The sequence below is a fragment of the Myotis daubentonii genome, chromosome 14, assembly GCF_963259705.1.
Source record: "Myotis daubentonii chromosome 14, mMyoDau2.1, whole genome shotgun sequence".
Lineage (NCBI taxonomy): Eukaryota > Metazoa > Chordata > Mammalia > Chiroptera > Vespertilionidae > Myotis > Myotis daubentonii.
The window spans coordinates 47,680,242-47,733,434 of NC_081853.1; the positions used below are offsets into that span (position 1 = coordinate 47,680,242).

At 38.8% G+C, this 53,193-nt stretch overlaps 1 protein-coding gene across 2 annotated transcripts; it reads left to right on the forward strand.

Annotated features, from left to right (window-relative positions):
* Positions 1-478: 478 nt before the first annotated feature.
* Positions 479-47,055, forward strand: PDCD6IP (programmed cell death 6 interacting protein). 2 transcript variants are annotated; one of them, XM_059664207.1, is made up of 18 exons: positions 479-813; positions 8,289-8,343; positions 9,522-9,591; positions 13,577-13,704; positions 16,015-16,168; positions 17,259-17,359; positions 19,615-19,746; positions 22,655-22,877; positions 23,866-23,989; positions 26,377-26,554; positions 28,706-28,817; positions 31,433-31,602; positions 35,476-35,724; positions 36,064-36,198; positions 37,304-37,398; positions 41,304-41,427; positions 42,643-42,830; positions 43,600-47,055. In XM_059664207.1, the coding sequence occupies exons 1-18, from the start codon at positions 605-607 to the stop codon at positions 43,772-43,774; spliced, it is 2,622 nt and encodes an 873-aa protein (XP_059520190.1). In that variant the 5' UTR covers positions 479-604; the 3' UTR covers positions 43,775-47,055. The 2 variants fall into 2 exon arrangements, with proteins under 2 accessions (XP_059520190.1, XP_059520191.1); XM_059664208.1 differs by having other exon boundaries at positions 480-813; positions 19,630-19,746.
* The last annotated feature ends 6,138 nt before the right edge of the window (positions 47,056-53,193 follow it).

Genomic DNA, 53,193 nt, shown 5'->3' on the forward strand with positions numbered 1-53,193 from the left:
TCTTGTGTAAGTTAGGTTCTTCCAAGGGATCCTCATATCCCACATCCCATCAACCCTGATTTTTGTTCCATGAAACTTTTTTTTTTTTTTTTTGTCACTTTAGCATTTGATTCCTTACCTGAAGTGCGAATGGTAGGGACCTTGCTTCCGAGGCTACGGTGCACTCAATACCAGTGCACGGCAGCCGGGAATGCAGTACCATTGGTCTTGCCCAGGTCGCCGCACTCTCTCCCGGCTGGCAGTCACAGGACGCCCCCGAGTTGTCCGAGTGAAGGCATATGAATGGTTACTTTTGCATGAAAGCGTCTGTCCACCCGTCGCGGCGGCACGGAAGCCCAGGATCCCACCCGAGACGAAAGCCGAGCCTTCCTCGCGCAGCCCAGGCCCGGTTGGGCCCAGGTGAGCGGGAGCCACCGCCCCGACTCCCCCACGTGATCGCGGGCGGCGCGCGGACGGCGCCTGCGCGCGAGCTCCCGGAAGTGGCCGGACCGAAGCGCCAGCGGAGCGCCCGTCCGTCCCCCGGTGGGTCCGCCAGTCCGCTCCCCGGCCTCGTCGCTGTCGTCCCGCAGTTTCTTTGGCCGGCACGGCGACGGAGGAGCTCGCCATGGCGACGTTCATCTCGGTGCAGCTGAAGAAGACCTCGGAGGTGGACCTGGCCAAGCCGCTGGTGAAGTTCATCCAGCAGACCTACCCGAGCGGCGGGGAGGAGCAGGCCCAGTACTGCCGCGCGGCCGAGGAGCTCAGCAAGCTGCGCCGCGCCGCGCTCGGCCGCCCGCTGGACAAGCACGAGGGCGCGCTGGAGACGCTGCTGAGGTGGGCCTGGGGCCGGGCTCGGGCCGCCTGCCGCCCCCTCCCTTCCTCCTGCTTCCCTCCTTCCCTCCCTCGCACCCGGGGCCCAGACCCGGCCGCCCCGCTGGCCTGTTGGGGCGCGTAGGTGTGGTCTGCATTCCTTCCTGGTGAGCAGGAGCCGCCCCGCCGGCTGCCGCTGGCCCTGCCCGGGCTCCGGGCACCGGTGCTGCCGGTTCGCCGCAGCCCTCGGTCCTCCCGGCTCGGGGGGTCGGATACCCCGGAGGAACGGTCAGCCACGTACTGATCGATCTCTCCTGCCACATTTACTCAGAACTAGTTTTCTCCCCCTCCCCCCCTTTTTTTTGGTGGGGGAGGGAATGTATTTAATTAAGACTCTCCTCCCCCCACCTTTTTGTGTGTGTGTGTGTGTGTGTGTGTATTTCTTGGCCAGATTTCAATTTCAAAATAGAGGTTGCTCGAGGGCTGTAGGAGAATCGGGACACTGTGGACAAATGCCTGTTACTTAACTACATTGTCCACTTGAAATGAGCCATCTTCCCAAGTTCATCATCATCGGATGACAGGTGGAAAATTCCAAGGGTTAGGCGCTGCCATTCTTTGAGGTTACACGTGTGAGGGACATAGTAGAAGGTTCAAGAGAAATAGCCTAAAGTCACTTTGTCCACCAACAGGTATGCGCGTCCCGGCGTCAATTGGTGGTTTCACAAAGGCTTTTGGAGCTCGCGCTGTCTTTAATGAGAGCTCTTTTTTTTTCCTGGTGCTTTGCAGTTAGAATAACAGAACACGTCTAGGGCACTTTACAGTTAAGACATTTCTTTCGCCTCATCTCATTTTCTAGGTGGAACATCTTGCCCTTGGCTAACAGGGCAAACACAGCTGTGCTAGGTTGTCCGTAGAAGCCCAGGTGGCACCAGCTTGTTGGTGCTGGTGACGGAGAAGTTTCGTAATGCCGCGTCCTTAGCTTTAGGGATCATCCGCCGGGTCGCACCTTGCCTCCATGCGGATGGCTTCGCAGCTGAGCTTTGTTCCTGTGTTGGGGGAGAGGGCCACCGGTGGGTCTACTGCAATTACAGCGTCGTTACACTCAGGATCTTACATCCGAGCGGGCCGTTTCTCCTTAGCTCGGGTGGAAGCCATGGGGAGCTCTGTTTGGGTTGGCGTGTGCCCATGTGTGATGGTGGTTAAAGGCCCTAATTTCATTGCCAGTCACTCAGCTGGTTTGACGTCTCCTCCGCCATGGGTCAGAGCAGTAGCGAAGGAGGAAGACCTGGTTCCCCCCAAAGGAAGCCACTGAATAGATCGCTGAGAGAGAGAGGATGATGATCTCGTGGTGTCAGTTTTAAAGATAAGACTGTTGAGCTGTAAAGAGCATTAATTTGATATTTAGTATGAGCATTTCTTTTTTAAAAGTTAACCTAGGAATACTTAGGCATTCTTTAGAATTAACAAACTTTAACAGAAATTTCCAAAGCAATTTTCATGTAGGCATGAGTAGCATTCCGTGAGGGTTTCCCCTTATTAATATTAAAAAAACATGGGTATAGTGAACACTATGATAACAGTCTTATTGAATAGAGTGTTTGTTTTGGTACCAACCCTTAAGGAGCTTGGAGTTTTCGGTGACAATTGATGCATGGATTTAAGGCTAACGGACAAGGAAGAATGAATAGTGGATTGTGGTACTGATAGGGTTCTGGTGTGAACTTTAAACTTTCATTCATTTGTTTATCACTTTATTCTTTTCCCAGGCATAAATGTGAAACTGTTCCTAGGTATAGGACTGTTGCACAGATAGCGTCTTTGAAACTAACCATGTTTCTTTAGTCTCCTTTATACGATCCTCTCCTAGCTCATTTATTATCAACTACTCCCCCCCCCCCCTTCTTACTCTTCTAGTGGGGTTAGGATAACTTAATTGATATACTACAGTCTATTATATTTTATAATGGAGGTCTGTACAAAAGTTTTTTGGGTATATATCTGTAAAAATCAAACATTGTGAGATATGTGTTCCAATCAAACAAAATATTGTCTAATGATTATGTTGGATAATTGTGTAAATAACATTAATTTACATATTTTTAACTTAATGAACTTTTAAGTACAATTTTCAAAAAGGAGGGGTTAAGCTAATTCCTAAACAATAGAAGCTAGCTTGATCAGTACTGGTACACTGCTCTACAAATAGGTCCAGTGATGGAGCTGCCTTTTTATTGTTACTCAAATGGAGATGTTCCAGTAAAATTTCCTAAAATACACATTTATGTGTATTTGGTTGAGAGTGAGTGTCATCCCATATAAAGTGGCTTTAACTAAAAATTGATTAGAAGAGCCTTGATAAATGGTGAACTTTAGGGTGATCATATGGGAATCCTGTATTATAATTTTTTGTGGGGGGGGGGGGAGGTGGGAGAGGAAGCTCAGTGTTCATGTCTTTTGTGATGATTAGTATTTTTAGAGAGAAAGCTTGGGGTCTCTTTCCATGAAAAAGTTTGGTTGTCAGCTTTCTGAAATTTTACTGGGGAATTGGATGTTGGGGATCTCAACAATCATGTATGCAGTCTTTTATACCATCTATTTTTAGTGTGGCACCTGTATCAGCTTTGGATTTAGCTGCATGTGGTAGATCTCAAGTCATCAGGGAGTTAAATTATGATTTTATTCCTGTGTAAACAGTTGGTAGAGAGGTAGTTCTGATAGTCCATGGCTGGTATAGTGGTTCTGTGAAGTTCATCAGGCTCAGGCTCCGTCCAGCTTTCCACTCTGTACAACCCTTTTTCTCAGGGTCCAGATAGCAGCCATACCCAAGTTTAAGATAGCAGGAGGGGAGAAATGAGGTAGTGTGGAAACTGCCCCACAATACCCTGCTCATATGGAATTGGCCATTATATATGTCTACATCTCATGGAAGGGTACTATAAGAAAAGGAATTCTTATTAAAGGCAGCTGCATACCCAGCTAAAATCTGGATTTTGTTAGTAAGGAAGAAGGAGAGAGAATGATGTTGACAGCACTCCTAACCAAAGCTTCTCAATCCCCATCCTCCCCACTTAGCTGTGCTTGATATCCCTAACATTTCCTGTAAGTCTGCTCTCCGAATAGAGGATCTGGTAGTCAAGGTTTCAGAGATTTTTCCACTGCACTTTTCTCTTCCCAGCCTCATCTTTAAATCCTGTCTTCAGTGGTATCTCATGTTTCTTAATTCAGATTCTTGCTGGCTTCTCTGACATGACTTGACTTGGTATATTTTGTTAGCTCCCTGCCCTCCAGGCGGTTAGATTTTCAGCTTTCTCTGCTTCATTCACTTTTCACCTTTTACAAAATTTCACTGAAACCCGCTTGTATGCTGTTGTGCCCTTTCCCATTCTTCTTATCTTTGTGCATTTACATCTTTTTAATTTTAATTAATTTTTTAGCCCTAGCCAGTTTGGCTCAGTGGATAGAGTGTCGGCCTGTGGACTGAGGGGTCCCTGGGTTCAATTCTGGTCAAGGGCACATGCCCAGGTTGCTGGCTCGATCCCCAGTGTAGGGCATGCAGGAGGCAACTTATCAATGATTCTCTCTCATCATTGATGTTTCTATCTTTCTCTCCCTTTCCCTTCCTCTCTGAAATCAATAAAATATATTTAAAAAAAGGAACCACAACACTAAAAAAAAAAAAAAATTTAGTGGCATTTTGGGAGGGAGCGGAAAAGGGTGTTTTTGTTTAAGTGAATAGGGTACCTGCATTTTCAGCTCTCCACAGTGGTTGCATCAGTGTCCATTTCCAGTAGCAGGTATATGTGAGTTTTTTATTCTTCCACGTCCATCCTAATGCTCACTAATTAATAATTCAAATTAATTGGGTTTTTTTTTTTTGCTATACTGATGGATGAGAGATAGTGCCTTGTTTTAGGTTGCAGTGCCCTGATTTCTCAGAGGTCCAGCATCTTACATTTACTGGTCACCTTAGTTTCTTTTTCTGTGAATTGCCTGTTTTTTGTTTTTTTTTCTCTGCTCATTTTCTAGGTTGCTAGTTTTTTCCTTACTGATTTTTAGGAGTTATTTACCTTTTCTGGCTATCCCTTCCCCTTATGTATATTGCAAATATCTTTAAATCTGTTTCTTAACTCTTAATTGTATTTATGTTGCCTTTTGTCACACAGAAGTTCTTGCAAAATGTTTTATTCTTATCTGCTTTTACAATTTTTTCTTGTTCCTAATGTTGTGAATGTGTTATATATGATTTTGTCCTTTGATCAGATTTGTTAAAGGTTTGTAGCCACCTCTTTTTTAAAAAACATATTTTTATTGATTTCAGAGAGGAAGTGAGAGGGAGGGAGAGATAGAAACATCATTGATGAGACAAAATCATTGATTGGCTGCCCCCTGCAAACCCCCACAACCTAGGCATGTGCCCTGACCGGGTATCAAACCGCGACCTCCTGGTTCACAGGTCGATGCTCAACCACTGAGCGATCTCTTTTTAAACACTAAGTCTAGTTTTATTTTAGGACTGTATGTTTTTTTTTCTGAGTCTGTTTTTGGCTGCATCCAGCTGGTTTTGACATATAGTATTCTCATTGATGTTTTTAATTTGTAATTTTAGTTCTGTTTTCATTAACTTGAGTCACTTATATAGATTTTGTAAATTTCTAAATAAACTTGACTGTCATCCTTTTGTGGTTTAAAATTTAGTTTTGTCATTATGGAAGTAACTTTTTCATTTGAAAAATAAAGTTGATGGAACTAGGCTCATGATTTCTGAAGTTTTTTTCAAGCCCTAGTGTTTTATAGATCAGGAAAGAAAACATTGCAGTTCCACTTTGCTTACATTCTGATTGTTGGTTTGGGGGGTGAAGATGCTGAGATAATGTTAGCACTAATGATGTTAGTGTGTTAATCAAATAATGTGGAGGATGCAGATATACACACACCTTATCCCTCTTACGTCTTTGTTTTTCTCCATAGTACTTATCACTACCTACTCTCCTATATTTTAATGTATGTTTGTCTCCCACCCTCACCCCCAAAGGTTTTAGGACATTCCAATTTCCTAAAACTGTGTTTGTTGCATAGGAAGCTCTTGCCATATATTTGTTGGATGGATGAATGAGGAAAGGCTTCTTTGATGACATGTCAGCCTAGACAAAAAAGGTGGGAAATTGTGCTGGGAAAAGTTTCCAGGTACAGAGGAAAAAAAAAAAAGTAAAAAAACGTGTGAAAGCTTAGGGCCAGGAGAGAGCACAGACTTTAGTGACTAGAATGCATAGTGAATATTCTGAGATGAGGCTTGGAGAGTGTTGAATGATGGCCAGGTAATGCCAGACCTTGTCACATTTTTGGATGTAGTTTTAAAAATAATAGGGCTTCATTATAGGTTTGAGCACTTAATACTTCAGTGTTTGTTTCCTAAGTACAAGAATACTCTCCTATATAATAACCACAGTAAAACTTTCAAAATCAGGAAATTAACATTGATTGAATATTACAATTTAATCCATAGAATTCATTAAAATTTTGTTGATTCTCCCAATAATGTTTATAAGTTTAGGATCCTGCGTTGCTTTTATTTGTTATCTCTCTAGTTAGTTCTCTAATCTGGAACAGTTCCTCAATTTTTCCTTGTCTTTCGAAGCCTTGACATTTTTGAAGAGTACAGGGTAGTTACTTTGTAGAATGCTGCTCAGTAGGGATTTGTCTCATATTTTCTCCTGATTCATGCATTTTTGGGCAGTAGTACCAACCAAAGTGATGCTGTGTTCTTTTTAGTGCATATTAGGAAGAACACTAGTTGATTTGTCCTGTTGTTGGTAATGTTAACTTTCATCACTTGATTAAGATGGTATTTCCCAGGTTTCCTAACCTTACAATTAATAAGTGTGTTGTACTAACTAGTGTTTTATGGGAAGATACTTTGAGACTATGCAATATCCTATTTCCATCAAACTTTTGTTTTAGTATCCATTGATGAATCTTACCTGATTCAGGCATTATATTCTGAAAGGTGTCAAATGATGATTTTCCTAACTCCATTTTTTCTTCTACGTTTATTAGTTGGCATTGTACAGTAGGGTAGAGCTTTTCCTGTTCATTTGTTTATATGATATACTTCAGAATGATGTTCTTATTTTCCTGAATAGGTTATGATTTGTTATTTTATTTAAATTTTTCTAGATTTGGCTAGTGGGAGCCCCTTAAAGCTAGTTCCTGTGTCCTTTTGACATGTTCTCATAATATTTTAAATACTTTCTTAACTTTCTGGCATAGCAAGATGTTTTAAGCTTGAATCTTCAATTTTCTCAGTCTCAGCCATGGAGTCACTCACATCTCTAAGGAACACTGGCTCCTTTTAATGGAAAGCATTATTTGGGCATCAGGTTTACTTATTGCTACCTCAGTGTTACTGCTTCTGGACCCCCTCAACATACACATTTAGGAAATATACACACATACACCCCCACACCTGTTTTTTGTATTTTCCTACTATATTAAAAAATAAGTTCACATTGATACCTCTAATTCCAGTCCAAAGCCACAGAATTTATTCTCCTCTTAATAGTAACTCCTTTCTCTGATATTTAGAAACCTGGCTCCTATTATCTTCAGTGTATTTACTTAACTGTTCAATTCTTCCTGTTTCTAGCCAAACTTATGGCCGTGCCAGCCAATAACTTGATCTCAGGCATGTTGCCCTTCCTCCAAAAAACTTGACTTCAGAAATAACCATTGGAAAGATAGCCCTCATGAAGGGGTTGGGGGTTGGAGATGATAAGGGAAGAAGGAAATATTAGAGGCCAGTTAGAACGCTTGGCTTTGGATACCTCCTTGTTCCTTTTGCTAGCTCAAAGGTCATACTGATGAGGGGGAAAATGTATATATTTTTTAATATGTTTTTATTGATTTCAGAGAGGAAGGGAGAGGTAGAGAGAGAGAGAGAGAAACATCAATGAGGAGAGAGAATCATTGATTGGCTGCCTCCAGCACACCTCACCCTGGGGATTGAGCTCGTAACTTGGGCATGTGCCCTTGACCGGAATCGAACCTGGGACCCTTCAGTCCATAGGTTGATGCTCTATCCACTGAGCCAAACCAGCTAGGGCCCCAAACATATTTAAAAGTTGGCAAACCTGTTTTTACCGAGCAGTTTACCAGAAATATTAATTTTCTCAATGGATATAACCAGTTATCCTAATAAGAAATAGTATTTTAAGAAATACTATTTCTGTTTAGATATTTGCCTATAGGCAATAATAGTTGATCAGTATTTTTCTTTGGAGGGATGATGAGTTTTTGTTCACAGTTTTTTCATCGCATGCCTTTAGCTCTTGGTTTACACAAATGAAAGATTATGTTCAGAAACTTCAAAATGGCTGATTAATTTGTGGGCCACTCAAGGTAAGCGTGAATAATGTTGGTATACTCTTTAACCCGTTGTATTTACATAAATGTGCATAATATTTAACTCTGCTAATTTTAACTTTTGCTCTGTGCTTTAGATACTATGATCAGATTTGTTCCATTGAACCTAAGTTCCCATTTTCTGAAAATCAGGTAAGTCATTTGTTTAATTTGTAAAGTTATATGTTAATGGCAAGTCACCCATTTCCTCCCACTCATGGTATCATTTTATTAAAATAAATGGTGCCTTTTCACTATCTTTAGGTTTTTATGAGACTTTTTAATACAAATTAGCTTAGGCCCATCTGATACAAATTTATGTCTTTTTGAAGAATGTTTCCTAGAATTCTATTCACTTCATTCCTCAGTAACTTCTGTATATATATTTTAACTGCATTTTATATCTATTATTGACTGATTAATCTATAGTGTTCTTCCCTTTGGCTTTTACAGAATTAAGAGAGAAACTATAATTCAGGAAGTAATAGTTTTAGTTTATGTACTTCAAAAAAGTATGTGTGTGTTTGGGGTGGGAGGTGGGTGGACAGGGAAAAGTGGGGGTGTGGGGTGGTAGATGAACCAAGAAAGACAAAAGGCTAAAAACTGGTGATAGGTATATTGGGGGTTTGTTATGTTATTCTCTCTAGTTTTTGTGTATTGAAAATACTCTAACCTAGAGTTAAAAAGTTAAATTGCAACACATAATTTAAAAGAGACTAACTTCTTTTAAATCATTGTATGCAGAATATTTTAGAAGCGTGAGATGCAGTTTTTAAAAAAATTTATGACATAAACTCTTTATTCATGTATAACATGCATACAGAAAAGTGAAAGAAAATATGTATATAGCTTGAATCTTCATAAAGTGAATATACATGTATAACCACTACCCAAATCAAGAAGTAAATGATCTTATGCCATCCACCAAAGATAAACATTCTCTAACTTTTGTCACCATGGAATAGTTTTTATTTTATCTTCTGGGAAACCTGTAGTACTTACTTTATTGCCTGTGCTTCTCTTGGCTTATTTGACAATTAAGTTCCTATTCTGTTCAATCCATTGTGTGTTTACAAAGATGAATAAGACCGTGTATTTTGGAGAAGACAGTATGTGTACAATTACTGATGCAGAGTGACCAATTGAAATAACTTAGTGCCAGTATTTTACTTAAAAAAAAAATTTATGGATTTGGTTGGTTAGAGAAGATAATGTTTTAGATAGGTTGAAGCTTTTATCTTTTTCCTCATTATGAATTTTTCTCTGAAAGAGACTTAATATTTAATGAGGTTCAAGAAGGTAACATAATTTTCTGTTTTCTCTTTATCAAGATCTGCTTGACATTTACCTGGAAGGATGCTTTTGATAAAGGTTCACTTTTTGGAGGGTCTGTAAAGTTGGGTATGTAATTTTTTAATAATAAATGATGGGAAACTTAGTCTAAACACTTTGTTTTAGGTTTTAAAATTGCTCTTGTAATGATTCTTTTTAAATAATAAACATTTTTACATTTTCTTTTCTTTTCAACATCAACTTTTAATGCAATTAAAAAAAATTTGTAGAGAGCCTATGTCTTGCCAGGCACTGTCCTAGTTATAAAAGTGAATAAGACAGTTGTATTCAGACTGACTGGGGAGAAAGTTGATCAGCCTATGAACAAGGGAGCATGGAAGAGGAAGTTAATTCTGCCTATTGAAAGTAAGCAATGTTTGAGTTAGGCTTTGAAGGATGAATTTGGTTTTTCCAGATAGGAAATAACATTATAGGTAGAACATTTTAATCAAAGGTCAGAAGAGAGGCTTTTTTAACTGCTAGCTCAGCATATAACCTCTCTGTGCCTTAATTTTCTCATCTGTGTGAAGTAGGGAATAGTACTGTGAAGTACTCTTTATCTCAATGGGTTCTGGTGTGGATTAAATGAGTGAATTCATGTAAAGTCCTTAGAACAGTGCTCAGTAAATATGAGCCGCAATGAATAATATTAATATTACATATAACCATACATATGTTATATATACTACATATGTATTATAGAATATATGCTATGTACTGTTACATAACAATCACTGTAAATTACATACAATACATGTTAGTATAATACTAAATATTGTTAAGGCTTGAAACCATAGGTTGAATTGAGGGTTATGGAGGGAGAAGACATTGGAAAGTAGATTGTGAAGAGTTGTAAATAGTACACTCATGAGTTTTGTACTCTTCTTACATATTAATAGCTAACATTTATTGAGTACATCTTCCATCCAGGCACTGAATTCCCCAGGAGCCTAATGAGGAAAGGCACTGTTATTAACAGTTGAGCAAACTGATTTAGAAAGATTAAATGACTTTCTAAGGTTATATGGCAGGGATTTAATGAAGCCAGATATGAATCCAGAAAGCCTAACTCCAGAGGCTATGGAGAAGCTGACGAGTTAGGAGTGTTGTGAGAGTCATTATGGATGAAATTAGACAAGAAGTGCATGTGGGTCAGAAGAGAAGGGGTGGGATTGAGAAACATTTCAGAGGTGAAACTGACTGGATTTACTATTAGTCACAGGGAAGAGTAGGAATTAAGGGTGGATGCTAATTAAGATTTATAACTTGGTTTGATCTGTTGACTTATTCCTTTCATTAGGTTGAGTTTGAGTTTTCTGTGTTATGTCTGGGTAGAAACTTTTCTTTGGCATTTGGAAATAATGGATTTAAAGCTCAAAAGAGGTAGATTTGGAAATAGTAACCACTAAATGATAATAAATTTTCCCCCCCCCGGTAGAGTATAGATTGGGAAAAGTGTGAAAACCAGAGCTAGAGAATATGACATTCAGGGGAAATAGTAGAAGAGATTCCTGAGAATGAGGCTGAGAAAAGCTTTCAGATCTCAGGAGAAACAGGGAAGAATAGAGACATTGACCTAAATACCAGAAGAGTTTCAACGACCATGTAGTCCAGTGGCTCCTGAACCTGGTTGTACATTAGAATTACCTGGGGGAAATATTAAAGATACAGGTAGGGATATCTTTAAAGGTAAAGTTACAGAATGCCAGGTGTGATAGGAAGACATTTCAGGGTGAGGAACTGGAATCAGTATCTTTGAAAATATCTCCAGGTAACTTTGATGTTCATCCAGGTTGGAACATTATTGACAGTCATTATAGTAGGGGTCAAGTCATGTAAGGTTGGAGAAGTCACTGGATTTGGCAACGAAAGAAGTTTCACTAGGGGCATGCTGCAGGAGCCAGATTGCATCAGGTTGTGAGCTGGACCAGAAGTAATGAAATGGAAACAGCAACTACGGATTGTTTATTTCAGAAAACTTGGGGTAAAGATTTGGGAGTAAAGGGAGCATTATGCTGAGAGAGAGGCAAGGTAAAGAAAAGGATTTTGAGTGATATTGCGTCAAGCAAATTAGTAGGTTGAGAATAAGGAGCAGATGGTAAGAGAACTAAATGATAATTAAGTAAGATAGGTTAAATGATGAACCAAGTTCCTGGAAGAAGTGGGAGGCAAAAAAAAAAAAAAAAAAAAAAAGCTTAAATAAAGCAGGAAGTAGTTCATGAAGGTATTTCTAGTAGTAAATATTGGAATTAAATGTCCTTTAGTAATGTCTTGATTAAATAAAGCATGGGCAACTCATTCATTAGAATATTGTGTAGTTTTATATTCTAGGAATGATAATGTAAATATATATTGGACATTTGAAGCTATCTACATGGAATATTCAATAAACGGCCTATTACAGGGCAGAGCTGTTGCATTTTTATTAACTGGGTAACTCGGAGGTGTAACGTATTTGGTGATTTTTATTTTCTTTTGTAGTTTTTTAAAACTATTTTAAGTTTTTTAAAAAACTATATAATCAAGCTATTTTCATTTTGAAAGGCTTTGTGTGAAAAGAACACAGCTCGGCCGGCATGGTTCAGTGGTTAAGCGTCGACCTCTGAACCAGGAGGTCACGGTTAGATTCCCAGTCAAGGCACGTGCTGGGGTTGTGGGCTCAATCCCCAATAGGGGGCGTGCAGGAGACAGCTGATCAATGATTCTCTCTCCTTTATATATATAAAAGAAGAGCACAGGTTAAAACGGGGAGGAGTTGAATATTAAGAAAAAGAGCTATTTGAAGAAAGGAGAATTGAATATTTCTTTAAAAAACACACACAAAACACCTGATTTGTGTTTAGGTCTGATAAGAGAGATCATAAAGGAAAAAAGATAAGATTTAATTATAAGGAAAAAAGTTTTTAAAAAGTATTTTATATATAAGAAATGTCAAAATAAAAGATAGACTACGCTTGGGATGATAATGTTTATGGAAAATATAATAGACTGAGATATATACATATATCTTGTATATAAAAGATTACCCATATCTGTTGCTTGGAATATATTCCATTCATCCTGAGGTTCATTGACTTTTTGTTTTGTAGTGGGACCAGTTGCTTTATATTTAGCCATGGCTTTCCTGTATTGCCCTGTTTGTGTATATGCGTGTGTGTTTTGAAGTTGCTCCACCACCATACATTTTCTGTGCTTTTATCATATTCTGGAGATTTTTCTAAGCTCTCAATCTTTTTTTAATTTTAATATTTTTATTGATTTCAGAGAGGAAGGGAGAGGGAGAGAGAGAAACATCAGTGGTGAGAGAGAATCATTGATTGGCTGCCTCCTGCATGCCCCCCACTGGGAATGGAGCCCTCAACCCGGGCATGTGCCCTGACTGGGAATTGAACCGTGACTTCCTGGTTCATAGGTTGTCCCGCAACCACTGACCCACGCCAGCCTGCCTGTTTTTTTTTAAATTAAAAAACATTTTTTTAATGGTAGCTTTCTAAATGGATGTGAGGCGTGTAGATTCTTGATCAAAGTTGTATTTTAAGCAAATTTGTTAGTCTTCTGAGAGACGTATTGGCATAACGGAATGAGGCATGGAAGGCCAGCTAGGAGGTTCTGGCTCTGGCATTTGCTTAGGTTTGTAGTAGTGAGGAATTGGTTTAAATGTGGTGGGAAGGTATACTTTTTAGAGAAGTGATGGAAAAGTAAAAATAATGTATTTGAATTTAAGTGTGGAAAAATAGAAATAATGTATTTGAATTTAAGTGAGCAATGATGTGAAAATGACTTTTCATTTTGAACCTAATAACAGTGTGGACTTAAAGGGAAGGAAAGAATAATATATTGATCTGTTGAATTTTAGATGATGGGAATATTGTTACGAAAATAAATGCCTGGCAGGGCAGCTATCAATTTGGGAGCCTATGATGGGTGAGAAAACAGGGCTGGCAACTTGTTTTTGTGAGAGGCAATGGGATAGAGGTTATATTATTTCTCTTTGAAACATTAATTTTCTTCAGAAAAAATAATCTGATAAATTTTCCTTCTCAATTTTTTACAGCTCTTGCAAGCTTAGGATATGAAAAGAGCTGTGTGTTGTTCAATTGTGCAGCCTTAGCTAGCCAAATTGCAGCAGAACAGAACCTGGATAATGATGAAGGATTGAAAATCGCTGCTAAACATTACCAGGTATGCAGAACAGTAGTTACTACATAATGATCAACACTAAGTTGGATTAAATTGAAAATAATTTGCATTTAGGTTTACAGATATTTCTTTACACACAGATATTTTCTTGGAAAGTAGTATATTTTTTAATGAATTGATTTATATTTTTGAGGTTCTTAGATAAACTACGTACTATAAACCAGCTCTCATTTTCCTCACCATTGTATACCCAGCACCTAGCACAGTGCCTGGCACATAATGGCTCAATAAATTAGGTTCAAATTAGAAAATGTATGAAATAACCTCATTTAAAGATTTTGTGCATTATTTAATTTTAATTTTTTTTTACAGTGAGACACTTGTAAAACTTCACACAAGTCACAAAACTTAAGACCTCTTAGCAAGAAAAGTTTAACTTTGACACTTGTGGAGAGGTCATATTTAAATGTGGCCAGATATGCAATGTTATGCTATATTTACTAATAAGGCATATGATTTTTGTGGCAATTGTTTATTATTTATTTAGCTTCCATTTTTTGTTTCAATTTAAAGAACAATAAGTGATTGTTAAGTGGTAATATCTATAATTTTGTTTTCATGTTTTATGTTACCTTATAATTTTCTGAGTTTTTGTTTGTTTGTTTTTGTTTGTTTTATTGCTTAAAGTATTACAAAGGGTATTACATATGTGTCCTTTTTTTTTTCCCCCCGCCCTTGACAATCCCCTGGCCTCCCCTACCCCCCAGTGTCTTATGTCCATTGGTTATGCTTACATGCATGCATACAAGTCCTTCGGTTGATCTCTTACCCCCTCCCTCCTGCCCCCCATCCCTCCCTGGCCTTCCCGCTGAGTTTTTTCATATACATTATTTGAATCTCAGGTAAACCATGTGAAGCATGTTATATAATGTCATTCTCATTTTACAAACAGGAAGACTAAGGGCAGAAGTGTTAATAAAGTGGTGCATTGGGGTTTCAGGTGTCCTGATTCCAACCAAATTTAATGGAATTCCAAATGGTCCTTCCAGTGTCTCCCATGGCTCTGGAATTTGATTGTCTCAGAGGTGGAGTCTGATTTTTCCCATTGTTGAAGTTTAGGGGAGAGGTGAGGAATGCTGTTTTAGAAAAGTGAGAGGAAAACATACTTTAAGCAAATAATATACTCCATATTGTTGCTTACCATACAATCAGATGTTAAGTATGATGCATATATACCTTTTCTTTTTGAGGCCATAAATGGAAAATGTTTTAAAATGCAATAATGAAGTAAATTTTTATTTAGTTTTCTACTAGTTGTAATTGTTAACTGGCATGTGAGATCTTAGAGGAAGGGCATTCTGAATTAGTGAGGACACATTGCATTCTGTGAGTCACCTCTGATTCACAGCAGGACACCTAGTGATAGAAAGATAACCAATGGTATTACAAGACCTAGATTCTTGTCTAGGCTGTTTGCCACCAAGAGCTGCATGTCCTGTCTAACTTCTTTAACTGCTGTAAGCCTCCAGTTCTGTATCTGTGAATGAGAGACTGGTTTCTTTGATGTTCTAGTCTGTGATTCTGTTAGTTTACTAAGCAGGGTCAGCTGATCACTCTCTGCAGATCCTCTGGTTTTATGATACTTCATGACTGCAGAAAGCATCATTTTCACATGAAACAGTTAACTTTTTGTTATCTCTGCATAGCTTATCTGTGTAACCCACAGCACCTTTTAATCCCAGACTGACTTCTTTCTTTTTACTAGTGTCATTTGTTTCATGAAAGTAAAGTGATTTTAGTGTTAATGTTAGAAAAATATAATTGGGAAGACAAATCTGATGGTTAATGTTTCACCAAGGAGCTCTGAGAGTCAAATAGAAATCATTAGCATTGGGTGGTAATGCTGTTCCTCAGAGGACTAGGTATCTGTAGTGTTTGAGGCTTCCTTAAGCATATATGTTTAATTGTTTGAGAAATGAATTTGTTTGGAACCAAACCAAGCACATTCAGTACTAAAAACATTTTAATATTTTATCCCTGCCTTTATTCTCATATTAGTTTTGAGGAAATATATCTAAAAATAAGTTTACTCAATTTGTCCTGTTAATATACTTTCTTTGTTACAATTGACTTTTTATCTCTGTTAAATTTCTTGTTACTCTATAGTATTTTAGAAAAAATACCCTTATTGTCTGTAGGTCAGATGTTTTAGAGCTATTTTGCACAATATAAAATTTAAATAACTATTCAACTGAGTTAACATTTGGAATAATTTTGTGTCTAACAGTAGAAAATTAAGTCTTGCTGAGTTCCTATAAATTTTTAAAGAAATTCTTTTTTACTCCCCTCTAGTTTGCTAGTGGTGCCTTTTTACATATTAAAGAGACGGTTTTATCTGCCTTAAATCGGGAACCTACTGTGGACATATCTCCAGATACTGTTGGGACCCTCAGTCTTATTATGCTGGCACAGGCCCAAGAAGTCTTTTTTTTAAAGGCCACAAGAGGTAATTCCAATTTGTCATTTTGTTGCATGTGAAAATAAGTGATAGTTTTTTAAAATTAGAAGATGATTAAAATAGAACATGTTCAGTGTAGAGCATGAACTTGAAACATTCATTATTGAAAATTTTCAGCTTTCCTTTTCTGAACTTAAGGTGGTATAATGCACATTTAAGAATGTAAGTTGTATTTGCAATCTTTTATAAAATGGATAGTTAGCTATTGTCTTAAAACATTGAGTTCTGAAATAATGTTTATATAGGTTTGTAATATGTCAAACATGTATTCATTTAGCAAATATTTATTGAGTACTTTCTGTGTTCTAGTCCCTGCTCTAAGCTCTAGGTAAATAGAGTTAGAAGAAAAGCAAGATTCCTTATTTCAGGAAGCTTATAGTTGAGTGTTGGGAAGATAATAAGAAATTTAGTGGCTCCGGTAAAGAGAGATAATGTCTTTAAAGAGAATAAGGTGGATTGTGGGATAATGGCTGGTGGTCTGGTCTGGCTGTGGGGTAAGGATGAAGGGGCAGTCATGCTAATTTTAGATTCATTAGTGAAGAAGGGTACCTTTAAGGAGATCTCATTTCATCGAGATCTAACTGACAAGATTGAGCCTAGCAGAATCCCTAGCTCTGAATGAGGGAATAAGATTAATTCTTATAAGGCATGTAATTTAGTATAACAGATTGGAATATGGGCTGAATATGTAAGTACAGAGAAATTAAAACTAAGGGTGCAGTCATGTGGAATCTATATGACATAGAATTCCTGTACAGTAAAATCCATCCTTTTAAAATACATACTTCATTGGTTTTTAGTATAGTCAGAGTTTTGTGACCATAACCAGTCTTATTTTAAGACATTATCATTATCCCCAAAAGAAACCTCATACCCACTGGCAGTCACAGTCTATTCCCTCTTTCCCCTAGCTCCTGGCAACCACTAAATTATTTTCTGACTCTTTGTATTTGCCTGAGGAATAATTAAATTTCATGCAGATGAATTGATTTCATCAATAAGGATTTTTTAAGACATGTACAATCATGATATATCAGATTATTTTAATTATAATGGTCAATTTCATATTTTATTCTAGATAAAATGAAAGATGCCATTATAGCCAAATTGGCGAATCAGGCTGCAGATTATTTTGGTGATGCTTTCAAGCAGTGTCAGTATAAAGACACTCTCCCTAAGGTCAGTTATCATTTTTATACACAGTTGGCTGTTTGCATGTAGAAATAATTTGGATACTGTGTACAAGAAGCAAGTTGAAAATTATGTTTTATAAAGATTTGAAATTTTAGGAGAGGCATTTAAAGAATGTATTTGTAGAAATTTTTTTTTATTTAAGATGCATGAAAATTTATTTCATATTGAGGGGATGCCTTTGCCTCTGCTCTTTACTTAACTTGTTTTTCCAAGCTAAATCTCTTCCTGGAAATTTTTAAATATCTGTCTCAATAATTTTACCAAATAAGGGTATTGTGTACTTCTGATTCATTGGTGATTTGGTACAACAAGCATGAATACTTGAGCATGTTGATTGTTCACACTTTTAATTATTGTCCTGTTTTCTTAAAGACATAAAGAAAAAGGAAAAGGAAACAAATTCAGCCAATACTTTTATTAGAATAAAGTTTTGTCAACAGGAATAGAAAAATTGGACTGCTGTTGAACAGCTAAGGAAAACAACCATCTTTAAACCACATATTTATTGCAGGAAGTATTATTTTAATGTAAATTTTTCTGAAGTGGCATTTGAAATGACGAGTCAGTGATGATCATTTGGAAGGACAAAGCAGATTATTAGACTAACAAGCAAATTTAGAATGGTTAGAAAGGGAAACTGAGATTGAGTGAAACGTGGTATGATTCAGTTACTCTTTCAGAAATGTTCAAGGAATTAGTTTCATCTGTATGATAGCACATGGTATTTGTCACATGATCTCGTAGCGGAGTTTATTGATTAATAGATCATTCAGGAATTTTTAAAAATTATGAAGTTGCAGATAGTTTTGCGGTGGAGTAAAAAAAAAGCATGTAAGTTTCATCAATAGAACATGTTAGTTTAGTCAGAAAATGTACAATGTGAAGATTCCTGGAAATTTAAAATACATCAAGATACCAGTTGAAAGTTGCCCAGGACTCTTGGGTATTAATAATATTACTCTGAAAAAAAGACTTGGGATCCCCTCTCACCTCTTTTTCATTGGAAAGACCTCATGTTCAGCTGCTCAGTGTACCGTTATATCCTGTTGGGCCATTAGTGCAGTCTTGTCATGGAGAGAAGAATGTCACCTACAAAGACTTGGGAACGACTTTGCAGCATTCCTGGTATTCCTCGAGACTCTCCTGTTTAAGTACCAAGTTGCTCCAGCCTTACCTTGAGAACTGGCACGAGTGCAGTTTGAGATTTAGGTGTCCTTTATTTTTGCCCTTTTTACTAATAAAGCTCATAAGATATTTCATATTTTAATTGTAAAACTGAAATTTCTACAAATAATGATCCAGGAAGCTAGGATATTATTCATTGGGAGACAGGAAAGGACATAGGTAGTAATTCAGTTTTTGAATGTCTTATTTATCGATTGATTGATTGATTGTCTGCACAGTGATTGTCTAGTATATTTATTGGATCTTATATGACATGTACTACCTAAAAGCAATAAGGTTGCAGGCTAGGATTTGACATTTTAGAAGAGCCGGTACCCATACAACAGCTTCCCTGGTTCATGTTTTTGGATCTTTTACAATTAATTTTGAATCCAGTTTTTTTAAGACAGATTACAGCAGAATAACACTAAATCATATTAGTTATTAACTTAGTTCATTTGTCTGTTGGCTATGTGTTTTTGAGTATATGATAGTGAAATGTTAGTTGTTATACCATACTAAATTTTTATGTGGCTAAAAATCATCTTTATTAAAAAGTCTTAGGATATGAGTATAAGTGGGAACTTACTTGTACTGTCTTTTGTCTCTTAAACATGAAACAGTCAGCTATAGAGCAATTTCATTAGTGTATGTGAGTAATGGTTTTAGTTGACTCTTAAGGGCTGGAAAAGGGCTCATAAGAAAGCTTCTAAAGCCTTGTGCTTGCTATTCCTCTGGCTGTCCATTCTACTTCTCTTTCTAATGCATGCTTTCCTTTCTTCTTTGTAAACAAAACGTTGACTTCATGGCTCCATTAAAGAGAATTGTAAAAATTTTAATTGGCTTCACTTAAAAGAAAAAAACAACAACACCCCTTCATTCTAATTGGAAGAAAAAAATTGAAATGATTGAATTCAACCCATGCAAAATCATGTGGTCTTCTCTGTTTACACCTAATGACTAACCTTTCTCTAACGATTAATGGGGTAATTCTAATTTCTGTCTCCTTTTCCTTTTTCTTCCTGCATCCCATGTTGTCTGTGGTGGTTTGTGTGGTTGGACTCTTCCCTGGTCAGTATTTTTATTTCCAGGAGGTGTTCCCTGTCTTGGCTGCCAAGCACTGTATCATGCAGGCCAATGCTGAGTACCATCAGTCTATCCTGGCAAAACAGCAAAAGAAATTTGGGGAAGAGATTGCAAGGTTACAGGTGAGTTTCTTAGAAATAAATATTAAATAACTTGGATCTCCATTTTTCTTTCTTGATGAGATTCCCAAGTTTGCTCATGAAAACCATTCCTACTCATTGCCCCATCAGTGGAGACAAGTGCTTTTATAAGCTTTACCTGCTGCATGCTTTTTGAAATCTCATGTTTTATTTAAATTCATGCAAAAAAAAAACCCAACAAAAAATAACCCCCCCAAAATTTCATGCAAAATTTAAGTTGTTCTTTTTTATTTACCCATATTTATCTTAATATAAAATTTTCTAAATTAATTACCAGACTCCAGAAAGGATTGCAGAGTGCCTAGCCTTGGTCTAAATTGGAGCATATAAGTTTAGCTTGAGAAGGACAGTGGTAATATAAGTACATCTGTAAACAGCAGAGTACTTTCTATGCAGTTGTATCTATGGTAGGCATTGGGGTTGTCAGAAACTTGCTGTGGAATCTGGGGCAACTTTTCAGCAGTGCTGTTTATTAGTTGTTTGTATTTTTGAGTATTGGTAAGCAGAGGGTAGGAAGATAACTGTTAAGGAAATTTTAATATGGCCTGGATATTAGAAGGTACTATGCGAATATCATTTAGGAAGTTCACACAAATTAGTCTTTTCATGAAAAAAAGAAACCCAGACTTATAAAAAATAAAATGTATGCTGGTATTATACCCCACAGTGACATAATCAGAGAAAAGCATACTTTTTTACAAAACCCAGATTAACATATCTCATTTGTCTAGGAATTCACTTTGATCATAATAACTTAGATTCTTATATGAAAGGGGTTTCTGTGGGAGAGATTTTTTTTTAGGCTAGCATACTTAAAGTATTAGAAGTTTAGTTTATTTTCTGGGACTATTAGATTCAAGCAGGCTGTTATTTAGTCTCTGTAAACCAGTCAGAGAAGAGCTCCTTTTGAAATTTTAATGCAGTTTTAAAAATCCACTTTGGAGAAAGGAGACTACTTTAGACTCACAGTGAAAAGTGAGAACTTTTTTCAATTATGGACACATAAGGGTTTGTAGCTTTGGTTTTATAGCTTTAATATTCATAGGTCAAAAGTTAACAAAGAACATAAACACCCAGAGATTGCCTGCTTGATTCCTGTCAAGGCACATGACTGGGTTTTGGCTTGGATCCCCAGTGCAGGAGGTAGCCAATTGATGTTTCTATTTTTCTCTCTCTAAAGTAAATAAAAAAAACCTTTAAAAGTAAAGGAACTGGGAATTTATTTCTGATTTACGAGTAAAAATTTTAAAGAATCAAGAATGAATATTGAATTTTATCAAATGCTTTTTAATATCAGTGGAGATAATTTGATTTTTATTTTTTTTATTTTTTAAATATATTTTTATTGAATTTTTACAGAGAGGAACGGAGAGAGATAGAGAGTTAGAAACATCGATGAGAGAGAAACATCGATCAGCTGCCTCCTGCACATCTCCTACTGGGGATATGCCCGCAACCCAGGTACATGCCCCTGACCGGAATCGAACCTGGGACCTTTCAGTCCGCAGGCCGACGCTCCATCCACTGAGCCAAACTGGTTTTGGCTAATTTGATTTTTTAAAAACAAATCTATTAAGGTTGAAGAATTAGATAAGTAGATTTTCTAATATTAAAACCATTTTTATGTTTCTGTAATTTTGGTGTTTTAGATTTGCTTTGTCTCCTGATGTGTTCACTTCATATAGATATTCTCTAAATGCCTAAGAATATTATGTATTCTTTAATAGTGGAGTTCAGGGTTTTCCATGGCTAGTGAATAAAATTCTAATCTTAAAAATTATATTTACTTGGTCCATTCATCACAGAGACAGAGGTGTTAAAATCTTCCATTCTGATTATTGGTAGATGTATCAACTTCTCAATTTATATAGGTAGCAACTATTAAATGCAAAATTTAAGAAGTTTTATATCTTTCTGGCAAATTGGCGAATGTTAAATATTATGTATTGAATTATTGAATAATGCTTTTGACTTTATTGCCTATTTTATCTGATGTTACTATTTCTAATACCATCTAAGTAAGAAAATGTGGACCCTTGGTTTATATGAGGCATATGCTCATCTTATGAATTCTAATGGCAAACCGTTTTTTAAAAAATATTTTTATTGATTTTGGAGAGAGAGAGGAAGGGAGAGGAAGGGGGAGAGAGAGAGAGAGAGAGAGAGAGAGAGAGAGAGAGAGAGAGAGAGAGAAAGAAACATTGATGTGAGAGGACAACATAGATAGGCTGCCTCCTGCACACCCCCTATAGGGGATGGAGCTCGAAATCCAGGCATGTGCCCTGACCAGGAATCGAACCAGCAACCTCTTGGTGCATTGGACGACACCCAACCGAGTCACACTGGCCAGGGCGCAAACCTTCTTTTAAAGCAAATTTTATATTGATGCTGAGACATCTTGTTTCTTTGTTGATCTAATATGCTGCTGGATAATATTTTTCTGATTCACTCTTTCATTGTGGGTGTAGTCCTTTGAAGTTCCTGCCTTCATGTGAGGTAGTGAAGGGGATGTTGCTCAGTTCTCTGTCTTTTTGTAGTTTCAAGACCCTGTCTCAGATTTCCATGAGGGTTTTTAAATCATTTTAATTGATAGTCCTTTGGGTTATTGAAACACTGGACATCCAGTCTCCCTCAGTGCCAGTTTATGATTATTGCCCCATGGGTTTCCTTTATTTTCTTGGTGATTCACACGTGTTTAAAGGGGTGTCTGCTATGTATTCTTAAATTTTGGGGTAATTTGTGATGAGAGAATTTCTAGGTTAATCTGTTGACCACATTGCTGAAAATGCAAAATCTCAAATTAGGTTTTTTAAATTTTATTTAAAAAAGAAACCAATGCTTTGTTGAGAAAAAGAAACATTATTATTATTTTTTAACATTTTCTTTTTAGCATGCAGCAGAATTGATTAAAACAGTGGCATCTCGCTATGATGAATATGTCAACGTGAAGGATTTTTCAGACAAAATCAACCGTGCCCTTACTGCAGCAAAGAAGGATAATGACTTCATATATCACGATCGAGTTCCAGACCTCAAAGATCTAGACCCTATTGGCAAAGCCACACTTGTGAAATCTACCCCAGTCAATGTACCCATTAGCCAGAAATTCACTGGTATGTCAAGTATTCAGTTGTAGTTTAATCTTACTCATCTTTTCTCCAGTTTAATTTATTTTTTTTAGTAGCCCAAAATCACAAAGTTGCTATTGTATGCTCTGAATATACTTTGCATTCATATTGTTCAAAATGAATATGAGAATAAAAATTATTATATCTACAGTGAAATTTTTAAATGGAAAAGATGTCAATAAAGGATATGTAAAGTATACAACAGAGTCAGAAAACTTGAAACTGCATTTGAGTAATGACAAAAAACTTTAAATAAGCAGTTGTCATTTTGTTAACATTGGTTATATTATTGAAGATTCTGCCATTAAAAATATTCATAAATATAACTTCAAACCTATCAAATTCTGGAGTCATGATTGTATCAGATAAATACGTTACAATATGCATGGGTATTGTAGGTATATGCAATGTTTGGTAGTCTGTAGCTGAGATCCTAAGGATAATTAATATTCTAAGTTATTGGGAAAGGGTGATTATTTTACTTATTTTTATTTAACAAACAAAGTGTTTACCATGTTCCAAGGGACTCTTTTAAGCACTTTACAAATATTAGCTCATTTATTTTTCACAACCCCGTGAGCTAGTTACTATTATCATCCCCACATGACTGATGAGGAAACTGATACACAGTGATTAAGTAATTTACTTGTCCAAGGTTGCATAGTTAGAAAGTGGTAGAGTGAAAATTGAACGATTGCACAGTAGCCCAAAACAAATGAAGTGTTTTCTATGATTAGCTCTTCTTTACCAAAGATTTCTTAAATTCAATGACAGACATCTAAAAGGTAGGAGATTTAAGTTCAGAGAAAAAGCTTTCATTGCCATTGTCCCTCGTACTTTCAGTAGTGATTTAGTTTTACCTTTAAGTATTTGTAGACTTTTTATATCAATATTGGAAAGGAAATATGAACAGTCACTATATAATTTGAGTTTTGTCTCAAAATTTTGTTGATATTTCCATTTTTAATTGTAGATCTGTTTGAGAAAATGGTTCCTGTGTCAGTGCAGCAGGCTTTGGCTGCCTATAACCAGAGGAAAGCCGACTTAGTTAACAGATCAATTGCTCAAATGAGAGAAGCCACCAATTTGGCAAATGGGTAGGTAGAGCTTACTTTCATAAATTTATATCTAAAGTTCTAATGTTTTCTGTTTGATTGTTCTTTAAGTAAATATTTATGAACATTTTACTTTCTGACCTTGGAACTGAATGTCAAAGATAAGTGAAATAGCAAATAAGCACATAACACACATAAACACACATTTCTTGGGGACACTACATTTATTAAGCCCTACCAAATACAGTTGGAAGAAATTTAATTACTGAAACAAAGTGAAAATGTTTGACCGCTAACTTGTATTTATTTGAGGGAAATGAGAAGTAGAAATGAACTTTTTAAGTTAAGATACATGGTATATTCAGTTTTCTGAATCTGTTTTGTTTCTGGTAGATTCATTGGTTTTAGAAAAATCTTAAGTACAATTTTCCTTCAGTAAAGTACATCCATTTTGAATGTATAGGTCATTTCTATGGATAAATGTGAATACAGTGGGGCCTTGACTTATGAGTTTAATTCGTTCTGAGACCGAGCTCGTTAAGGAGCTCGTTAAGGAGCTCGTTAACTCAAATTACTCTGTCAACTCAATGCAAAAAATCGGCTGAGAGACAGCTGGTATCTCAAAAAATTCGTTAGTCGGGACACTCGTAAGTCAAGGCCCCACTGTACTCTTGTAACCACCACGATCAAGACAGAGAACATTTCCGTCACCCTAAAATGCACCCTCATGCCTCTTTCTTTCCCTTCGGTTTCTCTTCCCCTGACCCCCAGCCACTGTCTCTATGGTGCTTCCTGTCACTCTGATTTTTCTTTTTATACAATTTGATGTAAATGTAATCATTATAACATTTGGAGTATGTATATTATAGTACATAGTATAGTACAATATTGTTACGTATGTAATACCTACGGTATAGATAAGCACCTATAGCAGTGATGGCGAACCTATGACACGCGTGTCATAGGTGACACGTGAACTCATTTTTTTGGTTGATTTTTCTTTGTTAAATGGCATTGAAATATATAAAATAAATATCAAATATAAATCTTTGTTTTACTATGGTTGCAAATATCAAAAAATTTCTATATGTGACACGGCACCAGAGTTAAGTTAGGGTTTTTCAAAATGCTGACACACTGAGCTTAAAAGGTTCGCCATCATTGACCTATAGTATATACTCAAAATGTGTGTTGGGTGTCTTGCACTTAGCATAATGTTTTTGAGATTCATATATGTTGTGGGTATCACTTTGATCCTTTTTATTTCTGAACAGTATTTCATTTTATGGTCAAATGTCAGTCTGTTTATTCTTTCACCTGTGGATGGACATTTCAGATTGTTGATGTGGTGATCATTCATTTACAGATCTTTGTGTTGACATCTTTTATTTCTCTTGGGTAAATAACTAGGTTTACAATAGATTAGTTGTATGGTTAGTGTATGTTTAACTTCATATGAAATGGATCGATTGTTTTCCAAAGTGGTTGTTCCAGTTTATATTCCCACCTGCACTGTTTGGGAAATGTAGTTAGTTGCTCTGTATCCTCATCAGCACTTGGTATTGTCAGTCTTTTTTTTTTTTAATAGAATATTTCTAATGTTAGTTTGTGTACCAGTATCTTGTGATTTAATTTGCATTCTCCTGATTAATAAAGATGTTGAGCAACTTTTTATGTGTTTATTAGCCATTCATATATCTTTTGTGAAGTGTCTGTTAACATCTTTTGCTAACTTTTAAGACTGAGTTTTTCTTCTTACTAATCTTTGATGAACTCTACATATTTTAGAAGCAAGTCCTTTGTCAGATGTATGTAATTGAGAATATTTTCTCCTAGTTTGGTTTGCTTTTTTATGTTTTTAATTTTGATGAATGTATAGATTTTGACCTTATTTTTCTTTTAAACATAAGTTTAACATTCCCTTTATTATATAAGTGAAATAACAGAGTAATTGTTATTGTGCTACAAACAGAACAGATGAAGATTCTATAATTAATACTTAGATCAACTGTGTTCTCTTTACATAGGTGATATGAAATTATAACTTATGTATTCTGATTTGTCAGTGACAGTATAACAATCAGGAGTATAATAAAAAGATTACAGTTTTTAAGATAGACTTTTTGACTTATAATTACTTAGACTTAAAGAAGCTAAGTTAGAACTGTCAGCCAAGGGTATTTAGTATATTTTAATGTATATTTCTTTCTTTTTGGCTTTTAATTTCTGTGAATTTAAATAATTTCTTTAATGATTTTGTTTTAATTTTCTCAATCACCTATTTTTTTTCTTTTCCTTTATTTTTCTGTTGATAAGGCTTATTTATCTACTTTTGGTATGGTAACTGAATTGCTGTTGACTTGGATATAGGAAATTAATGTTTTAAGGTGGTGTAGACCTCTATGTAACAAAGTATTTCATTTTTTCAGGGTGTTAGCATCTCTTAATCTTCCAGCAGCAATTGAAGATGTATCTGGAGATACTGTACCTCAGTCTATATTGACAAAATCTACGTCTGTGATTGAACAGGGAGGCATCCAGACTGTAGATCAGTTGATCAAAGAGCTACCTGAACTACTACAAAGAAATAGAGAAATCCTAGATGAGGTATGTTTTGAGATTTGCCTTTCAAATAAAGTAGTTTGATTCCTTGGTGTCCAGCAAGGATTAGTACTGGAGGCTTTCTCCTGTTTGGTTTCACAGGGAGGTGCTCATCATCATGGTGAATTTAATGTGGGCCAGAGCTTGACCTTCAGCCTCAAAAAGAATTTCAATTGAGTGAGAATAGGTTGATTTATGTCTGTAAGGGTATGTAAATGGACATTAATGAAACATATGACCATTGTGTAATATTAGTATAGTATGAGAAGTTACTGTCACACAAATTGTTCAAAGTCTTCATAATTAATGATTTTTTAATAATAAAGACTAGAGGCCCGGTGTACGAAATTCATGCATGGGTAGGGTTCCTAGGCCTGGCTAGTGAACAGGGCTGACCGGGGCCTTCTGGCTGCCGGCTAGGGCCTTCCTTTGTTCTGCGCCATCCCCTGGTAGTCAGCGCACGTCATAGCGAGCAATAGAACTGGTCTCCTGGTTGAACTCCCGCAGGGACACTTTGCATATTAGCCTTTACATATACAGATGGGGTTTCTTAGTGAACATGGAGTCAAACAAAGGAAGTTTGGCCATCAAATGTTTTATAAGTCCACTGTATCCATTTTCCAGTAGAGAAGGCTTTTATCAATAGGAATGGAACACTAAAGTTTTTTGGCTAAAGACAACAGTTTGCTAATGTTATTCTCCCTTTATTGTGCCTTTAACTCTTTACTCTAATTGATAAATTTCTTTCTTCAGCTATAATTATATTCAAGCTGGTTATATTGGTTTTTGCTAGTTTAGTAGTCACATCTCTCTTACATGACTTTTGTTATCAATGCTTTCATCCCGGATGTTCTGATTTTTCAGTTAACTTTCAGGGGATATTGTATTTTCATCATTTCTAAGTTCTTTGGGGCAGGGCCAAAGTACTTAAGTACTTATGATGGTGTGAACCTTGGGGATGAGAATATTGACTTCCTAGGCTTATTTAAAAGATGAACTAAACTAAAACAGTGAAATGCCTAGCCTATGGGACACACAGTATATATGTGCTTAATAAATTATAGCTATTTCTACTATTACTATTATATTACTACGGTGATAATAATATAAGTGATATGATATAACTGATATTGAACAAGGAAAGGAAGAGGGAGAGAGAGAGAAGTATCATTGATGAGAGAGATTGACCAGCTGCCTCCTGCATGCCCCAGACTGGGGATCAAGCTCACACCTTGGGCATATGCTCTGATTGGGAATTGGACCCTGACCTCCTGGTTCATAAGTTGATGCTCAACCACTGAGCCATGCCGGGTCTTCACTGATGTTTCTTGTGTCTACTCGTGTTCTGTTAAATTCACACTCTAAGCCAGTAGTCAACTACGTAATTGGCAAACTAAGGATAGTGGCTAATTCTGGCTTGTGGTATGTTTTGTATGGTTCACTGATGAGGGATGATTTTTACCATTTTAAGAAGGTTGCAAAAAAAAAGAAAAAGAAGAATATGGGACAGAGACTGTGGCCCCCCAAAGCCTAAAATACTGTAGTGTTTGGCAGAAGAGTTTGCAGACCTCTGCTCTAAGCTGTCAGGGATTAGCAGATACCATTGGCTCTAACACTTGTTTCCACTGGTAAATTAGTATTTTCTTGTGTTTCTATCTTGTCTTCTCAGTTATGCATTAAAAAGGCATTTTTAACATGTTACTATTCAGTGTGTGGTATAGAAGTCTAAATCTTATTTCCTATAGGTAATCAATTTTCTCTTTGTTTTGTTTATGCCATAACAACGGTTATGGCTTAACTGTTAACTTTATGGCTTCTAAGGTCCAAAAACTTTCTATTTATTTTTATCTTAAAAACAGTCTTTGTTTAAAGTAGCTTTGGTATATGGATGTACATAAACTCTTACTTATTCTTCCTTTTTAATTTTACTGAGTAAAGTAATGGCTCACCTAGCCCTTTTACAAGATTTTTTAATTAAATACATTGTAACATGAATTTCCGCAACAAAGATTGTTGTGCCAATTTATATTCTAACCAGTAATGTAAGAGTAGTCCCATTTCACTAATTTTCATGTACTTGGAGTATGATCATTTAAAAATATTTAACTTTTTACACCAGAAATGACATCCATTGTTGCTTTGCTTTCTTTTTAAAAGTCATTAAGATTGTTGGATGAAGAAGAAGCAACTGACAATGATTTAAGAGCAAAATTCAAGGAACGCTGGCAAAGGACAGCATCCAACGAACTCTATAAGCCTTTAAGAGCAGGTAAAAATGTGCATAAATGACCTTCAAATTAATAATGTCTCAATTTGGATCCACATTTTTGCTTGATTAAATTAGGTTCAATTGTAAGCCTGTTTTTACTGCAACTGTTGCTATTATAGTCCAAGTATTTTTCTTCAGTTCAGTGATAAAAAATATAAAAAAGATAATTCATCCTATCTAATAAAAGAGAAACATGGTAATTGGCGTACAACCGCTACCCTTCCCATTGGCTAATCAGGGCGATATGCAAATTAACTGCCAGCCAAGATGGCGGCCGGCAGCCAGGCAGCTTGAAACTAACATGAGGCTTGCTTGCTTCAGTGACGGAGGACTCCAACGTTCCCCGCCTGCCACTGCAGGCCTCTGAGCTGGCAGTTTAAGAAACATTGTAACATATAGAAGCTAAACAAAACCCCAGAAACCAGCTTTCAGCCGGCTGGGATCTCAGAGCTGGAGTTGATACAGAGTTTCGATTATAGAACCGAAACAAACCAGATACCTGCTTTCAGGAGCGGAGGCCTACGAGCTGGAGCCTCAGAGCTAAATGTGGCCCAGAATAAAAAAGAAAAAAAGGAGCAGTTGGGAGCTTCAGTCCCAGCCTGAAAACAGCCCTCAGCCCCTCACCCAGACTGGCCAGGCACCCCAGTGGGGACCCCCACCCTGAAGGGTGTGTGACCAGCTGCAAACAGCCATCATCCCCTCACCCAGGCTGGCCAAGCACCTCAGTGGGGACCCTCACCCTGATCCAGGACACCCTTCAGGGCAAACCAGCCAGCCCCACCCATGCACCAGACCTCTATCCTATATAGTAAAAGGGTAATATGTCTCCCAGCACTGGGATCAGTGGAGCCGAGAGGCCTCCCGGCACCGGGATCAGCGTGACGGGGCAGCGCCCAAACCCCCTGATCGCCCTGCGGCCTTGTGTGTGACAGGGGGCGGGGCCACAACCTCCCTATCCACCCTGCTCTGTTCGTGACAGGGGAAGGCGCCCCAACCCCCTGATCAGCCTTGCTCTGTGCCTGATAGGGGTGAGCTCCCCAACCACCTGATCGCCCTGCGGCTCTGTGTGTGACAGGGTGCGGCACCCCAACCTCCCCCTCCCCCCCAACGGGCCCTGCTCTGTGTGTGACAGGGTAGAGCCATAACCTCCCCATCGGCCCTGCCCTGAGTGTGAGAGTGGCGGCGCCCCAACCCCCTGATCGACCCTGCTCTGTGGGTGATAGAGGGCGGCGCCCCAACCCCCTGATCCACCCTGACCTGAGTGTGACAGGGGGTGGTGCCCCAGCTCCCCTATGGGCCCTACTCTGTGAGTGACAGGGGGAAGCTCCTCAACCCCTTGATTGACCCTGCTCTGTGCCTGACAGGGTACGGAGCCCCAACCCCCCGATGGGCCCTGCTCTGTGCGTGACGGGGCAGCGCACAAACCCCGATTGGCCCTGCTCTGTGCATGACAGGGTACGGAGCCCCAACCCCCCTGATGGGCCCTGCTCTGTGCGTGATGGGCTGGCGCCGCAACCTCCCCATCCACCCTGCCTTGAGTGTGACAGGGGGCGGTGCCCCAACCCCCCAATCGGCCCTACCCTGAGCGTGACTGAGGGTGGCATCGTAACCTCCCAATCTGCCCTGCTCTGTGCATGACAGGGGAAGGCGCCCCAACTCCCCAATCGGCCCTGCTCTGAGCCCTACCAGGGGCTGCACCTAGGGATTGGGCCTGCCCTCTGCCACCCGGGAGCAGGCCTAAGCCAGCAGGGCGTTATTTCCCAAGGGGTCGCAGACTGCGAGAGGGCACAGGCCAGGCTGAGGGACCCCCCCCCCCCCCCCGAGTGCACAAATTTTTGTGCACCGGGCCTTTAGTATTCATTATGAGAAGTTCAGATTCTTGTTAAGGGTATAAAATGAAAATTAAAATGTTCCTATAACCTTTTCTATTCCAGTCATGTGCATATTTTATTAACATAAATGAGGTCATATTATATGTATTATTTTATAATTTCACTTTACTTGAATCCTGGATGGTAAAAGGTGATTTTTAACAGTTAATTTGAAGCCAAGTTATTATTTTGAAAACTTTAGTTTTTTTGAAAACTTTTTGTTAAGATAAAGGATGTCTGCATGGTAGCTAGAGAATTGTTTTATTTATCTCTATAAAATGAATTACTGCTATTGAGATTTCTCTAAAAATATATCTGCTATTATGTAAGTCAAGTTGAAGCAGTGATCCTTTGAAAGAGAATATTTTTTAAATAAGTTGTAACAATTTTGGGGATGAATGATTTCTTTCTATATTCATGAGTTGTGGGAAAAGATTAGTCAAATAGCTTTTTATTGATGGACAGTGATCACAAATGTGTTTTAAGGTATAACTGTGCTTTTGATTTATAGTTGGTTTTTCAAAAACAAAAATGCTAACACTTGACAGGAACTGAGTTTTTATTATTGAGTGAATCGGCGCCTGTAAAAGGGCAAAAAAGGAATAATCCTAAGAGAGAAGCTCCAAAATGCTGAAATTTAAGTACAAAGAATTGGGGCCTGTAGAAGGAGAACAGAACTATAAGTACAACCAACCCATAAACATTACTATTGAAATCATTATGATAACATTCTTTTTCCCACAGAGGGGGCCAACTTCAGAGCAGTTTTGGATAAAGCTTTGCAAGCGGATGGGAAAGTGAAAGAACGGTATCTGTCACACCGTGACTCCATTGCACTTTTGTGTAAGCCAGAGCCTGAGCTGAATGCTGCCATCCCTTCTGCTAACCCAGCAAAGACCATGCAGGGCAGTGAGGTAAGAAGAAGCATTTTTTTAAAAAGTATATTTTTATTGATTTTTTACAGAGAGGAAGGGAGAGAGATAGAGAGTTAGAAACACCGATGAGAGAAACATCCATCAGCTGCCTCCTGCACGCCCCCTACTGGGGATGTGCCCACAACCAAGGTACATGCCCTTGACTAGAATCGAACCTGGGACCCTTCAGTCCTCAGGCCGATGCTCTATCTCCTGAGCCAAACCAGTTAGGGCAAGAAGAAGCATTTTGATGTGGCTGGTCATCTGTTTATGAAAATGATGTTCAAGCTATTATAAATAATAAGTTACTGATTTCTTTCTTATTGGCATCTTTCTAAAAATGCAGATGTTAATTGTGGCTGTTACATTTAAAGTAGCATGATATGTACACTGAGTAATAGGTAATTATAGTAATAACATTACAATCCTGTAATAATTTTCATTTATTGATGCTTCCTGTGAGCTGGCTACTCTATTCTAGATACTCCATATGTTCGTATTTAATTAAGGTTTTATAAAAGGGAGAATATTTCCCGAAGTGGAAGGACTGGGTTTGGCTAGATAACTCTCTGACCACAGACTCCTTGCTGCATACATTATTCTGTACTGCCTTCCACCCTTCCACCATATTCCACTGGGCCTACCTCTGAAAGGAAAACTGACATGTTAATAAATGGGTAACATCATTATGGCCTTTCTGTTGGTGACAGGAAGGAGAAAATTAATAATGGGGCATTGGACTCAGAAAGTCCCAAAAGAGGAGAAAGTGCAAGTATGATGTCTTATGAGGTAATGTAGGATAAGATAGAGGCCCTGAAGTACACAGGAAAATAAGCCAAAGTGCAACAAATACTGCTGAAAACTTGAAAAAGATGAATTTCTGAGGCCATAGATTTTAAAAGTTATCAGTGTTGTTCCTTATTTGTCTTTCCACAGAAGCATTTCATGTTTTTACTCAACCAAGACTTATTAGATATCTAATCTATGTAAGGCACTGTGCTAGGTGCTTTGAAAAATTAACAAATGAATCAAAGCCTTTACCCTCCATTTACAGTCAAAGATTAGACATACACAAGGATGCAATAATACGGGATGCAATCCAGGTTAAAAACTTAAGTGTCGTAGTCACAGAAATATGCTGTGGGGATTTAGATGACACAGTACTTAAATTCCAGCATTTTGGAGCTTCTCTCTCTCTCTCTGTTGTTGTTAATCCTCATCTGAGGATTTCCCCCCATTGATTTTGAGAGAGAGTGGAAGGAAGGGGGAGAGACAGGGAGAAAGAAAAAGTGATGTGAGAGAGACACATTGATTGGTTGCCTCCTGCACACATCCCAACTGGGGCAGGGGATCGAGCCTGCCACTGAGGTTCGTGCCCTTGACCAGAATTGAACCTGCGACCCTTCAGTCCACGGGCCAACGCTCTAACCGCTCAGGAAAACTGGTTAGTGCTGGAGCTCCTCTCTTTAGAGACTTCTTAAGAAGTTGGCACATTATGAGAACAGAGAAAAAGGCAGAAAAAGTGAACCCATATTGGATCCAAGGATTGAGTGAGTAGTTGTGGTCAGAGGAGCTACTAGAGGTTCAGTGGAAACCAGCCCCCAAAGTAAGGAGAAGACTGCATAGTTGAATGTGTACAGAACCTGGATCTCTAAAGGGGTTCAGGGGACCTAATGGAACAAAGACTACAAATTACAATAGTCCTTATCCAAGGGGGATAATGAGGCCTGAAAATACATATGCTATGTTTTCCCCTCTACATCTGTACCAGTGATAAAGTTTAATTTATAAATTAGGTACAGTAATACATTAACAACAATAATAAAGGAAAACAATTATAATAATATATTGTAATAAAAGTTATGTGAATGTGATCTCTCTTAAAATATCTTAATGTACTTTTCACTTAAAAGGAGCACTTTTTGGCTTTTGGTATATCCAAATTGCCAGCATCATGCCTCTTGGCTTTGAGGTCACTATTAAGTAAAATAAGTTATTTGAACAAAGGCACTAATACCACAGCAGCCTGCTACTAAATGACAGCAGGCAGGTAGCATATACAATGTGGATATGCTGGACAAAGGGATGATTGCCCTCTGAAGAGGAAGTTGTATCCATGTGAATCATGCCTGTCCTCTCACAATACTTCTAGCTTACTTGGGGGTATTTTCTCCACAGTTTTGGTCCACTATTCGATGAGAGACTTTAGTTTCTATACTATATAAGGACATGGAGTCTGTTTCAAAATAATACTATTAGAGTGTTCCTGACTCTCACCCTGAGGCTATTTTTAAAATCAGTTCTGCATATTCCTTTTTCTAGTTTTTGTTGGACATAACTTACAGAGAGAGTAAAATGACATCTCTTATTTTTCTATTAGCTATACAGACTTTATAGGGTAAACACTTCAGAGTCATGGTTCAGGTTCCATTATCGGTTTAAATGCACCAACAGATAATAGTTGCAACCTTTAAAATGTGTATTCTATTACACCCTCCCAAAACAAACTCACATAATTACATAAATAGCTATATTTCAACAAAATAAAGGATGCTTTAATTCTTAATCTTTTCCTCTATCCCTGTCTGAATGTGCATGCCTAAGCTTCTTTAGTCAATAATGTGCCCAAAGTATAGAGTTAAACCATAAAACCTAACTACCAGTTAATAGTAATTTCTTACACGATTGAACACTTAACCTTTGTTAGGAATTATCTTGTGCACTTTATGTAGATTAGTTCAGTCTTCACAACAGTCCTGAGATAGTACTATTATTATTCTCGTTTTGCAGGTAAGAAAATTGAGTTTTCCAGGCAGTAAACTGACCTTGGTTACACAGTAATTAAGTTTATTATATCCACTAAGGGAGTAAGAGTTGAAATATTTTTCTATGGAATTAATTTTTTACTTAGATGGACAGTTCATTCATTTGTTTCTGTATTCAAATTTTGATTTAATTTTAATTTTAAATGTGAAAGTGTTTATGATTCAAAAGAGAAATCTCATTCCTTTTTTTTTCTACCTTGTTCCCATCCACTTTCTTTAAGTTATTATATTCACTAGTTTCTGATTTGTCCTTAGTGCTTTTCTTTTTGCAGAAAATACACATGCATACATATGTACATAATATATTATGTGCATGTATATCTTTATATTCAGATTTCTCCTCTCTCAAAATGCAGCATCATACACACACACACACACACACTTCTGCACCTTTTTTCTCCATTTAACAATATGTCATGGGAGTCATTTGGAAGTAAGATTTTTATCCACATTGTCGAACATCTGATTCCACTAGATCTCTTAAACAGACTTGACAGAATGTGTCCAGGTATGACACATTCTCTTCTTCCTTTAGTGTGTCTATGATTTGATGCTTCTTGGACCTCAGGAGTCATATTTCTTTCTACTGCCTATACCAGTGATGGCGAACCTTTTGAGTTCGGCGTGTCAGCATTTTGAAAAACCCTAACTTAACTCTGGTGCCATGTCACATATAGAAATTTTTTGATATTTGCAACCATAATAAAACAAAGACTTATATTTTTGATATTTATTTTATATATTTAAATGCAATTTAACAAAGAAAAATCAACCAAAAAAATGAGTTTGCATGTCACCTCTGACACGCGTGTCATAGGTTTACCATCACTGGCCTACACCCTCATTTTCTTTCTCTTTCTTTTTCTCATATATTTTTATTGATTTTGGAGAGGAAAGAAGAGGTAAAGAGAGAGAAATGTTAATGACGAGAGAGACTCATTGTTCGGCTACCTCCTGCACGCCCACACTGGTGGATTGAGCCCATAACCCAGGCTTCTGGTTTCTTTTGCAATTAAACTAAGGTTTCTTTCTTTTTTTTTCTTTTAAGGTTGTAAATGTATTAAAATCCTTATTGACAAATCTTGATGAAGTAAAGAAGGAAAGAGAGGGTCTAGAGAATGACCTGAAATCAATGAATTTTGACATGACAAGCAGATTTTTGACTGCTTTGGCTCAAGATGGTGTGATAAATGAAGAAGCTCTTTCTGTTACCGAGCTGGACCGAGTCTATGGAGGTCTTACGACTAAAGTCCAAGAATCTCTGAAGAAACAGGAAGGACTTCTTAAGAATATTCAGGTGTACTCCATATACGTTAATACAATTTACGTTTTAAAAAAATTAAAGGATAAGCCTGCTCTAATTCTATGTTCATTTAGGATTATCTTTTTTTTGCAGGTGTACATATTAATAGAAATCTGTAATCATTATTGATTGTTTTATCACACACTGAATTTGTGATGTTTTTACGTAAGGAAAGATTTAAAGCACAGTGCAACTCCAAAATAAATATTTGTTAACTTTCTAGTAATTCCTGCATGTAATATATGATTTTCATAGTTGGAAAAGTATCAATAAAAGTGTTAGGAGCTGTGCTTGATAAATAAATGTAAAAACATAAATTTTTCTATTAACAAGGTTTCACACCAGGAATTTTCGAAAATGAAACAATCTAACAATGAAGCTAACTTAAGAGAAGAAGTTTTGAAGAATTTAGCTGCTGCATATGACAACTTTGTTGAACTTGTAGCTAATTTGAAAGAAGGCACAAAGGTATGGTGTACTAAAGAAACAGTAGCTATCCAGTATAGATGTGAATATGTAATTTGGGAAGTTAATTGTTTTTTTTTCCAGTTGGATAAAAAAAAAATTTTATTTTTGCCTTGAATTTGTTAGCTTTAATGACTTTGCCTCTGAGATGTTTGTTATAAGATCTTAACGAAGGTGGCACCGTTTCATGGGAACTTTGATGAATTGTGTATTTCACAAGGCAGAACGTGGTTTAAGATTTGATGTAACAGGAATTAGCCCAGACATATCAAAAGCCAATGACACCTTTTTAGGAGAGGGATGTGGGGGTGGAAAGTTGACCAGTTTGAATGACTTATGAGGAAACAGCTGTTCTGTGGTGGGGAAGGTGGGTGGGTGGGTATGGCTTTTATATTCTGTGCTTTCTATTGGATGATGATAGACTTGTGATCTGTCTGAGTCTCTGAGTGCTTACTAAATATGCCTATTCTTTAAAGAGTTTAGGGAAATGCTTGTATTTTTAACAATTACTTTCCTTATGAGAGAACAAGTGATTTTTAAGTTTCCTGGCACATCACTCCTTTGGTACTTTAATTCCATTATGATCATTGGGTAAAGTTGTCTCGATGTAAATACAGTAGATAATCATGTAAAACCCTCTAAAGAGTGGGTAGAAATACTGCAGAGCCTTTCAAAATAGAGAGGATAGTAAAATATTTTAATTTTGTTTAATAAAATGCTTTGTTGAAATAGACAAGTGGAAATTCTTCTAAGGGCTTCTGAAATGATGCTGCATTTTTGAAGTGAATTTCAGATCTAATCCTTCCAATGAAATAGGGCTAGTGTGTGAGGAATTGGGAAAATGTACAAAACATGGTCCAAAACTTTTAACTTGTTACCATTTAATTTTTAGTGATATTGTTCTCTAAAAGCGGTTTTATTTTTATTTTCTTTAGGAGTCTTAGCTCATATTTAATATTAAGTTAGACTTAAGTAATAATGACTGTGTCTAATGTAGAAAACTTTTAGTTTTTAACTTTTAACTATTATTGACAATTGAGCTTTAGGTTGTGTTCCTCAGATTAAAAATTGTTCTGGTTTTTTACTTGTATTTGTTCTTTGCTTATAGTTTTACAATGAGCTGACCGAAATCCTAGTCCGGTTCCAAAACAAGTGCAGTGATATAGTGTTTGCACGGAAAACAGAAAGAGATGAACTCTTAAAGTAAGTTTGTTTTCTGTATTAAATTGTACTTAAAATATTTTTGTTTAAAAAACCAACCTTGTGGAGACTTTTGGGGTAAACTTGACAGTATGAGATAGCAATTTCTTTCCTTTGCTCCTGGGTATTTTATAAAACAAATAAGCAAAAATATGCATGGTCTGGAAACAAGAAGATAGAAAAGAGCAGAAACTCTAGATGTAGGAAGTACAGTGATGTCACTGAAATGATAATAAAGCAGCGCAGGGTGGCAGATCTCAGGAAATGCTGATAAACCTAAGTAGTTTACTTTGTGGTGGCAAATAGGTTCCTTACATAAACTAGAGGTACAGAACCTGGGGAAGATGGCGAATCCCTTTCTGAAGGAGACTGCTGAGAAAGCGGGGCCAGTAACAGGACTCATTCCATGCTTAGTAGTCAGTAGAGGGTTGACAGCATTGATATGAAGAGACTATATTTATCAAGGAGAAAAAATGGACAAAATGTAACAAAACCTATAGATCAGTGGTTCTCATCCTGTGGGTCGCCACCCCTTTGGGGGTCCAATGACCCTTTTACAGGGGTCGCCTAAGACCATCGGAAAACACATATATAATTACATATCGTTTTTGTGATTGATCACTATGCTTTAATTATGTTCAATTTGTAACAATGAAAATACATCCTGCATATCAGATATTTACATTATGATTCATAACAGTAGCAAAATTACAGTTATGAAGTAGCAACGAAAATAATTTTATGGTTGGGGGTCACCACAGCATGAGGAACTGTATTAAAGGGTTGCAGCATTAGGAAGGTTGAGAACCACTGCTATAGATGAAGAACATTCACCAAAATAATAATGTAACAGGACAGGTGAAAATTTTGAGCTAACATTTTACTATGGGGAAAAAAAAGGGTTAGGAAGCAATCTTTCTAAGGCACATCGAAAACAAATGCTAGAACTCGAGATGGTGAGTAAACAGGTGATAAAACATGTCAGAATTCATGAGAGAGAAGAGAAAAACAAACCATCACAGATCTAAGATGAAATGGGAAGGAGCACAAAAGGAGAATATAGACAGTGAAGAAAACACAGGAACACATAGTAGAAATGAGGAAATCAAAAGAAAATGAAACCAAAGTAAAGATAGAATTAGGGATGGGCAAAGAAAAACCAAGAGTGAATTATTATATCAAAAGGCTTATTACCTAATTTATAAAGAACTCCTATAGTCAGGAGGAAAAACCCAACGGAAAAGTGAGCAAAGGATGCAAACAAATATAAGTGGTTCTTAAGCATAAAAACGACATTCAAAGGAAAATGCACACATTGAAATTACTCAGAAATAACACTTTTCAGATTGGCAAAAATCTGGAAGTTGTTTAACATGCTTTATTAGCACACGTGGGGGAATAGGTCCCGTGCATTGCTGTGAGAGTGCACATTGGTGCAGTCCTTGTGTGGAGCACTTTAGCTACCAAGGTCAGGTTTACAAATCCATAGATCCTTTATTCTGTTTTTGAGAATTTATTCTGAGGATACATTAGCATATGCTAGAAATGACATATTTATGAGCTAATTCGTTTCTGCATTGCTTGTAGCGGTAAAAGAATAGAAACAAATCAAACATCCAGGACTGGTGAAATGGATGAAGCTGCAGCTGTACACTGAAATACAAGGCAGCTATTTACAAAAAGAGAGTGTTTTCTGTTTGCTGATATGGAAGGTTTGCTAAGATAGTTAATGTATAGAAAAGGTTAGGCACAGAACAGTTTGTAAAGTATGTTTTTTTTGTGTGTGAAAAGGGAGAGGATATATGCATTTGAATTGTTTTATTTATGCATAAGGAAACTCAGGATGAGCTCCTAAGAAAGAATAGTGGGTATCTGTCTGGGGAGTGAATGGTGGAGTGGGAACTGGCAGGCAGGGGTCTTTCACTTTTTAAAGTTTTGAGTCATGTGAAAGAATATATAATCTTTTCAGATAATTACACTAATCTAAATAATGGATTTCATGTTTTTATAGTCAAAACCAAGTATTCTGATCTTAACTTGTTGGATTGTGTTCATCCACCCCCTCCACTTTTTATTTTTTGAGCTGTAGAACCTTTTGCTCAAACTCCGTCTTACAGAGAATCTCAGTTTGTAAAATAGATTAAAATGGATCTTGCTCAGATCCAAGCAGGGTGCAGGGCTTATAGTGGGACCTTTGTTAAAATCACTGTTATGCTCAGGGCCTAAATTCTTTAAACATTCTTATTGAATGTCAAATAAAAACAAGAAAAGTATATATAGATGTATATCTTGTTGAATATTCATAAACTGAGCATACCCCTGTACTGAGCACTTTTAAGCACCCCAGAAGCATAACTAATGCATCCACCTAGTCATTATCCCCTCTCCCATAGCAATCACTGCCTTGACTGAGAGTGTAGACTAGTTTCTCCTGTGTTTGCACTGTATATAAATGGAATCATATGTACTCTTTTGTGACTGGCTTTCACTCAACATTATGTTAGTGAGATTCATCTGTATGATGTTCCTGTATGTATTTCATTGTATGAATATACTGTAGTCTTATTTATCAGTACTATTTTTGAGTATTTGAGTAGTTTTTAGTTTTGGGCTATTGTAAATGGTGTGGGCATGAAGGTTCTAAAACACACTGTCCAATATTTATTACAGTTAGCAGTAAAAGAATAGAAACAAATCAGATGTCTAGAGCTGGTAAATTAAATAAAGGTACGTCTGTATGTTGATACTGTGCAGTCACATGTACAACTTAAAATTTAAAATCCCTAGTAGCCACATTAAAAAAGCTAAAAGAAACAGGCAAAATAAAATTCAGTAATACATTTTGTTTAACCCAGTATGTCTAAAGTAGCATCATTTCAAAATATAATCAATGCAAAAATTATGAAGGAGATAGTTTATTCCTCTCTCCCCCACACTAAATCTTAGAAATCTGGCATGTAATTTACACTTATAGCACATCTGTTTTATTTAAGTGAGATTTTGGGATGGATTTCAATTTATCTTGATAGAGGGGATTTACAAATGTTTTTCTGTTTTTTAATACTGTATTTTAATGGTCTTTTCAACTATCTCTTTTATGAATTTACCTTAGTAATATATTTTGAGGTCTCTTTTAACATGAAATAGCTCAGTGCCATGCTTTTTTTGAATATCTTTAGAAAGTATTTATTAAGAAATTTATAAAATGGTTTGAATAGATTAGCTTTCTCACCTGTTGTTACGGTTTCTGTAAATAGTGATTAAAATATTAGTGAGATGACTATGAGGTGACTATGAGCTGCTGTAATTTTCTGGTTGTTCTGTTAGGAGTTTCTCATCTAGAGGATGACCTCTTATTAGACTGGGCAGAAGCTCTAGCTGGTTTGGCTCAGTGGATAGAGCATCAGCCTGTGGACGGAAGGGTCCTGGGTTCGATTCCTATCAAGGACACATGCCCGAGTCTCAGGCTTGATCCCCAGTTGGGGGTGTGCAGGAGGCAGCCGATCAATGATTCTCTCTCATTATTAATGTTTCTATCTCTCCCTCTCCCTTCCTCTCTGATATTAATAAAAATATATTAAAAGAAAAGAGAGGGCAGTCGTTTAGGACCACTTACCCAGTTTGACATCTTTCTTACTCTAGCTGTAACTATGACCTCTGAAAGTTTTCCTTTTTTCCTAGGCTTCAGAAGTAGCATAAGAACTAATTTCATTTTATTAAATAGGAGGGAGAAAGAAGATTTAAGGTAGTTCTAGTCAAGAACATAAACGTAGCATGTTTTAAAATAGCATCATTGTTTTGAATCTATTTTCTGTGTTTCATGTATGAAGAAAAGAAAAGCACCTGATATTTTATGTGTGTTGGGTTTTCTTTTATTGTGTTAATTTCTAACACTTGTCTTTAATAAGGGACTTGCAGCAAAGCATTGCCAGAGAACCTAGTGCTCCTTCAATTCCTACACCTGCCTATCAGTCCTCTCCAGCTGGAGGACCTGCCCCCACTCCTCCAACTCCAGCGCCAAGAACCATTACGGTCAGTAAGCCAACATTTGTACATGGACGTTTACATTAGTGACAGCTTGCTTGCTGTAAAGGATGGAACAGACTTCATGTTGGATAAATCTGTGGTCACCATTTTGATCAGGTGACCAACATGATGTTTTGCAGTGTGAAGAATTCTTGCCAAAAAATCTTTAACTTGAATCTAATCATGTCTTTAGAACCAACTTTCAGTTTATAGCAAATGGGGCGATGAAACAAGAAGTTCAGTTGTGCCAGTAGAAAACAATTGGACAAATCCAGAACGGGGACATTTTGTGAGATACTTGGCTTGATCTTTTCTAAAAGGGGATGTCATAGAAAGAAAAAATAGGCAGAGGGCTTGTTCTAGGTTGAAAGAGTGGAAAGATTCATAATAGCCAAGTGCAATACGTGAATCTTGATTGGGTCCATAAAAATACATGTAAGAGCTTCTTTTGGTGATAAGTAGGAAAACTTAAATGTGGAGTGGATACTTGATGATATTAGGGAGTAAGAGTTAATTTTCTTAGGGTGAAGTGGTCCTATGATTATATAGGGGAATATTAGAACTTACATGTGTATTACACTATTCTTTTAAGTGTTCTGGTCTTTAAAAAATTTCATAATATGTTGAGATCAGGATGAGATTACAATAATAAACTGTACCTAACCTGCTCCTTCCTCCCACCTCAGTTGTCTAATCATTGGGAGAAGCAGTGAGCAGTAAATGATTATTGGGCATCAGGAAAAGAGCAGTGGCTACCGAGGATCCACAAATTCGAGAATTAGCCCTAGCCTGTTTAGCTCAGTGGATAGAGCATCAGCCTGCAGACAGAAGGGTCCCAGGTTTGATTCTGGTCAAGGGCACGTACCTGGGTTGCAGGCTCCTCCCTGGCCCGGGCCCTGGTTGGGGCTTGTGCAGGAGGCAATCAGTCGGTGTGTTTCTCTTACATCGATATATCTGTCTTTCCCTCTCTCTAAAAAAAAAACAAAAACAATGGAAAAATATCCTCAGGTGAGGATTAAACAAACAAACAACAAATTGGAGAATTATTCCTCAACTATGATACATTTCTAGAGTAATAAGCCAACATTTAAGAATGGGAATTAGAAGTATATATGGTTGGAATCTGTAGCGTTTCTCTCATGCCCCCTCATTTATTTTAATTGATAGCAATTTGAAAGAAACATGAAACATTTTATAGTTAATGCTGACTTCTCCTTATAGCCTAGTAAGCCTCAGCCCCCAGCCCGGCCTCCACCTCCTACGTTTCCAGCAAATCGAGCACCTGCTGCTGCTGCCTCAGCTCCCGCAGTGACTGGGACTCCTGCACCTGCTGCATCCCAGACTCCTGGCTCAGCTCCCCTTCCACAGGCCCAGGGGCCCCCCTACCCCACCTATCCAGGATATCCCGGGTAAGGCGGAAACTGTGTTTATCCCAGTGAATCAACTAATCTGCTCTGGTTAACCTGTTAAAAACAGGGTTGTCGCTTCTCTGAATGGATGTGTCATAAATAAATAATCTACATTGTCAGCTCATGCAGAAGTAAAAATAATGTTATAGTCACTTATTTGAGTAGTTGGGATAGCCATTTCCAAGCATATTTATGTTTTTAGTTTTTACATACTGGGTTTATATCAAATCTCTTCTGTATGGAATTCAGAATATGTTTCCTTGATCCCATTTATTTAGGTGATAAGTGCCTTTTCTGAGCTTAGCGTGAGCCAGACTGATACAGCCTTATTTATATTCCTGTACTTTGAAATCTTTGCATATTGATAAACTGTTGAGCAGAAATTTATGCAATTATGGAATGTATTTTCTTAAAGATCTGCTTTCTTTGTGATAATTAGTTAAAAATCAAGACATTTGACTATTTTTAAGTGTGCTTCAAACTTTAAGTCCATTCTGTCTTTCCACTATTAAGAATTTTTACAAATAGTAAATTTATATGCATTACAGTGAACTTGATATTCTTTCATTTCCATTAATAACAGGATTAGGAACACTTTTCTCTAACAGGTACCTTGAAACAGCTGTTTTCTTCTCTCCACTGTTCTCTAATAGACTGAGAAATGGAGACAAATGGCTTTCTTGGAAAAACTGGTATTAGAATAATTATAGTATGTTTCTTTTTTTTCGTATTTGATTTATCAATCCAATTCTTTTCTTCTTCCCATCAGGTATTGCCAAATGCCCATGCCCATGGGCTATAACCCTTATGCGTACGGCCAGTACAATATGCCATATCCGCCAGTGTATCATCAGAACCCTGGACAGGCTCCGTTCCCAGGACCCCAGCAGCCTTCATACCCCTTCCCTCAGCCCCCACAGCAGCCTTACTATCCACAGCAGTAATATGTCTGCTCAGAAGCTCAGCTGGTTCAGTTCAAAGGGAAAGAATACTAACCTGCAATAAGTGTACTAAACTCCATGCTCTGGTTAATATAATGCACTCTACTCTGAATGCAGTGTATAATTTCTGTCTGCGGCTACAAACTGAAAGCTGTGCCCCAGTTCCACATTTGATTGCACATGTGAGATTTGCTGCTGTTGCAGTATAAACACTAGGTATACTAGGATTTGAAATAAATTATATTACAGTTCATAAAAGTTGAAAATAAGAAATTAAACCCACAAGAGAAACCTTTGAAATAAATATACTTATGTCTACAGAAGCTGTGATTGGGTTACCAGATACTTACAGTGATGGTTTAAATACTGATATTCAAGAAAACCAAGTTTTCTTTCTCTTTTGGTTTATTGATTTGGTTTAATTTCCATTATGCTATTTTGCATAATCAAAGCATTGTAATCTTATAATTTAAAAATAAATTACTTAAGAACAGTTTTTATTGTTATGTTTTGTCATTGATTCTCATTACTGTCTAATTTCTTTGTAGTATTAGTCTCATTTTATATGTACATGAGTTAAACAGATACTGTGTTTAAGTGCATGATTAGTGCAGGTTAATAGTCAGGTTCAAGTACATTTTATGGGAAAATGAAAAGTATCATAGTTTATCTTTCATGTGCTGATTAATATATTAATTTTGAAATTTATTTTGAAAAGTCCTATAATGTGGAAGGAACACAATTGGTACCAAAGATTCTTCAAATAAATATACAAATAAATATGTATATTTATTGTTTTATTAATTTCTCCAAGAAATTGGTACAAATTCTGGTAATTATTTTTTTTATAACCTGGTTAAAATACATTATTTACAATACTGTCTAATATAAACAGGATTGTTTAAAGAAAATTTACTGTACCCTTCTTTTTTCCACCTTACTGTCTTAACTTGGTAACATTTAGTGCACAATGTATGTGAGTAGATTTAAGCCCTTTCATTTTTATGCTCCTAAAGATTGGACTATTTTATAATTCAGGGAGCACACAAAACAGTTGTTGGGAGCATATGCCAATTCTGGAATAGGCTGTGTATTTAATATTAATCTCTGCTGTTAAAGATAACTAATCACTGTATAAACCTCAGTAAAAGTAGTGAGCCATGCTTCATGGAATGAGAAAATGAGAAAGGAATGAGTTGTTTGATATCACAGTGGGATCTGTTCTGCGTGAGATTCATTTCTGAACACATCAGGCATATGAGCAGTTTTCCAATGGATTAGTTTATGCTTATTCTTTAAGTTTTAATGCCTACATTTTCTTGCCTTATTGTTTCATTTAAATGGTACTGTCACTTGGTACACTGTGGTTTTCATTGGCAGTTTGGGTTTATGTTTTAAATGTTGGATTGAAGGTGTCATTGTAAAAAAGAGTGAATTGGTTTTAAAATATATGTATATTTCAAAATCTTTGTTGTATGTAGAAAACATGAAGGCATATTACTGCAATATAAATTACCTTTACATGGAATATTACAGTTGGTTTAAAGTCCAGTAGTTAAAACCTTGGCAAAAGATAGGTTTTTACATATCAAAGCTAAATTTTATTAATGTGGAATCATCAAGTGTGACATGGCTTGTTTGACTCTTGTGTAAATGACATTTAAGTTATACATTCTTATTACTCAAGGTGTCATATACTAACATAAGATACTCCGTGAGAGGGGTGTTCCAAATTGCTAGTTTATAACTCTTGTTAATGCAGAAAAAAACAAAAACAAAGTTGGCCTGAATATTCTCTTGGGGAAAGATGGTGCTGAAGAAAGAGTAAGTGCATCCAAAGGCGAAAAGAGAAGTTATCAGGCCTTTAGCCCATTTCCTGTGCTAAGGTAGGCCTGCTCCCAGAGCGCCACGGGAAGATGGTTAAAACATTCTAGGAGACGGGCTCAGCCCTGGTGCCAGCCTCTTCCAGCATGCCCGGAGCTGCTCAGCAGCCTAGCACCATTCCTCCTGTCCATTCACTCACCCCTTAGGTAATCGAGGATGCTTCTTTTGGCCATCTGTGTCTAGGTGCCGATGACCAAGGCTCGGCAGGTCTGTTTATAGGCCTGTCTGCTGTCATCCTGTTGGCTCATGGAAAGACGTTTCTCTGAAGTCTATTTTGCATTCTAGCAAACAAGAATGAAGCCTTCACTGGGCTCATTTTTCTCAAACTTTTTTATCCTTTGCTTAGCTTCCAGTATCCTACAAAATACCCTGAAAAAGGTGTCCTGGATAATGCTGTTTTGGCGATAGGAGAGTGTCTCTCTAGTTCAGGTATGTTAATACCTGTGTTTATAATTAGACTTTTTGATGATCTTTTGGGAAACCATTCCCAGTCCATTTAGGTTCGACTTTGGAACACTGTTTCAGAATGGATTATACTTCCAGTGATGGAGCTCTGGATAGAGAGCCACCAAACACTAACATTTCTTTTTCTTAGTCGCAGACGGGTGGTCTGATCTCTCAGTCTCGTGTAAAGTACCTGGCTGTTACTCTGCCCCTTGCTCTCTATTCTCAGTTAAGAAAAATACTCATACATCACTGCAGACCATTCAGTCCTTGTGATATAACCATGTACCCGTACCTCCAGCTTTGCAATGTTTAATCTCCCCTCCCCAAATCTAAATGTTACAGAACAAAGACCAAGATTTCACAGCCTTCTGTCCCTGACCTTCTATCCCAGTGTTGAACTAGCCTTTCTAGTCCAACACATTTTGTAAAAAGTTTTCCATGAGAGCTTTACAGTTTGCAAAAGTGCTTTGTACAATGCAACTTGTTAAGTAGGTTTTAGTTTGCTAGTGGGAATTTTTTTTTATCGGTATATCTTGAAGAATCTTGCTATTAACCTAGTGGCATCTTTTTTTTTTAAACAACTGCAATTCTTAGTTGACTTACGGAACAGGATACAAAGTAGGAAAAAACTGCTATAGTATTGTTATTACTAGTTTAACTGTAGACTTTAAAACTAAATGGTGATTATAAGATTTACATGGAAGGGCAAAGAAGGAAAAATTCTATTTTTAAAGAAAAAGAGAATATTCAGGCTTTATTTCTGGTATGAAGTTTATATTTTTAAAAAATCCTATATTATCACACCAGAGATTTTAGATTCTTTTCTGGTTACAAACATTGCTGGTAGTTGGATTATATTTTTATTGTATTCATTTCTCTTAGGGGGGAAATTGTAAAGAAACAAAGAGGTTCCAGATGAATGTATCCTGGAAATAAAAGTTGAAAGATTCTTATTTCTTTGGAGTATGAATTCTTATTTAAAGTTTTTATTCTTCAGCTCTATAGTTTCTGTAATTTCTTTAACAAATGGTGGGTTGGGAATAAAAAATAGCCACTTTGACTAAGTGCATGAGACTATAAAACGAAGACAATGTTTAAATGTTTTCCTAATAGCTGTCCACCCTATGATTTATCATGGACGGACCATGACCATGTTTTTTGTTATGGTTTTCCCTCCGTTTTTTCAGATGACTAATTTCAAGTGTCATTTTTTGGGTTGATTTTTTGAAAATGTTTGACAAGTTTATGTTAATTGAGCACTGGAGGGGGTGGTGAAACGCGTTTATCTTTTAAAACATATTTTCTTCCTCGTTCTCCCATGTGCTAAGGTCAGCTACAACTGTTTTATTATGTAGCTCAGGATACACAATTTGTCCTAAATTGTTGATTTTGTATCCCTTTCAACAGTTCAGGGTGAATAAGCTAACTCCAAGAATGAAGTCCGAATTCTTATTATGTATATTTTAAATATAGAAAAGTTGGGCATAGTTAAATCATTAAAAAAAAAAATCCTCACCCAAGAATATGTTTATACTGATTTGAGAGAGAGAGAGAGAGAGAAACATTGGTGTGAGAGAGCAACATTGATTAGTTGCTCCCAGCCGTCACCCCCCCTCCAACCTGCCCCTACATGTGCTCTCAAGGATTTATATTCCAGGAAAGAAAACAATTGAACTGACAGTTGGTTTGAAGGTGATAGTATATTAAGATGTGAATTTGTGGCAGGGAGTTCTCCATGCTTTTCTCCCCTTTTCAGCTCCGGCTAGAGACCCTTTGCTTGTTCCTGCCTCAGGTGGTGGTGCTAGGTCGGGGAGCAGAAGCTGGAGTCTGGGCCAGGGTTTGAAGGAAGTGACAAAATCTCGGAGGGGATAGTTTTTGGTATAGAGGGATGGTGGCACGCTCCCAGCAAGGCAGGGCTTCCATGGCTGAAGGGACCATTAGGTGGGCAGCATGAAACTGACTCAGGACCTGGGTTGGGGAGCCAGCCAGCAATGTGTGAGTCTGAGGTGTTTGTTTTTTTTGTTTTTTGTTTTTTTTTTTAATATTTCTATTGATTTGAGAGAGGGAGAGTGAGAGAAACATCAATGATGAAAGAGAACCATTGGTTGGCTGCCTCCTGCATGTCCCCACTGGGGATGGAGCCTGCAGCCTGGGCATGTGCTCTGACCTGGAAATGAACCGTGACCTCCTGGGAATCAACCACTCCGGCCAGGCGAGTCTGAGGTGTTTTATTTATTTTTTATTTATTTTATTTTTTATCACCCTGCATGGGATGGGCTTTAGCGTCAGAAACAAATGACCTCAATAAGTAAGGAAATGGATATTGCTTGTGTGCGTGGGTTGGTAAGCTTCAACTCGCAGCCACCTGCTGCACTGGGCCGTCTGGGACAGCGCAGAATGTTCATGCTGTGCACATCTGCACGCGTGGTCTGATGGCAGCGCTGCATTCATGTTCCCTTAATCTGTGCCTTCTCTTCCATGTGCCTGTAGTTCTGTGGTATCTGCCTTCCTGCAGATGAAACCTCTTGCTGATTAATGCTTTAGTGCATGTTGTGGAAGAGGGGGGCTGAGATCATAAGAGCCACTCACAAGGGATGGCCTGCTGGAGTAGGGCAGTGAGAGGACCTGACCTTACCAGGGACTCCATCCAGGGAATTGGAGCCCCCCCCCCCCACTCCCACTCCCACTCCCACTCCCCTGTCCTTGGAATGTCTCGCGGCCCACCATTCTCACTAGGAACCAGTTTTAAGGTCGGAACCTTGAAAAACAGGTGTTGAGAGACTCTGGACCGGATACGTGACAGAACCACGTTAAGGCCTCGGTATAAACTTTTCAGATTCTGGCAGGCGGTGCCGAGACCTACTCATCGTTAATGGGTTGTTAGAGGCAGCCTGACCTGGGCCCCAGTTCTGGCCTCGTCCCCCAGCAGCTGTGTGATTCTGAGCAAGACATGCCCGCTGTCCACCTCCATATCCTCGGTGAAACAGGTAACAATCCGTCCTCAGGGTGGGGCAATGCCTGAAGGACTGGCCCCTCTAGGTGCTTAAACATGAATAGAATTGGCTCTCTGTCAATTACACAGGCTCTACCTGACCGCCATGTGGTTCACGGCACAGAAAGTTTTATTAACCTCCAGTTTTATTAATGAAAACGTTCTGGGGAAGAGTGACAATTTCCAGTTAGACCACAAGAGGGCACTATTTCCCAACGAATGTTTTCAAAGATCACAGCAGGGCTTTTTCTTATTCCCTCTCAACTCTTGTTCTAAAATTGGTTCAAGTTTTCTCTTTTACCTTTAGCAATGTCATGGGGGCCCTGCGAAGAGGCTCTGTATCTGCTTCCCTGCCAAGAGCTGAAGCATCCTTGCATTGTGAATCGAGGAAGCTGTGAAACAAAACAGTGAGTCTCCCAGGCGTGAGAGAACTCTTAGGGCCCACGGCGCATTTCCTGTCCCCCCAAACCCCCAAGCGAAAGCATACCTTGTGAAGCAGAGAGTACACTCGATTTGATATTCTAATAGGAACAGACCCTCTTTTAGGGTGGAAACCTAGCTGAAGGCTTTCCCGTAATTAAAGGCGGTTAGAAGAAGGTGTGTTTGGGAGTGGGAGAGGGGAGGGGGCCAAGGCGGGTGGGGAGGAGGGCGGGAGCGTAGAACTTTACAGGCAGAGAAAGGATGTGATCCTATAATAAAAACCCGGGACCCAGCCAGGCCTGCACTTGGTTCTGCAGTGTTTGCCCCCGGGGCTGATTTTAATGGGAACAATTTCACACGTTCCTTGTCCTTTGGCCACATCAGCACACAGGTCACTGTATATATTTCAGGACTCAGAATAGAGGTCTTAGAGTGTCTAATGGCTAAAGGCAGCAGCCATTTTGACAAGTCAGCATCTAACGCAGGCCCAGCTCTGCAAACCTCGCTGGCCCTGAAGTAGGCCAGGCGGAAGGAAAGGCAGGGAAATGCTGTGTGGGAGGGGTCACTTCCACTGGGTATCCAGTGCTGAGTGCAGCCCCACCCACTGACTCTCCAATTAACATCTGTTACCCTGTCTGCTTCTCTGACCTTTAATGATCGTTGCTGTTGTTTTTGTAATTTTAATTATGAGTAACACTGTCCTTTCTTTTTTCTTTTATTCCCTCCCTCCCTCCCTCCCGCCCTCCTTCCCTGCCTCTCTGTCTTTCTTTCATTCACTCATTCCTTCACTCATGCATGAATGCTGCACAGAACGCTTGGCACACGTTGGATAAACATGTCTACTCTGCATAGGGTCTTTTGGGGTATGTCTGCTGCATGACCACCAGGCACGTTGTTGATCAAGCAAGTTGAGTCTCAGTTTCCTCATCTATAAAGCGGGCGTCATACTCCCCACCTCATGAAATTAGAAAGCAAGGCGTGTACCGTCAGCACCATTCCTGGCTATTGCTGTTGAGGATCCTAGCTTTGCTCCTTGGGCCTGTGGTGTCCACGGGGCAGGCAGTTAGCAGCAGCCAGGCACCCACGATACCCCAGTGAACTTCATGCTCTTCGTTAAAGTGCCGCAGGTTTATTCTGTGAGGCGACGGTGTGCCAGACTCGGGCTGGCCTGGGCGCAGTCCCAGATCTGACACCTAATGGCCGCAAGACCTGAAGCTAATCACGCGGCCCCTCTGTGCTTCAGCGTCCCCGTCCCCGTGTTTAAAAAAGGCGCAGGATGGCACTTTCTGCATAAGGTTATTGTGAGTTAACACAGGAAGCGCATGCAGCATGGCCCTGGCACACAGGAAGCTCTCCAAAGGCTGAGCTTGGATGACTGTTGTGATTGCCCGAGGCAGCTTGTGAAGTGTTCTCTGATGACAAACCCAAGTCTGCTAGTCCGGCTGGACCAGCGGGCTCATGTCCCTGGACCCAGTCCCCTCAACATGCCATGGTGAGACAGGGATGGGGGCAGTGGTGGGATGGGGGCAGTGGTGGTGACGGGTGCTGGGGGAAGTCACTGAGAGCATGTGCCTGCCGGTTAGTGCTGGAGAAGCTGGGCCTGGCAGCTGCAGGCTCCTCACCCCTCCTCTGCCCTTGTGCTCGAATGTACATTCTGCCCACCGTGCCCACAGTGGGAGTCAGGTTCAAGGACGCAGCCTTGAGGGAGTCCGTGCTGGTGAGACCTCTGTGCGGAATACGTGACCAGGCCCGGTTCAAGCCTCTGTCTGAGCTTTAAGATCCTGGTGGACGGTGTGGATCCACCCGTCTTGTGACGGCCCCAGACAACCCTCTGGAGTAGGTTCCCTTGCTGGTGAGACCTGCCACCTGGCAACTGGAGTGGCCGCTCCCTGACCTCCGTGTATGGGCCCAGTTTTCACCAACATGGGTCGGAGGGGGTGTGTGTGGGATTGTGGCCGGGGATGGTAGGGGTCGTTGGAGATGGCGATGGGTGCTGGTGCAGTGATGGCGGGTAGTTGCTGGCAGTCTGGGTGCAGGAATGGCGATGGAGTCGTTGGAGGTGATGATGGACCCAGGGAGGCCGCGGCAGTGGGTGGGGCAGGAGGACTGGCCCTCCTCTCGGAGGCCTGAGAGGCCCCGAGCTGTGACCAGCTTCAGGATGAGGTGTGCCCCCGAGTGCGGGGTGGGTCGGGGCGCAGAGCTCGGCATGACTCCTGACTGCGCCCCGCAGCCAGGGTGGGTCCTGGGACTGACGCTGCAAGGTCGGCTTCAGCCTGTGGTCAGGGAACTGGTCTCATTCAGTTTTGGACATGCCAACACTTCCTATAGAGTCTCCCTCATGGGACATTCCCTCTCTCTCTCTCTCCCTCTCCCTCTCCCTCTCCCTCTCTCTCTCTGAGAAACCACAAGCACCTTAAAGATATGGTACGAATGTCTCTCATACCGTCCCTTTGATGTTGGGGTCAGATAAAAGCACCCGCGTTCTGGGCGACAGAATTGAGGTGATGCTTCGGGGCACATGTTTCTTAAACCATTGAGAGGCGGCGTCTGGTTTGAAACCCTCCCTGTGGCTGGCAGAAATAATTTTTGATGAAAAAAGGAGCCATTTTGTTATATTTCAACCTCAACCTCAACTATGGAAAAAGAGACGGCAAGGAAAGCCCTGTCTTCTCCTTTAGGGGGGCCGGGCGGGGCGCTGTCTCCTGTGGGTTGTCTGTGGCCCTAATTCCTCTCTGAGGAGAGCCAGGTGCTGGGTGGGGCTGGTGCTGCAGGAGTGAGCCAGGAGATGGGAGTAGAAGGTGCAGTTTGTATTTTTAAACACTTTTTATTGAGAGAGAGAGAGAGAGAGAGAGAGAGATTTGTTGTTCCCACTGAGAGAGAGAGAGAGAGAGAGAGAGAGAGAGAGAGAGAGAGAGAGAGATTGATTTGTTGTTCCACTTAGGCATTCATTGGTTGCTTATATGCTCCGTGACCGGGTATCGAACCCATCACCTTGGTGTATCATGACGATGCTCCAACCCATGGAGCTACCCGGCCAGGGGGAAGTTTGCATTTCAAACTGGTGAGTGAATGGTATGTGCACCGCCCTTGTCATCCAGGGAGCCATTTTAGAGAGCGGGACAAACCAACCTCTCAGAAAACGATGCGCTCCACGTTCAGCGAGGCTGAGAGAAACCACACGTTCCTGGGGTTGGAGCCCCGCAGGTTCTTCCAGACCCTTTGAGGCTGGGCTGCTGGGGCCCGTCCTGGCGGAGTGGATGCCAGCGGCTGCCGATGCCTCTAACCTGGACCAGGAACAGAGGGGCCCCTGCAGGCCGGTCGTCTCCGTCGGGGCTGCTCCAAAGCTGCTCCCAGCGCAGGTGAAACAGGAACAGGCTCAGCTCCTGCTCGCTGGTGTTTTATGGAGGCGATTGAGGCCTGAGGACCCCCCCCCCCCTCTGGTGGAGGGCTCCGATGTTATCAACTCATTACCTCGTGCCCGTTATTTGCCTGCAGGTGCAGGCATCCACGCTCCATCAAGTGGCTGAGCGCTGTCAGGGGACGCCAGTGCCACCGAGGTGGCCTCCTGGATGATCCGCAGTGATGGCAACCGAGCCAGTTTCCAAACAGCTCATCAGGCAACAATGAGGAGTGGTGTGGGAAGTGCTGATGAAAAGCCACTTTCTAATAGTCCCTTCCT

Bases quoted from the DNA above. Each gene is read 5' to 3' on its own strand.
- PDCD6IP (XM_059664207.1), top strand. From the start codon at position 605: ATGGCGACGTTCATCTCGGTGCAGCTGAAGAAGACCTCGGAGGTGGAC. The intron at 16,169-17,258 runs GTAATTCCAATT...ATTTTATTCTAG, and splicing joins TTTTTTAAAGGCCACAAGAG to ATAAAATGAAAGATGCCATT. The intron at 36,199-37,303 runs GTATGGTGTACT...CTTTGCTTATAG, and splicing joins ATTTGAAAGAAGGCACAAAG to TTTTACAATGAGCTGACCGA.